The sequence below is a fragment of the Aedes aegypti genome, chromosome 3, assembly GCF_002204515.2.
Source record: "Aedes aegypti strain LVP_AGWG chromosome 3, AaegL5.0 Primary Assembly, whole genome shotgun sequence".
NCBI classification, from domain to species: Eukaryota; Metazoa; Arthropoda; class Insecta; order Diptera; family Culicidae; genus Aedes; species Aedes aegypti.
In genome coordinates, this window is record NC_035109.1 from 206439444 (window position 1) to 206511532 (window position 72089).

Sequence of the window (72089 nt, forward strand, 5' to 3'; positions counted from 1 at the left end):
CTTTCATTCTGCAGGGAATTTTATTCCATTTGCCTGGGTTGAAGCATAGCGATGCTTTGCAGAAATTCACACCAGAATGATAGAGAGGCAGATAGAAAATAGTCATTAATGCATAAACTTTAGTAATTCTTTGACTATTTTTATTTCTGAGTGTACCTTATTTCGATAGTCCTTTTCACAAAGTGTAGGCCGCTGTAGGGTCTTACCTTTGTAACGTTCTTCTCTGCTCCTCAAGCAACGGCTTTAGCGCTACCTTCAATTACCGAAGGATAGTTACTCTGTCCAAGCCCTGTATGAGACCACCATTCTCAGGGCAGGTCGCAAATAGTTTAACGCAGAAGTAAAAACTCACCAAAATGGCACACACGAAAGGAAAAATGAATGGAAATTTAAACCAACTGAAACCCGGAAACTAAACCAAAAAAGAAAAGGAAAAGTCAACCAAAACTGAGCGGCAGAAAAAGTCTTAACTTAAAGGACCAACAAATCAACAAATCTAGATAATAACAAATAATAAACGTAAAAGAAAAGTGGAGTCGTTTCTAATCCGAACTCGAAATAATTATCATAAACTAAATTAAATATAAACGAATTCATTGAAAAAAAAAAAATAAAAAGTTTTTTGCATAGGACCTATTCAAAAAGTATGCAAGCTCTCATGAATTATTCTATCTAATCTATTGTGAATATTCAAATAAAACCTAGTAACTGATGACGTCACGCATTTAACTCATTTAGCTTATTCTGTTTACACTTTTCGGATTCTTCCAGTCAATAGGAACTCAAAGCTAGATTGGATCTGACCTTAGAACATCATAGGCGTAGGTGCTCCAACGGCGATGGCTTAGGGGTAGTCGGGGCGGTTTGGCCAATGGGGTGGAATGAGCACCCCTTGAAAACTGCATAAATTCTTGAAATTTCATCTGAAATAACATGCAATCCCAAAGCTTATGAGGAAATGAAGCAATAGGCATGTTATAAGTCAGTGTTCAAAACTCAAAGAAAAATAAATAAATGATGTTCGAAAGAACTGTCCATATTGCCTCGAATGGCTCTTTTAAATTTCATCATTTCAAAATGATGAAGTTTGACTGTTAGAAAGTTCTTATAAAATTATGTCTTCTTGCACGGAGTGTTTAGAAATACTAATAACTTTCAAGTGTAGTAACAGCATAATTGAATTTTTAGATTATATGAGATTATGTTGCAATAGAAAATAGGGTGCTTATATCACCCCATCAGAAAAAGTCCACTCGAAAAATGACAAATTTTGAAAAATCAATCATTCCTCCGAGCAAAAGGCAAAGGAAATCATGCGGATCTAGTGTATGCATCTAAAAATTGTTGGAAATCATGCAAACATTTCAAAAATTCATAATACTTTCAGCACTTTTATCAACTTTTCCTTAAGGTGGCCAAACTGCTCCACTTTCCCCTATTCGTCCCTCGACGGCAGCAAAGCTTCGGATTCAAATTCGAAACGTGTGCTAGTCAGTTGACTCGCGCGTGGGCACGATCATCAGGGTAGAGGCGTCCCTTGAGGTTGGTGGAGTTAGAGCGGGTTGATTTTGCTCTACGCCTCACATTTTGGTGAAACGAGTCCGATCGTCGAAAAACACTGCTCGATTTTGGATCTACAAGTCGGGCACACACTTGGGCACAAGTTCACGTCTGAACTTGATGATTTGGTAGAAAGCTTTTTGTCAGACGAGAATTTTCCACCCACAATGGCTCACTAGCCGGCACAATCTTCGGCTATACGCCGGAAGAGACTTCGCATTGGTACACGAGGACTATCCTCGATTTCAGCTCAATAATCACGTGGTCCTTTTTCGCAAAGTGCACCTCTTTCGGAAGAATTAGATGCCCATCCAAACACAACGCTTTCTATTTATATCCAATGCCTAGCCCTAGAGCGCATTCTTTTTTAGGTAATGAAATAGCACACAACACTAGCCAGCAACTGTACTGGCTGAGGTTTCTATTGCGTGGGCTTCCAATGGGTCGCGACGTTCTCAAACGACCGGTTACGGAACATGAGTCCGTTGCTCGATAAATACTTGTTTTTAATTATGAATCGTGGTTTACGGCTAACCAGCCGAGTGGAAGTTTAACAACTACCGAAAAGCTAAACATTACATATAATCCAATTGCAAATTATATGTTATGTTTTGCTTTTCGGTAGTTGTTAGACAAATAAATTAATAAATTTATTCGAGTGTTGTATACCTTGAAATTGATATACCTTGATTAATGATGTCGAATGACAGTTCATTTACCGCGCGTTCCCCTACGCGCGCAAGCGAACCGAAGGGTTCGAGCCAAAAGAAAAATATACGGACAAGCAGTCCACTCAGAAACACAACTCAGTGCAGACGTTTTAGCAGCAAAGGAAAACCCCCCTAAACTTCGGTCTTTAACCCCAGTATCCGCCCGTGAAAGTTGAGTTGTAAGTTTCCACTTTAGCTTCAATCAAAAGATTTAAAAGTGACGACGAGGCAAAGTGGTGTTTTTTCTCGCGAGTGAGCAGAAAAAGTGCGCCGGCGTTCAGCACCATCAACCTGAACGGGTCGCAGGCAGGACAAAGCAGCGGAAAATTCCCATCTCATCAGTGGAGTTATCGCTACAGAATTGTAGAGGCGAAATTGCTGCCGTGAGAATCGGAGTTTGGGATTTGTGAGTATAAACTGACGCTACGAAAGTGAAATATATAAAGAAAACGTTTTCTTAGTGTTTCGGCCATCTTATCGGGTGGCGTCAGTTGGAAGCTCACAAAGGCGAAAAGGCCTTTTCATTTCTATACCCAGTTAATGAATAGGGTGGTCCAAAAATCAATCTTTTGTTCCATTGAAAAAAAAAAAACAAAACGGATTATTATTCCTTTTAATTGTTTTCTCATACATTGTATTAAGAGTGGCTATTTTCTTTTCTTTAGTTTAAGCAGGTTGAAATTTAGCGCAACAAAGGTGCGATACATAATTTAGCTATCCAATATCTCCTATATAGCGCAAAGGTGCTTGGAAACAGCTGGATTGATACGGTTTCGTTGACGTTCGTTCCCGAAGGAAATCGGACACTCCCTGTGCGAGGAACTGGATCCTACCATTCATTCGCAGTCACAAGGAGTGGCATTGGAAGTATCAACCTAAACGTGAGTAATCTCAGGAGTTTTACTTAAAGTGGAGTTACAACCCTTATTTGGTTCACAATTAGAAATCTTACTGTATTTTTTTTCTTTCGTTCTCATTCCATAACTATTGATTTGTTGAAACTTTATGTGACTACACAACACGATTTTTGCCTTGTGAATTGTGCGATATTTACCTTGATTTTGATTCAATTAATTCTACGACTGTTATAATTTTTGATTTTTTTAGAAATGGCTTCCACAAGTATGGCTTTTTCCCTGGAACCATACCGTAAAGGAACATCGTTTAACGATTGGTTCACACGGATGAAATATTTCTTCCGTGTAAACAAGATTAAAGATGAGGACAAAATGGCATATTTTATAACCATGAGTGGGCCGGTGATTTTTGCGGAAATTAAGCTTTTGTATCCGGCGGGTAACTTTGAAGATGCTGAGTTGGATGACATTGTGTCCAAACTCAAAAGCCGCCTAGATAAGACAGACCCTGATCTAGTACAGCGATATAAATTCAGCACAAGGGTGCAGAATCCAGACGAATCAACGGAAGATTTTGTGCTAAGCCTCAAATTGCAAGCCGAGTTTTGCGGTTTTGCAAATTTTAAGGAAGTTGCTATACTAGATCGCATTATTGCAGGTATTAAAGATAAAAATCTCAGGCAAAGGCTGTTGAGTGAGGAAAAGTTGTCGTTGTCAAACGCAGAGAAAATTATTGCGACATGGGAGGTAGCTCGGGCAAATGCCGGAACTGCCGAACCAAATAACAGAGATTTTCCAAATTTAGTGGCAATGGTGGAAGGTGGTTCAAGAGACCAAGAGGGAACGGCCATGAGAAGATTATCCAAGCTTTACGATTTAGCTAGACAGAATCAAACTTCAGGAAGTAACGATATGGCGGGAAATAGTAGAGGTCCAGTTAAGAGCCGTTTAGGTTTTAGGCCATATGAGAGAACACAGCATACATTCCGTGGTGGACGCATGGCCTATGGCTCTAGAGCGGGCAGCTCCCGTCAAGATGATCAAGTTTTTGGACAACGGCAATGGCAACGGCCAGATTACTCGCAAATGATTTGTAACTACTGCGGGGTAAAAGGCCATATAAAAAAGAAGTGTTTCAAGCTTAAAAACCTGAACAGGGATGCAGTTAATCTGGTGGAATCATACAAACCGGGTCCATCAGCAGATAGACATATCACGGAACTATTGGAGCGCATGCGGACGCAGGATTCAGAGGACGAAGAAATCGGAAGCGATTCAGGTGAATTACACTGCATGTTAGTTACGTCTATAAACAAAATAAGTAATCCTTGTCTGGTACATGTCAATATTGAAGGTAAAGAATTAGAAATGGAGGTTGATTGTGGTGCATCAGTTTCGGTGATTAGTAAAAAGCGATATTTGTCGAAGTTTAACAATCCTTTGCGTAATTATAGTGAACAACTAATTGTTGTAAACGGAGCAAAATTGAAAATTGAGGGAGAGGCAACGGTATTTGTTAAATATAATGGTAAAGAGGCTTTAATGCAATTATTGGTTCTCGATTGTGAAAATGATTTTTATCCTTTATTAGGCAGAACATGGCTGGACGTTTTTTATCAGAATTGGAGACAATATTTTACAAATTCATTGAAAATAAACAACTTAAATGATGATGGTGGCAAAATTGCTCTTGATGACATTCAAATGAAGTATTCCAATGTTTTTACTAAGAATTTTTCACGCCCTATTAACGGATTCAAGGCGGAATTGGTTATAAAGGACGAAACTCCAATTTTCAAGAAAGCTTATGACGTTCCTTATAGATTAAGGGACAAAGTTGGTAGTTATTTGGATAAATTGGAGAAAGAAAAGGTTATCACACCTATTGATACGAGCGAATGGGCCTCACCAATAATAATTGTAATGAAGAAAAATGACGAGATTAGATTAGTAATTGATTGTAAAGTGTCTATTAACAAATCCATTGTCCCAAATTCATATCCTCTGCCATCAGCACAAGATATTTTTGCAAATTTATCTGGTTGTAACATTTTCTGTGCTCTGGATCTGGAAGGAGCATATACACAGTTGGAATTGACGGAAAGGTCCAAAAAGTATGTAGTCATCAATACCATGAAAGGCCTCTATAAATATAACCGTTTACCACAGGGAGCATCTTCAAGTGCATCTATTTTCCAACAAGTTATGGATAAAGTTTTGGAGGGAATTGAGAACGTTTCTTGCTACTTAGATGACGTTTTAATTGCCGGAAAGACCGTTGATGAATGTAAGAGCAAACTACTAGCTGTGTTGGAGCGTTTAGCTAATGCTAATATTAAAGTCAATTTAGAAAAGTGCAAATTTTTTGTAAAAGAGCTCACACATTTGGGGCATGTTATAAGTGGAAAAGGACTCAAGCCCTGCCCGGACAAGATATTGACCATAGAGAAAGCAAAGGCGCCGAAAAATGAATCGGAATTGAAGTCGTTTCTTGGACTGATAAATTATTACCATAAATTTATTCCAAACCTGTCCACTAAGTTATATTTTCTATACAATTTACTTAAAAGTAATGTTCGATACGTGTGGGATGACAATTGTCAGAAGGCCTTTGTGGAAAGCAAAAATCTGCTAATACAAGCCAATTTTCTAGAGTTTTATGACCCAAAAAAACAGATAGTAGTTATTTCAGATGCCTCAAGCTACGGGTTAGGGGGTTTAATAGCACATGTGGTAGACGAAGTTGAAAAACCTATAAGCTTTACGTCATTTTCTCTAAATTCAGCGCAAAAAAAGTACCCTATCTTACATTTGGAGGCACTAGCCTTAGTGTGTACAATTAAAAAGTTTCACAAATATTTATATGGGCAACACTTTACTGTTTACACAGACCATAAGCCCTTAGTAGGAATTTTCGGAAAAGAAGGGAAAAATTCGATTTATGTGACGAGACTACAACGGTTAATACTTGATCTATCTATATACGATTTCGATATAATATACAGGCCTTCACATAAATTGGGAAATGCGGATTTCTGTTCGAGATTCCCTTTGCCACAGGATGTTCCTAGAGAGTTAGACACAGAGGTAATAAAAAGCATAAACTTTAGCAAAGAAATACCAATCGATTCAAAAATGATAGCTACTGCAACTAAAGATGACGATTTTTTACAGCAGGTTATGAGTTACATGCAGAATGGCTGGCCTGATAGAGTTGATAAACCTTTCGCAGATGTCTATTCTAATTGTTTTGAGCTTGAATTGATTGACGATTGTCTTCTCTACATGGAAAGGGTCATTATACCTCAGATTTATCAAAAGCAAATTTTGTCACTTTTACATGCAAATCATGCTGGAGTCATCAAAATGAAACAACTAGCACGGCGAATGGTTTATTGGTTTGGAATAAATGCCGATATTGATAAATATGTAGCAGAATGTGATGCATGTAACAGTATGGCAACATCCCATGAGCAAACAGAGCAATCCAAATGGACACCAACGACAAGACCTTTCAGTAGAATTCATATAGATTTCTTCTTTTTTGAGCATCACACGTTTTTACTAATGGTTGATAGCTTTTCCAAATGGTTGGAAATAGAATGGATGAAAAATGGTACAGATAGCAACAAGGTTTTGAAGAAATTAATTGCATATTTTGCAAGATTTGGATTGCCAGATGTAATAGTGTCGGACAATGGTCCTCCTTTCAACTCCTACAGTTTTGTAAACTTCCTAGAAAAGCAAGGTATTAGAGTGTTCAAAAGCCCACCATACAACCCATCAAGTAATGGACAAGCCGAAAGGCTCGTTAGAACGGTTAAAGAGGTTCTTAAGAGATTCCTAATGGATCCTGATATGAAGGAGTTGGATCTGGAAAACCAGATAAATTATTTCCTATTTAATTTTAGAAATTATAATTCGACGAAAGACGGACATTTTCCGTCTGAACGAATATTTTCGTATAAACCAAAGACTGTATTAGACTTAGTGAATCCAAAGAAACACTACAAAAAGCAACTAGATATACCACAACCAGATGATGAAACGGTTTCAGAAAATCAGAGCGGGAAAATTCCTGATCGTTCTTATGATGCTATTGACCATCTGATGGCTGGGGATGAAGTGTGGTATAAGAATAATAATCCCCACCATCATGCCCGTTGGGTAAAGGCCACATTTATTAAATGGTACTCTCATAATATTTTACAGATATCCATTGGAAGCGTCAGCGCAATGGCGCACCGGAAGCAAATTAGGATCTGTGGAGATGAGGCAACCAGGCAAAGGCCGAATGTGGTGATTACGAGAAGCGGTGGTAGCGAAAACCCGAAGGGGAATATGGATATAGCAAGGAGCGAAGGCCCACCGAATTCTAACGAGGAAGTGAGGCTACCCGAGGCTCCCAATGGAGTTAGAAAGCGAAAGAGACTGAATTCAGACAGCAGGGTCGGAACACCAGGTGAACTCGATCTCAGACGGTCTAAACGAGTGAGAAAAGCAAATCGTTCGGAAGATTTTTATTACTAGTTTCGGATGGTCATTCATAATTACAGTTAAAAAGATTTCATGTGAATTTGAAACAAATTTATTGTATAAGTTTTCTATTTTTGATTATTCATCAGTTCTGATTATATAGCATAAGCTCTCTAAGGGAGAAGAATTGTTGTATACCTTGAAATTGATATACCTTGATTAATGATGTCGAATGACAGTTCATTTACCGCGCGTTCCCCTACGCGCGCAAGCGAACCGAAGGGTTCGAGCCAAAAGAAAAATATACGGACAAGCAGTCCACTCAGAAACACAACTCAGTGCAGACGTTTTAGCAGCAAAGGAAAACCCCCCTAAACTTCGGTCTTTAACCCCAGTATCCGCCCGTGAAAGTTGAGTTGTAAGTTTCCACTTTAGCTTCAATCAAAAGATTTAAAATCGAGCAACTTTTTAAAACTCGCAAACTTACTTCGAATTCGAATAAAAGTTCACCAAATTATCTAAAAGCTCACTTTATAACTGTGGCTTCACTTTACTATTAAAGCTTCACAATCTCGGAAAATGATCCTTTCGCTTTCACTGACTCCATCAGAATAAAATGGAACGCGCACAATAAACTTGTTCGAGCCTTTAAGCTACGACGTAATTTCCATCTAATCGTGTACAGTTTTTTTTTTGTACGATCATTTTATTGGTCAGCTCTGGAGGACTCAAAATAATCTAAACACTTTCCACTGATCTGCTTTTCCTGATTGGTGGGTTTTCTAAATTCAAAGGACCAGATACAAGTTAATTTGCGGAAAATTCCATAACTTATCGATTTTTTTATAAGCGTCCAGTTCATTCGCCTTTGGTTATGCACCTTGCGCAACACTTACTTAAGCTTTACTCTTTTGGGCACAAAAGCTACTTTTAAAGCTTGCTAATCTTTTGGTTATGAACAAAAAGGGAATATTCTTAGACTGGCACAAAATATTTGAGTGTTGCACCTTGATCAACTAGCTGTAGAAAAGTCCGTACAATATCCTCAAGTACGGAATAAAATTTAAGTGTTAAGCGCTTATAATCGAATATAAAGACTATAAATAATGATAAAATTAGCGATTCACTAAACAGTAATCTCGTTATCTTCACAAATATGGTAATAGTAAAGGCATCATCAGCAACGATACAAATCCTTTAGCGGTTTTTATAATTTTTAAACTCGCCATACGATTTGTAACCGTGCTGAAAAAGCCTAATAGGGTAGGCTGGTCATCTAAATTCAAATATCAATTAAACAATGCAAACATATATGCTTTAATGACCATATTTTTTTGGTCATCCAGCATCATCGCTAATATTCTTACATCCTTTCATAAATCTACTACCACGCATTGAGCCACTTCAGTCGCGAATCCTTCCGCAACGTTTCGCCATCCATCCTCTCTTCGGTTTTCGAATACTTCACGGCAGCTTCTAACCGGTCATTGCGAGCCTCACGAGATGTTATGTCCTTCACTACGACACAATCACCATTTTCTTTGAGGAAAGTGTAGCTTATATCGGCCTCTGTAGGTTCACCATACGGGAAACGAATAGGAAGAACTTCAACCAAGTGTTTAACTTTCCACAGGCGAGCATTGTTTTCTGGGATATTTTTCACGACTGCCACCGCGTTTGACTGAAAACGGAAATGAAAAAGCACAATGGTTAATTTTATGATATTTTAAAATATTGTGTTCTGTCTATCTAATGCTACGTTAAGACTAGAGCTTATATTACGTAATATAGACTCTCTTGATATTAGATATCATACATTTAGTTTTCACTGGAAATAACATGTATGACCTTTTATATCAAGTTAGCCTATGTTGCGTAATATCAGCTATAGTCTGAACGTAGCATAAACGTAGCACTTAAGTGCTTCTACATGCAATATTGATCCCTGTCCACACTTAGTAATTAAAAAAACGCGTTCAGTGCGCATCGTACCTTCGTGCTGTGCGTACACGAATTCTCTCTGCTCTTGGAAGTTTTCTTAAAAACTACCTAAAGCAATAAAACAGTACTTTTCAGTGCTACACAAACAGTACTTTTCAGTGCTAACATAAAAAACGGTACTTTTTAGTGCTACTTAAACAGTACTTTTCAGTACTATTTTTTCTACTATTGATCTCTTTACGATCCTTGTTTGGACCCGTGCCTTCGATTTTTCGTTGGACCCGTTGGCGAAAGCTAGCGGTGGTAATCCTTCTTGGACACCGTCTTGGGAAAAAAAACCTCTCGAAGGTCACGTCTTTCTCGTTTATTAACTAAACATGGTATCAACAACTAACAAAAGAAAGGGTGAATCTCTGAATTCACTACTTCCTTCCAAAAAAGTGGGTTTTAAAACTGTCACTACACGTGGCAAGAATGGAAGAAAGGACGCTTCCCCGGAATGCGAAGTTTCTTCCAAGGGTGAAATGAATAATTGTATCGAAATGAGCAATCAGTTCGATGCTCTAGACAAATTTTCCGAACACCAAATCGAAGCAGCCTCTAGCCCAGGCTCTTTGATTCAAGTGAGGAAGCAAAGAGTGCCGCCTATCGTGGTCAGTTGTTCCGAATTTGCGGGATTTAGGCAGGAGATCTTGAACTCCATTAGGGGAATCAAGGTTTCCTTCCAAATCGCAAAGAAAGGAGACTGTCGCGTTTTGTCGGAAACTCTTAAAGATCGTGAACTTCTTCTCAAACATCTTGAAGAGAAGAAGCACAAATTTTTTACTTATGACGACAAAACTGAAGAATTTTATTTAGTTCACTTTAACAAAAAAGAACTAAATAATATTTAAGCTTTAGAAAAAGCAAAACTTATGTTCGATGTCCGTGTGACGTGGGAACATTTCCAGAAACCTGGAGGAAATTACCAGAACCCCACTCAGTGCCGTCGGTGCCAAAAGTGGGGTCATGGTACAAAAAATTGTCGCATGGATGGTTCTTCTCACGCTAAGGACGACTGTCCTGTGAAAGAAGATACCAGAAAGTTCGAATGCGCCAATTGCAAGGGCCCTCATAAAGCTAACTTTTGGGAATGCCCTTCACGCAAAAGAGTCGTTGAGGCTCGCAGATGAAGGATAATATCCGTTACGATAACGGTCGTTTCCGGAATTTGCCTGGTAGAGTATCGAACAATGCTCATTTTTCAGTTAACGATCGCTTGATTAGGAATCATACCCACCAGGAAGATCATAATCATGCTCATTCACAAACAAATTTTAATCCGTCGGGTAGCCGTTCGAATGTATCTACCCACGGTAAATCCTTTGCCGATATCGTAGCAGGTAATTTGAACTCTTCCCCTATTCGTTCCATGAGTACCCATTCTACTTGTTTCAAATCAAATGGAAAAAACCCTACCGCCACAGGTAACTCCTACTCCGCTTCTTCGTCCACCGAAAATTCCAATGGGAAATTATCAGATGATATGTCTGCCTATGATTTTAATTTTCTAACTGAACAATTGAATTTAATGATTGATGCAATGTTCAAAGCCACCACTATGACTGAAGCAGTCCAAGTTGGTGTAAAATTTACAAATCAAATTGTTATTGGATTACGTTTTTCTAATGGATCCAAATAATAATTTAAATATTTTAAATTGGAATGCTCGTTCTCTGAATGGTAAAAAGGACGAGCTGTTTAATTTTCTTACAGCTAATAACGTGCATATAGCAGTTATTATCGAAACTTATTTAAAACCTGGATCCAAACTAAAAAAAGATCCTAACTTTTTTGTTTATCGTAATGATCGACTTGGTGGGGCTTGTGGGGGAGTTGCAATCATCATTCATAGGCGTATAAAACATCAACTGTTCACGTCATTTGAAACTAAAGTTTTTGAAACATTAGGTGTTTCTGTTGAAACACAGTTAGGTAAATATACTTTCATAGCTGCCTATTTGCTTTTTTAATGCTCTGGACAGCAAGTTAATTTGCTCCAAACTGACTTGCGAAAATTGACTCGCAATAAGTCAAAATTTTTTGTCATTGGTGACTTTAATGCCAAACATCGGTCATGGAATAATTCTCAAAGTAATTCCAACGGCAGAATTTTATTTGATGAGTGCTCTTCAGGATATTTCTCAATCCAATACCCTGATAGCCCTACATGTTTTTCCTCTTCTAGAAATCCATCTACGATTGACTTGGTCTTAACCGACTCTAGTCATCTTTGTAGCCAATTAGTTACTCATGCTGATTTTGATTCTGATCATGTTCCTGTTACATTTCAAATATCGCATGAAGCGATTCTCAATCATATCAGCTCCACTTTCAATTATTTACGAGCCGACTGGAATATTTATGAAACGTATGTTGGCTCTAATCTTGATGTTAACATTTCTTTAGAAACTAAAATTGATATTGACAATGCTCTTGAAACTTTAACAAATTCCATTGTTGAAGCCAGGAGCATTGCAATTCCAAAATGTGAAGTAAAATTTGAATCCGTGATTATAGACGATGATCTTAAACTCTTGATCCGTCTTAAAAACGTGAGGAGAAGGCAATTTCAACGCACTCGTGATCCTGATATGAAAATTATATGGCAGGATTTGCAGAAAGAAATCAAGAAACGTTTTGCAGATTTAAGAAACAAAAATTTTGAAAATAAAATTTCTCAATTGGACCCTGGCTCTAAGCCCTTTTGAAAATTATCTAAAATCTTGAAAAAACCTCAGAAGCCAATACCGGCATTGAAAGAGGAAAACAAATTATTACTAACTAATTGCGAAAAAGCTCAAAAACTTGCTATGCAGTTTGAAAGTGCGCACAATTTTAATTTAGGATTTACTAGTCCAATTGAAAATCAAGTTACTCAGGACTTCGAAAATATTCTCAATCAAGAGAACGTTTTCGAAAATGCCTGGGAGACTGATTTGGAAGAAGTGAGAACTATTATTAAAAAATTCAAAAATATGAAAGCTCCTGGCGATGATGGAATTTTCTACATCCTCATCAAGAAACTTCCAGAAAGTAGCTTATCATTTTTAGTTGATATATTTAACAAATGTTTTCAATTAGCATATTTTCCTGACAAATGGAAAAATGCTAAGGTTGTTCCAATTTTAAAACCAGACAAAAATCCTGCAGAAGCTTCTAGCTATCGTCCAATCAGTTTGCTTTCCTCCATCAGTAAACTTTTTGAAAAGGTAATTTTGAACAGAATGATGGTCCACATCAACGAAAATTCAATTTTTGCCAATGAACAGTTCGGATTCCGCCATGGACATTCGACCACTCATCAACTTTTACGTGTAACAAATTTGATCCGTTCCAACAAATCTGAAGGCTACTCTACTGGTCTTGCTCTTCTAGACATAGAAAAAGCATTCGACAGTGTTTGGCAAGAAGGTTTGATTGTAAAATTGAAAAACTTTAATTTTCCAACATACATTGTTAGAATAATTCAAAGTTATCTGTCAAATCGTACACTTCAGGTTAATTATCAGAACTCCAGATCTGAAAGACTTCCTGTAAGAGCTGGTGTTCCTCAAGGCAGCATTTTGGGACCAATATTATACAATATTTTCACATCTGACTTACCTGAGTTACCTCAGGGATGTCAAAAATCTTTGTTTGCGGATGACACAGGCCTCTCCGCCAAAGGACGAAGCCTGCGTGTCATCTGTAGTCGATTGCAAAAAAGTTTGGATATTTTTTCTTCATACTTGCAAAAATGGAAGATTTCTACTAATGCTTCCAAAACTCAACTAATTATATTCCCACATAAACCAAAAGCTCTTTATTTGAAACCTTCAAGTAGACATGTTGTCACGATGAGAGGGGTTCCAATAAATTGGTCAGATGAAGTTAAGTATCTAGGGCTCATGCTAGATAAGAATTTAACTTTCAAAAATCACATTGAGGGCATTCAAGCCAAATGTAACAAATATGTAAAATGTCTCTATCCCCTTATTAATAGAAAATCAAAACTTTGTCTTAAGAACAGGCTTCTGATATTCAAACAAATTTTCAGGCCAGCCGTGTTGTATGCTGTACCAATATGGACTAGCTGTTGTGATACCAGGAAGAAAGCTCTGCAGGGAATTCAAAATAAAATTTTGAAAATGCCTCCCTGGTATAGTACCAATGAGTTACATAGAATATCCAATGTTGAAACATTGGAACAAATGTCAAATAAAATAATCAATAATTTCAGGCAAAAATCGTTACAATCTTCTATTGCCACGATTAATGCGTTGTATGTTTAGGATAAGTTAGGTTGAGTATATTTAAAGCGTTTTTTTTTCTCTTATAAGCAGGTGAAATCAACTCACCTCTAAAAAATCTGAACTGCTACGGCAAATGAAATGTAAATATGTTGTTAACAAAATGTTAATAAAATCTTAGATTTGTTTTACCAAATTAGGATGATAGTGTTGTCTAATAACACAGAACACCTAAATATAAGAAATAATGAATGTAATGTTTGGAATGACACTAATAAAAAAATTAAAAAAAAAAAAAAACACGTGGTAGACGGTATTTTTTTGAGCTACAAAAATCCATATTTTTAGCTAGGTATTTTTTTTTTTTGAGTCTTCCTTAGCTTAGTGGTTGAGTCCGCGGCCACAATGCAAGTCCATGCTCGAATCCCGGTTGGTTAGGAATCTTTTCGTAATGGAAATTTCCCTCACTTTCCTGGGCATGAAATATCGTCGTATCTACCACACGAAATATGAAAATAGCAACTTTGGCAATGAAAGCTCTCAGATAATATCGATGGAGGAAGTGATCTTAGAACACAAATCTGAGAGGCAGGCTCTGCCCAAGTGGTGACGTGATGCCAAAGAAGATTACTGAATGAATCCTCGAAGGTATCCTTAGAGTAATTTCTGGAGAAATCCCTAGAAGAACATATAGAGTAATTCCTGGTAAAATTTGAGAAGTGGTTCTTGCATAAGTTGTTGGAGAAATGCTTGCAGATTTTTGGAAGAATTCCCGATTTTGAGTACATCAATGGATTTACACATGGACCATGGCTATGATAAAGAAAATATCCATTATCTACCAAGGGTTATGGTTTTGATGTTCATTATTAATTACGATTTATTAGGTTCTACATCTGCTAATCTGCTAATCTGCTAATCTGCTAATATCAACGCACCCCTAGCCATGGCACTTACGATTTATTAGGTTCTACATCTTGATAAAACTCTTGATTAGATTCTACATCTTGATAAAACCTCGCTAACAATGGAGCAATGCACGAGTTCATCTTTTGACGTTTTAGCGGTGCCGTGTTGTTTATGAGACCATGGAAACTGTGACCGAACCCGTAAATAACACGGCACCGCTCAAACGTCAACGAGTGAACTCGTGCCAATTCACGCAGTTCATGGTCCGGGTGCACCTGGTCAATCTATCTAGCTTGTTGCGCCCCACGTATTCTTGCTCCGACCGGATTTGAAGCGAACACCATCTTGTGGGGCAAGTGAAAACTAGTGTAACGGTTTTCAAAACACCTTTTTCTTTTTTTTGTCGGTAGCGATAGGGATAGTACTGGCACTCTTAATCTGCCCTAAGCTCCTTCCCAGCATTTGCATTTATAAGCCTCTATTGCGTTCATCACACATACGTTCCTAAGCAATGTTGCTCAAATTGTCACTGTGTACCCTAGCAGCAATCAACCCTTATCGTAGTTTTGCAGTCTAGTAGTTTAGACTAGTATCAAACTATGATAAGGCCTGAAATGCTACTAGAGTGGTTAAATTGAAGAACGAAATAGTTTTATTAAAAGGTCCTCATTCCCCATTTCATTTCATCACTCACTATCGTCACTTTTCGACATTATCACGTTTATCACCGATTATCACTCATATACTTTCGTAATACACTTCAGGTATACTTTCCATTATATCACTTTTCACGTCACACCATTTTCATATAAATTCATTGTTATTACCATTTACCATCTGTTAGCATTACTAAGTAATTAAAAGATATTCAATTTAAATGTTTCAATATTTTTGTTGCTGTAGAGTCATTACTATTCAAACTACAATTTAGCACTATCAACAAAGTTACAGTAAAACAAAATCACTTCGATCCATTCTTCTGCACTCGCTGTCATTATTAACACTTTTATCATGCATGTTTGAAGAATTAGGCAATAATGTTTATATTCAGAGAAATGATTGCAAAATGTATTATGGCGTTTATTAAATTAGTAGAGTTGGCATCATTATACATCATCATTATTATATTTTTTATAAAACTATCAGAATCACTTCCAATTTCATTTTCAAATTTTCATCACCATAGATTTTATTATAATATCACTAGTAGCACCCTCACAATCACTAAATTTAATAACAACGAGTGTTACACACAGTTCCACCAAACACCCATTCTTATGTTGCATTATAAAACGATTGATCACACGTTAGCTTCGAAACTTAACAACCATTACTGATTAGTACAAAGGATGCTACAGCTCGTGGTAAACGAACTGAACCATCAACAACCAGCACTGGTTTATAAGTAATTGTGTTGTGATGGTGAACATTGTGGTTTGTCTTGCCGTGCGGTGTTAATTAAATTTTAATTTACGTGTGAAATCAGTAAAGTGCCGCGAAGAAATTACAATCTGCGTGTGCCTAAAAGTGTTTGTGATCAGGATAAGTAGAAGACAGTAGTCTCTCCGTTGCCTGTTGTGTTTAAATTGAATTTAATTTCCCTCGCCACGGCTGCTAGTGACGGTGCCATAAGGCAATTTCATCAGCAAGCTGTGGTTGAGTTTGTTTGTGCGGTATTGTTTCACTGTTTGTCTCTCTGTGTATCGTTGTGCGCTTTCACTCCTCGGTAGTCATTGCGGAGGGGATGGAGTGCGGGGCATGCAGGGGGGGGATTGCGATCAACGGGCTGCCATTGTTTTGTTTCCGATGCGAGAAATACTTCCATGCGCAGTGTTCCTCCGTTGAAAACAAGGCAGCAGCTAGGTTGATCACAGATAATGCAAATGTTTTTTTCAAGTGTGATGATTGCCTATCTCGTCCGAGTTGTGGTGAGCAGAACAGTAGCGTGTTCAATATCGGATCAATGGAAAAAGATATGAAGAAAATTTCTTCACTTTCGGATTCTATCGATGATATTCGAAACCAACTGGCTGCTCAGATAGGCAACGCGTTAAAGTCCGGTATGGAAGAATTGGTACATAATGTTAACGGCACTCTTAATGAGGCTGTAAATAATATTGAGAAATTAATTAATGGCAAAATGGAAAATATGACAAGTTCAATGAAAAGTACGCGTGATGCATCTAGGTCGGTTCATTTGGAATCGACCTCTAGTGCACGGAAAAAACGGAAAATAAGTAATACAGATGAAATTGATGATTTTGATAATGACGATGTTTTTGTAGACGCGAATCCTTTTATTACAGTAGTTAACAAAAAAGCTCGGAAAAGTAAAAGTAAAGGTCCTAAACCAAATTCACCAAAAATGAGTGAGACTCGTCCGGTTATTGTGATTAAACCAACGTCCAATCAGAGCAGCGAGGACACTCGCAAATTTTTGTATGAAAAACTTGATCCAAAAATACACAAGATAAGTAGCTTTAGAAACGGGAAAGGTGGCTCCGTAATTGTGAAGTGTGCAACAGGATATAATGTTGATCTTGTGAAAAATGGCATGCAAAACGATCTGGGTGAAAACTACAGCGCTGTTGTCCCAACATCGGTGCCAAGATTGAAAGTGTTGGGTATGAGCTATAAATATTCCTCCGATGTCATCATTGACTATTTAAAAAGTCATAATGAAGATATCGCGATTAATGATGTGAAAGTATTAAATGTTTATGAAAATCCACGCTTCCGATACAAGCAATACAATGCCGTAATCGAAGTAGATGTTGATACGTATAGCTGTCTCTTAACTGCCAAAAAAGTTAATGTAAAATTTGATCGGTGCCTTGTAGTTCCCGCGGTTAGTGTATTAAGATGCTTCGAATGTGGAGAATTCGGGCACATGAGTACGAAGTGCAACAACAGCACTGCGTGCTCTAAGTGCAGCGGAAGTCACAAAACATCGGAGTGTACATCAACCGTATTGAAATGTGTGAATTGTATAAAAATGAATAATGAACGTAACATGACCTTGAATATTAATCATCCAGCTTTCAGTAAGAATGAATGTATGGCATATAAGAAGCTATTTGATCAGAAAAAAAGCAGCTTGCATTTCAATAAATAGCAAACAAGTTCCAGTAGTAATGTGAACCAATTAGACATTTTGTATTTTAATATTGCTGGATTATCTACAAACTACGTTGCATTACGTCAGATTGTAGAGGAAAAACGTCCATTTTTGGTACTTCTTGCGGAAACACATATTGTAGACATTGACGCATTTAATCAGTATAATATTCCGGGTTACAATATTGCTGCTTGTTTGTCACATTCAAGACACACTGGCGGAGTTGCTATTTATGTCAAAGAATCAGTTCAATTCAAGCTTCAATCGAACGAGGCGCATGATGGTAATTGGTTCTTAGGCATTACGGTTGTACGTGGCATGAAGATGGGTAATTATGGTATTTTGTATCATTCTCCTAGTTCAAGCAACCAGCGTTTTATTGAAATTTTAGAAAACTGGTTTGAGACATTTATAGATCCTAGCAAACTTAACGTACTTGCTGGCGATTTTAATATCAATTGGAGTGATGCGAATTCGAATCATTTGAGGCGTTTGGCTGAGTATTTCAATTTGAAACAAAAAGTTACCGATTACATTCGAATTTCCCGGCACAATAGAACAATTATTGATCATGTCTATTCTAATTTCGATACAGTAAACTCAGTCACATGTTCAGATTTGAAAATAACCGATCATGAAACTTTAGTTATAAATATTGAAGATAACAGTAGTATTCGAGATAATCTTGTAAGAAAAAAGTGCTGGAGGAAATATTCAAAACAGGCGGTATCAAATCTTGTTGAAAGAAGTATGGGTTTCCATAATAGTGCGGGCAGTTTGGATCATAAAGCAGCTGTTTTAACGGAAATATTAAAAACCAGTACCAATAAGTTAGTTGAACAAAAGTTTGTATCTCTAGAAAACTCAAACAGCTGGTACAGTTTAGAGCTACTTCGTTATAAACGCAAGAAGGATAAACTGTACAAAAAGTTTTTAAGGAGAAATAATGATAATAACTGGAGAAGGTACACGTTAGCGCAAAATATATATTCACAAACGTTGAAAAAGTCCCGCTGTGAATATATTCAGAGGAAAATCGATCAGCATCAGAACAACAGCAAGGAATTATGGAAAATTTTAAAGTCTTTATTGAAACCTAATAATTGTAATCCGTTCATAACTTTCGATGGCACATTAGAACAGTCAGAACAAGAAATTGCATGTAATTTTAACAAATATTTTGTCGATAGCGTTTCATCGATCAACCAATCTATTGAGTTGGTTGCTGAACCTGACGAAATCAAACAGCCGGTTAATAGTAGATGTAAACTTGAATGTTTTCACCCGATTCTTCTTCTATCTGGTATTACGTCCCAACTGGGACAAAGCCTGCTTCTCAGATTAGTGTTCTTTTATGAGCACTTCCACAGTTATTAACTGAGAGCTTTCTTTGCCGATTGACCATTTTTGCATGTGTATAATCGTGTGGCAGGTACGAAGATACTCTATGCCCTGGGAATCGAGAAAATTTCCTTTAAAAGATCCTCGACCAGCGGGATTCGAACCCACGACCCTCAGCATGGTCATGCTGAATAGCTGCGCGTTTACCGCTACGGCTATGTGGGCCCACCACACCCGATTACATTTGATGAATTAAGAAGTATATGTTTTTCTTTAGATAAAACGGCTGGAGTAGATAATGTTAATGCTAGAGTTGTGCAAGATTGCTTTCATGTCATTGGACACAATCTGTTCGACCTTATAAATGAATCTTTGAGAACCGGGCACGTGCCACAGGTTTGGAAGGAATCTTTAGTGATTCCTATACAAAAGGTTGCTGGAACGATTAAAGCCGAAGAGTTTCGTCCCATCAACATGTTGCACACATTAGAGAAAATTTTAGAACTTGTTGTTAAAGGCCAACTGATAAAATATTTGAATAATAATAACTTGCTGATACCAGAGCAATCGGGATATCGAGAAGGACATTCTTGTGAAACCGCATTGAACTTGGTTTTAGCCAAATGGAAAGAAAAAATGGAGTGTAAAGAAACTATCATTGCTGTATTTCTGGATCTGAAACGCGCCTTCGAGACAATTTCTAGGCCCTTATTGTTGAAAAAAAATCGAGCGCTTTGGAATTTCGGGTTCTGCATACAAATGGTTCGAAAGCTATTTGTGTGGAAGAACTCAACGGACTGTTTTTAATAATTCGGTTTCCAGTCCCGTGGAAAGTAATCTTGGTGTTCCACAGGGAATTGTATTAGGGCCCATTTTATTTATTATGTACATTAATGACATGAGACGAGTTTTACGATTTTGTGATATTAACTTGTTTGCGGATGACACCGTATTATTCATTGCAGCTAAAAAATTAGAACAAGCCGTTTCAAACTTGAATAAAGATTTGCGTTATTTCAGTAGATGGTTGAAGTTTAAACAACTGAAATTGAACATAAGTAAAACAAAATTCATGATCATTTCGCGGAATCGTAATAATGAACAAGTCTCTGTTGAAATTGATAATGAGGCAATTGATCGAGTTCGAGAAATTAAATATCTTGGCGTGATTATTGATGATAAGCTTAAATTTGCCACTCATATTAACAATGTCATCAAGAAAATAGCCAAGAAGTACGGTATTCTTTGTCGATTAAAAAACGAATTAACCATTGCTAGTAAGATATTGTTGTACAAATCAATCATCTCTCCTCACTTGGATTTTTGCCCTTCCATTTTGTTTTTGGCTAATGAAACACAAATATCGAGATTGCAGCGCTTGCAAAATAAAATTATGCGCTTGATTTTAAGATGTGATAGACTCACTTCCTCACTTTTTTTGTTAGACGCTCTACAATGGCTGTCAGTGCACAGTGGGACGGATTGGTGTTTTAGGAGGAAAGATGGAACTCACGCCTTCAATTGTAATTTTACGTAAAAATGATGTTCTACAAAATTGTTCCTATTATAAAAACATTTTTTTTGGTCGGACCGAAAATTAGGGTGGCCCTTTGTAAAAAAGATAATCATCAAAACTTTTTTTTATTTCAAGGAATATGTTATAGTTTGTTCTACAAAGTTGAAGATCAGAAAATTTTAAGCTGATTTGACAAAAAAAGTTTTTTCTAGCTCAAAAATTGACCTTTTAAAAGCATTTTTCGCTATTGATTTAGGGTGGCCCTTCAAAAATAGGTTTTTGTGTTTTATTATTTTTATTTAGAGTTTCTCAGCTAAGTTGCCTTCCCATCATCTATAGAGCCGATTGAAACGCATATTTTGAAGCCTGTACAATTTTTTCTATGAAGAGTTGTAAACATTTTTCATGAAAATCAAACATTTTTCCACATGTAGATGTATTTGAGGCAAACAAAAAGTTTATTTTTGCATGACAATAATTTCATTTCGGCTTAAATACGAATAAAAAAATGTTTTGTTTCATTTTCATTCAAAGGAGTTAAGCAATAAAAATAAGAAAAATTGTCTTTTGAAAATTTCTTCTAAATTTATTTCACGGTTGAATTTCATATTATGCCATCCTCCTAAACTTTCCAATACTTTTGTTTTGGGATTCACCAGCTTAATCGGGAAACATTCTGATTGGAAGTAACAAATGTTTAATTACCGGAAATCCGTTTACAAGTAATTTGTGCACCGTAGGAGATAAAGCGAACATGAAACGGTTGATTATTAAAGTATGATTTCTGATTATGATGCTGACTTTTCAGTCTTTTTTGAGAGCTTTCTTTGTTATATTTGTCCCTTTGCATTCGTGTATCGTATGTATGATACGTATCGATATCGTGTATCGTATGCATGATATCGTATCGATGATACTTCATGTCCATAAAAGTAATTGAAATTTTCATCACGAAAAGATTCTTATATATTTTTGTTTCAACTTGCTATATCTTGTATGTTTGCGTTTCAATAAGCTCTCTAAGTGATGGGAAGGCAACTTTTCCGACAAAACTTGAAATTATAAAAATAAAACACTAAAACCTATTTTTAAAGGGCCACCCTACATCAATAGCGAAAAATTCTCTAAAACGGTCAATTTTTGAGCTAGAAAAAAACTTTTTTGGACAAATCAGCTTAAAATTTTCCGATCTTCAACTTTGTAGACCAAACTGTACCAATATTCCTTAACGATCAACGCTCCGTCATCGTAATCATCGTCATCATCGAAACTTGAAAAGCAGTTTTTCTGTTCAAAACTAAAAATTATTCGATGAAAATGTGTTCACTGTGTTACGGTAGGGGAACAGAATACAGTGAACACATTTTCCTGTAAATTTTCTTGATTTTGAACGAAAAAACTGCTTTTGAAAATTACGAAATCAATGACGGATCCTGCCCCCTTAAAATAAAAAAAGTTTTGATGATTATCTATTTTTACAAAGGGCCACCCTAATTTTCGGTCCGACCAAAAAAATTGTTTTTAGAATAGGAATAACTTTGTAGAACATCATTTTTACGTAAAATCACAGTTGACGGCGTGAGTTCCAACTTTCCTCCTAAAACCCCAATCCGTCCCACTGTGCAGTGAAGCAAAAAATTGTTTATTTGACAATGGTGTTCGTTTATAAAGTAGTCAACGGTTTGCTGCCTCGATATTTGTGTGACAGAATTGAAAGAGGAAGTGACATTCATAGATATAACACAAGAAACGCGGACGAAATCAGAACACCCAATTTTCTGCATGGTGCTTCACAAAACTCATTATACTACAAAGGAATAAATGTTTTCAATTCTATGCCAATACAAATAAAGCGTGCAACGACTCTGTCACAGTTCAAAGACTATGCATTTCACACGTAAAAGCTGTATTTTGAGCAGCCAAATGGTATTTTTTTTATAATGACTGTTACGCCGGGATAGAAAGGGTTCACTCCGTGGACGCGACCATGATAACGTTGGTTTAGCTGAGAGCGTGGCGGAGATTATAAACAAATGGAATGACAGTCAAACGGTAGGGCGCTGACATATTAGTTGAATGCTAGTTGGAAAAGTTGAAACTGAAGAATATTGAATTTGTCGAAGATTTATTGGAATAGGATTGTTACTGAAATTAATTGTTGAATTGAAACAGTAAGTAGAAAATGTGTATTGATTAAACTTAGCTAAATTTTTAATCAAGCCGTAGAACTATTGATGCTGAATTTGCAACAAAGGATTCTATGAAATAGAGCACAAGTTGTTACATACCGTGAGTTACTTACCATAATATACAGCCTAATGCTTATACTGATTACACTGTTCGACAAAAAAATTTTTTTGGCTGGATCAGGGACGCGGTTATATGGGTCTTGAAGTGCAAGAAAAGTGTAGAAAGAGGCCGTTTTCAAATGATTTGCAGCACCCCTGGATTAGTTTTTGACAAAGTTTGAAAATTTTGCATTTTTCATCAAAAAAAGCGTAATAAGCAAAATATCAATATATTTTCAAATTCAATTATTCAACCATTGAATTAGTCAAATCAATATTTTTTAGCCCTAGATCGCTTCAGGGAAACGTGCACCATTTCAGAAGAATATTGGCATCATTTTTATATATAAATTTGGAATGTTAATGATCATTAAACAAGCATATGAGGATGTGCACCATATAAATACTACTTATTTTTCTATTCCACACATCTGGTTCATTATATATTAATTATTATAGGTTCAAGAAGACGCTTGATTAGGATTTAATTTTTTGCTCCATTTTATAAAGCAATGAGCAATACAATCCAGTAACATTTGATTTCAACAAGGATACGAATACGGAAAATTGATGTGTCTGTTATGTTTATATGGGCTGGTTGGTCTAATAAACTCTTGGCAGTAATACAAAATTAGGTTGGACACTGACATGTAAGTGGTCTTACATGAGCTAGTCGGTTTATCAGGAGCCGATGGCGAAGTCCGTGAAAAATGTCATAATAATGTTATTTGCGATTTCCAAAGATTTTTAAAGGTACTCATTAAGAATAGATTACTTATCGTGAGGTCCATTTGTTATCAGAATATCCCTAGAAATTACAGACTAACGTAAAATAGCATCCAATAATTCAGTAATCAACAATTCCACTTTTTTTGTGACATCATTTGACAGCCACTCAGGCAGGCATGAGATCTTTTTGATTCAGTTTGCGCACAATACTAATCATTTGTGAAAACTGATTTAGTGGTAACATGCCTACTTCTTACTTGTAAGATGATACATTTTCTGGTTAAACCATTTCCGATTTTTTTGTTTGTTCTACATTTTACATATTTTTCAGCAATTTTAATCAAACTTTCAAATGGAGCGTTAGTTTCTTGTTCAATGAGATGTTTTCTTTAAATGGGTTTAGTTGTAAGCATATTGGAAACATAAAGAAGTCGACCATTTAAGTTAATTTTAAACTCGTCTCCCATATAAGGACAAACGTGTCCATTTATGAGCCCCCATTCCCATATCCTCGAAACGAGTAAAAATGCTTTTCAATTAAGTGAAGAAACACTTTATCCATACATTTGTGATAAACAATTTTGCGAAACTTCACGTAATTTCTATTTTTCTTTCTTTAAACAAGAAGACATAGAAAAACAAGTGTTTTACTCATTTTGAATATATCGCAATTATTTGTGAAATTCATTCCAAATCTCAAAACTGAAAGTTTAATTAAAATTGCCAAAAAACATGTGAAATTTAGAACCGAAAAATAAAAAAATATCGGAAATGGTTTAACCAGAAATTGTTTCATCTTACAAGTAAGAAGCAGGCATGTTACCACTAAATCAATTTTCACAAATGATTAGTATTGTGCACAGATTGAATCAAAAAGAGCTCATGCCTGCCTGAGCGGCTTTCGCAAAAAATGTGATAATGATGATTACTAAATTATTTGTTGCTATTTTATGTTATTCTGTAATTTTCCTAGGGATATTCCGAGGAAAATGAATGTCACGATAAGTAAACAATTATTAATGAGTACCTATAGAAAGATGTAGAAATTGCAAATAACAATGTTATCACATTTTTTTTACAGACATCGTCTCCTGATAAACCGACTAGCGTATGTAAGACCACTTACATGTCAGTGTTCCAACCTTTATAAATTTTGTATTTCTGCTGAGAGTTTATTAGACCAACCAGCCCATATATTCACATCACATCACATCACAGACACATCAATTTTCCGTAGTCGTATCCTTGTTGAACTCAAATGTTACTGGATTGCATTGCTCATTGCTTTATAAAATGGAGCAAAGAAATAAAACATAATCAAGCGTCTTCTTGAACCTATAATAATTATTATATAATGAACCAGATGTGTGGAATAGAAAAATAAGTAGTATTTATATGGTGCACATCCTCGTATGCTTGTTTAATGATCGTTAACATTCCAAATTCATATATAAAAATGATGCCAATATTCTTCTGAAATGGTGCACGTTTCCCTGAAGCGATCTAGGGCTAAAAATATTGATTTGACTAATTCAATGGTTGAATAATTGAATTTGAAAATATATTGATATTTTGCTTATTACGCTTTTTTTGATGAAAAATGCAAAATTTTCAAACTTTGTCAAAAACTAATCCAGGGGTGCTGCAAATCATTTGAAAACGGCATCTTTCTACACTTTTCTTGCACTTCAAGACCCATATAACCGCGTCCCTGATCCAGCCAAAAATTATTTTTTGTCGAACAGTGTTATTTAGTGTCAATTCAGGGTATACATTGTAGGGAGATTGGAACGTTCGAAGGCTGAATTTGTTATTCGAAGACTAAATTCGTAAGTAGTAAAACAAACTTGTAACATATGCGAAATTTAATGAATATATTTTTAGTTTTGAGTGTGTCGAAAAGCAGTACTTCAAAAGGTAGTTTTATCGATATGCTGCCCCGAACTCCTCCCAACAAAGCTCAAAAGAATTTACCGATGGATGTAATCTACCCGTGCTGCGAGGAAGACGACCAGTATGACGCGATGGTGCAGTGCGGTCGGTGTCAAAAGTGGCACCACTTCTCTTGTGTCGGGGTGGACCAGAGCATAGCGGAGCTAGTGTGGTACTGCCATACGGCCTCGGAGAGGACGTTTCAGCACGTGAGTCGTTAGGACAGCCAGGCGTCACTCGTATACAACCTTCTAGGGCAGCTAAGAAGAGTAAAGATCATACCGGTAAGATAAGCGATAAGACCAGTCAGAAATTAGTCGGAACGAAAGGGCAGAAAGAAGTAGCTGAACGGCCGACGAGCCAGCAAGAAGGAAATAAAGGCCAAGAAACATGTCAGGCAGGGACATCAGCGGCAGGACAAACAAGTATTGCTAAGTCAGTCAAGCCGTCGCGTAGTCGCGTTTCGATTATCAGTGAAAATTCTCGTACTGATAGTAACAAAAGTGGTAAAAGTTCAAAAATAAGTGGCACCAGTAAGTCGAGCAGTTCCAAACGTGATTTGGCGTTGAAACGGATCGAAGAATTGAAGGAAAGGAGTCGTTTGGAGGCGCTGGAAGAAGAAACTCAGTTACAGATGTTGAAAATAAAGCAGAAGCAGATTGAACGGCAGCGGCGCGAATTGGAAGAGCTACAGCAACTCTCTAAATTGGTCGAGGAAGAGTCGGAGTGCAACGAAGAACCCGACAATCAAGTTGGAAGTGACATAAGTTACATTGATAAGGTACAGGGATGGATGAACTCTTGTAATGGTGTGAATCCTGGTAGGTCGCGCAGGCCGGACACCGCGTCAGAGGCTAATGCTAGTCAGTTCTCACTTATGTTCTCCGAGGTTAGTGAGAACGAAATCATTCGAAGACACCAGGTACAGCAAAGAACATCCAGCATGGTAGTAGATCCAACGACACATCAAATTGCTTCGCGTCAGGTGTTCCCAAAGAATCTTCCTGCTTTCGCAGGTTATCCACAGGATTGGCCACTTTTTATCAGCGCATTCGAACAAGCAAATGCTTCTTGTGGATTCACCCATGCAGAAAACCTCGTCAGACTTCAACAAGCGTTACAAGGAAAGGCGTTGGAGATGGTTCGTAATCTGTTGCTATTACCAGAGAACGTGCCAATGATTATCGACAAGCTACGTCGTCGCTTCGGAAATCCTGAAATTCTGTCAACTATGCTAGCTCAGCGGATCCAGAAACTCGAAGGACCAGATTCGGAAAATTTGGAGTCCTTGATGGAGTTTGGGAGTGCAATCGGAGAATTCACGCAGCATCTGGAGGTTTCGAAACTGAACGACCACTTGAAGAATCCCGACAGGAAGATAAGCAGGCTCAACGTTTCTTGTTCCGATCTGATACAAACAGCGAACCGGATATTTATGTGATGGACGTGGTTATTTTTGGGGCAAGCTGTTCCCCTTGTTGAAGAATCCCGTATTGATGCAAAGTCTCATACAGAAACTACCACCATGCTATGCCATGCAATGGGTGGAGTACAAACGCAACTGCCAAGTGATTGACTTGAAAACTTTTGGAAAATTTATGGAGGATCTGGTTGACAAGGCGTTGGAAGTAACGTTTGAAATGATCGAAGTAGGGTCGTCAAAAAGACGTGAAAAACCGAAGGCCAAGGTTTTTACTCATCTGATGAAAGAAGATCATGAAGTAAACGATAGTAAAGCTAATCTGTACAATAAGCCATCGTCAGGACAGGTTCAAAGAAAGGACGTCAGTTGCTCTATCTGTGAGGAACTGGGTCATTTGGGTCGGGATTGCCGAGAATTCCGTAATGCTAGTTTGGAACGAAGGTGGATGATTATAAAGCATATGGGTTTGTGCCCCCTGTGCATATTCAACCATGGAAAATGGCCTTGTAGGTCGAGGAATCGTTGCGAGGTCGAAGGTTGTAATGGCTTACATCATTCGTTACTACACAACCCGAGTAATGCAGATGCTGTCAATAGAGAAGCCCGTTGCAACAGTCACTGTTTACCAAATAAGACGGTGTTGTTCCGCATAATTCCCGTTTCGTTGTATCGAGAACATCGAAGATGGAATACACTAGCGTTGGTAGATGAAGGATCGTCTACATCGCTTATCGATAATGAGGTAGCTGAGTTTCTACAGTTGGACGGACCCCGCGAACCATTTGAAATGCGCTGGACGAACGGAGTTAGTCGGACTGAATCTCATTCAAGAAACGTTGAGATGAAGATTTCGGGAATCGACAAAATTCAAGAAATATGTGTAGCAAGGACAGTTAATAAGCTAGATCTTCCAGCTCAACAATTGGATGCAAGCAAGCTGATCGAAGAATTCCGACATTTAGAAGGAGTTGAAATATCAAGTTACTCGTTGGATACTCCGAAGCTGTTGATTGGAATCGATAATATGCACCTCATCGCTCCCATTGCATCGCAAATAGGAAACAAAGGACAGCCGATCGCTGTTAAATGCAAATTAGGATGGACAATTTACGGTCCACGACCAAATATACTGTCGAATGTACATTTTCTTGGTCATCATCGATGTGGTTGCGAGGAGTGCAGTGAAGCGGATCAAGATTTGAACCAGATGTTGCGGGACAGTTTTCAACTCGATGCCGTAGGGGTTTCTCCAATAAGATTAGAATCAAGAGACGATTGTAAAGCGCGTGAGATCCTCGAAAGAACAATAAAACGAGTAGGTGATCGATTCGAGATCGGCCTTCTTTGGAAAGACGGAGTACCCAGATTTCCAAAAAGTTCCATGGCATATAATCGATGGAAGAATCTAGAAGCTCGATTGAAACGGAATCCGAGTATGCGAGACATACTGCAAAGGCAAATTGACGAGTATGTGTCCAAGGGTTACGCTCACAAAATCACGGAACGTGAGCTGTTAGAAACACCGCAGGAACATTGTTGGTATTTACCTTTGAACTATGTCGTCAACCCAAAGAAACCCGAAAAAGTAAGAATGGTGTGGGATGCTGCAGCAAGGACTAATGGAGTCTCGTTTAACGATAGTCTTCTAAAGGGACCAGACCTTGTCGCTTCGTTGTCCGGTGTTATCAATGGGTTTCGTGAGCGAAAGGTGGCATTTGGCGGTGATATCCGAGAGATGTTTCACCAGATCCTGGTGCGACAGGAAGATAAGCAGGCTCAACGTTTCTTGTTCCGATCTGATACAAACAGCGAACCGGATATTTATGTGATGGACGTGGTTATTTTTGGGGCAAGCTGTTCCCCTTGTTTGGCGCAATTTGTGAAAAACTTCAATGCCTTGGAACATCAACCGAAGTATCCAATAGCATCCGATGCCATTATCCGGAAACATTACGTTGACGACTATTTCGATAGTGTCGACACGGAAGCCGAAGCTATTTTGCGTGCAAAAAATGTCCGAAAAATACATGCAGACGCTGGGTTCGAAATTCGCAACTGGGTGAGCAACTCATCGAAGGTACTAGAAGAGCTCGGTGAAACGAAGGTACAATTGACGAAGTCTTTTGATGAAGCAGATGCAGAAAGAGTTCTTGGAATTAGGTGGCAACCGGAGAAAGATTCGTTCGTATTCTCCACCGAATTCAGGGAAGATTTGCGACCATACATTCAGGAAGGAACTTGGCCTACGAAACGAATAGCTTTACGCTGTATTATGAGCATGTTTGACCCGAAGCAGTTACTTGCGCCGGTGTTGATCCACGGACGTATTTTAATGCAAGACTTGTGGCGAAGCGGTATCGGGTGGGACGAGAAAATTGGAAAGGTACATTACGACCGTTGGCTACGATGGACAGCATTGTTTCCATTGATAGATAATATAAGTATTCCACGCTGCTATCTTGGGAGGATGAGCCCTAATGCTTACGACACAGTACAGCTACATGTTTTTGCGGATGCTGGAGAGGACGCTTACGGTTGCGTAGCATACTTCCGGTTTACAGATGGAGAAAATTTTCATTGTGACTTAGTAGAGGCAAAGGCAAAGGTGGCTCCCTTACAACACCTGTCTATACCGAGAAAGGAGTTAGAAGCAGCTGTACTAGGAGCAAGATTGCTTTTAGCGATAAGTGAAAATCATTCAATTGAGGTGAAGAAGCGTTTTCTTTGGACTGATTCGAATGCAGTTGTTTCATGGGTGAAATCAGACATAAGGCGTTATAAACCATTCGTGGCTCATCGTGTCGAAGAGATACTTAGTAAAACAAGTCCGGAAGATTGGCGTTGGGTACCCTCGAAACACAATCCTGCAGATGATGTTACCAAATTGGGAGAAGCGACACAACTAAGTTCCAACAATCGATGGTTTCGTGGTCCTGAATTTCTGTATCAAACAGAAGACAACTGGCCAGTACAGAAGTGGAATTCATTAGAAATTGAGGAAGAATTACGAGCTAATGTGCTATTTCATGACATAGTTTTGCCAAATGTGATGTTACCAAGGGTGGAACACATTTCCAAGTGGAAAGTACTTGTTCGGATGGTGGCCACAATATATCGTTTCGTTTCGAATTGTCGACGTAGAATCGATAAACAACCGATTGAAGCCTTGCCTATAACAAAAAAGGGGCTTGCGAGGATTCCAGCAAAGCAAGTTCCTTTACGTCAGGAGGAATATCTGTTAGCAGAAAATTTAATTTGGCGTGTAACGCAGGGCGAAGCCTTCGCAGACGAGGTGAAGACGTTGATCAAGAATCAAGATTCATCTGTTAACCAATTTGGAGCAGTTGAGAAGAGCAGTCCATTGTACCGGTTATCGCCGTTCTTGGACCAATCTGGAGTAGTGCGAATGGAAGGTAGAACAACAGCAGCTAACTACGCAACCTTTGATGTGCGGTTTCCAGTAATTTTACCGAAAGAACATATCATTTCCCGGAAATTGGTGGAGTTTTACCACCAACAATGTGCCCACGGTAGCCGAGAAATGGTGGTAAATGAAATCCTTCAGCGATTCTACATTCCAGGACTGAGATCTTTAGTCGAAAGTGTTACGAGAGACTGCATATGGTGCAAGGTTCGGAAGGCGAAACCAGTTGTTCCTAGAATGGCTCCACTTCCGCCATCCCGGATGGCTGTGAGAGAACATCCATTTTCTTACGTTGGTGTAGATTATTTCGGGCCGGTGTAGGTAGCTGTTGGGCGCAGACGTGAGAAACGCTGGGTGGCATTATTTACGTGTATGACAATACGTGCCGTACACCTAGAAGTAGTCTACAGCCTGACCACACAGTCATGTAAAATGACAATTCGCAGATTCGTGAAACGACGTGGAAGCCCGATTGAGATCTTTTCAGACAACGGGACAAATTTTGTTGGAGCGAGCAAAGATTTAGCAGAACAAATTTGAGCTATCAACTCAGAATGCGCTGATACGTTCACTGGAGCAAGAACAAAATGGACGTTCAACCCACCTTCGGCCCCCCATATGGGAGGTGTTTGGGAGCGCATGGTACGGTCCGTGAAAGAGGCGATGCAAGTACTGGCGTGTGGAGAAAGATTGACAGACGAAATTCTGCAGACAACTCTTGTAGAAGCAGAGAACCTAATTAACTCTCGTCCGTTAACGTATGTGTCTACGAACGTACAGGAAGACAAGGAAGCCATTACACCGAATCATTTCTTGACAAGTTGTCCTTTGGTGGATTGCATGCCTTCGAGAAGTTCAACAGAACTTGCAGATCGACTACGGAACAGTTATAGCCAAGCACAGTATTTGGCAGACGAATTGTGGGAACGTTGGCAACGGGAGTATCTACCTATGATGAACCGGAGAACGAAGTGGCATAAGGAAAGCAAACCTTTGGCTGTTGGAGATTTGGTATATGTTGCAGATTCGGAGAAGCGAAGGACCTGGGAGCGTGGAGTAATTGAAGAAGTTTTTGCTGGAGACGATGGAAGAATACGGTCGGCGATAGTGCGTACTAAAACAGGAGTGAAGAAGCGAGCAGTAGCAAAATTAGCAGTTCTGGAGATCGGAGCCTAGGAGTGGTAAGCACAGTAGTGACTACCATCAACTACAGGGCTTACGGGCCGGGGAGATGTTACGCCGGGATAGAAAGGGTTCACTCCGTGGACGCGACCATGATAACGTTGGTTTAGCTGAGAGCGTGGCGGAGATTATAAACAAATGGAATGACTGTCAAACGGTAGGGCGCTGACATATTAGTTGAATGCTAGTTGGAAAAGTTGAAACTGAAGAATATTGAATTTGTCGAAGATTTATTGGAATAGGATTGTTACTGAAATTAATTGTTGAATTGAAACAGTAAGTAGAAAATGTGTATTGATTAAACTTAGCTAAATTTTTAATCAAGCCGTAGAACTATTGATGCTGAATTTGGAACAAAGGATTCTATGAAATAGAGCACAAGTTGTTACATACCGTGAGTTACTTACCATAATATACAGCCTAATGCTTATACTGATTATTTAGTGTCAATTCAGGGTATACATTGTAGGGAGATTGAAACGTTCGAAGGCTGAATTTGTTATTCGAAGACTAAATTCGTAAGTAGTAAAACAAACTTGTAACATATGCGAAATTTAATGAATATATTTTTAGTTTTGAGTGTGTCGAAAACAGGGTGGCCACCAAAATTCAATTATCAAATTCCCGCTTTTTTCCCGGTTTTCCCGGTATATTTTTCACAATTTTCCCGGTTCTTAATTGTGCTAGTAAGGAGATTGTTGTCAGTTTTTATCCATTTTGGCAGGCTTTTTTCAAGCCACTGAAGCCATATTTTTCAACAATATGCTTTTTGCTTAGGTGCTTCTTACTGCCAAAACATTTGGATGACAAAACCCCAGGACCCCAAATAATTATTGAGGTTGAAGATATATCCACAACTTCTAATCCTTGGATCTTTTTTCATGAGAATGAAGGGTTCTCCAAACCAAATAAGTTTGAGCTAAAAATGAAACAGGATAGATGAATAATTTTATTTGAGATTTTCAGGCCGAGGCTGGCTCATTTCTTGAAACTGAAACAAAGCCACACAAGTAGAAGCATGTATCTCTACTTCATTTATTCTTAGTTGATTAGTTTACTAATGTCATATTACAAACTCTTATACATAATATATTGTTTTAAAAAACATCTGGATTTATTGTGGTAATAATGTTAAGTAACTAAAGAAAATTTTTAAAGCAATATTTTTGAGTGCCTTCATTTTCTGAAGGAAGTTTTTAAACTTTGATGTAAAACTTTGAATTAAATAAGTTATAGAGAAGTCCAAAAAATGTTATCCCTGACAGTAAGAGGAAAAATTAAAAATAAATAGAAATATTGTTGACCATTCATAAAATGCATAAAATATTTTGAAGAAGCATACTGTAGCAAAGTAGAAATCAAATCATTAATATTTTATAAGACATTTCAGACGAGCGAAAACAACTGAAACTGTCTGATAAAATCATAAAATATGTGATTTTACATAATCACTCGATAGATTTCAAATCCTTCTATCATTTAAATGTATGAAAATCGCGACTTATTAAAAAATTCTCTGCAAAAACCTTTGCTTCAATAATAGGAACACTGTTCCTTTAGTGGGGATATGGTTTAAGCATGATTTCTTTCATGGCGCAATCCATTGATTTCTTATGGAACCATCTACTATGGGTACTGTTGCAGCACTATGGGTGCAAAGAAGCAAAATTTATGAGCGAAATAATTGTTTTAAATAGCTTAATGATTAAATTCTTGGAAATTATTCGATTGTTTGTATCATTTTCGCATCGTACATCATAGAAAAATATCACATAGTCATTTATTACAGAGGAACATGTCCAAATACACTACCTCCACTAAGGGAGCGTTTGCCATATTTGTACAAATGCAGAGATGCTTCATTACAATAAAATCAAACATAACAGCTTTAAATGAATATTTTATTTTGGATTTGTAAGCTTAGAGCTCAGATGTTCGTTCAAAACCGATTTTCCCGATGACTTCCTCAGATTCCCGGTTTTTCCCGTCTTTTTCCCGGTGGATTCAAATTCCCGTCTTTTTCCCGCTTTTCCCGTTTTTCCCGGTTCGGTGGCCACCCTGCGAAAAGCAGTACCGTTAAGTCACCAGTCACCGTGCGGGCTCCATTCACCGTGCACATATACAAATTCCTACAGAATATTCATACAATTTTCACAAATTATTCTTTTGTCAGCAAAATAAGATAAAACTGATAAAATGACGTAGTTTTTGTCACAAAGCATTTTAAAAAACCTAGTTTATGTAGTCAAAATCATGTGAATTCTGTTTGATAATGAGATTTTTCAACACTCTTAGTAGAAACGCCAAAAATTACCATTTTTCATTTTAACGTTAGAGTATGAAATTTTTCAAAATTTCCACAAGTTCACACTGTGGATACTACTAGTTAGATGTATTTCATCGTATGAGCAATGAAATTTTATGCAATTTATAATTTTTTATTGTGTTTCAGTTAAAACCCAAATGCACGGTAAATGGACACTTTTCAATATGTATGGTTCCCATTACCGTGCATTACTGTAAAAAGCTTGAAATTATTCGGTAATATTAGATTTATTGTTATGTCGTGATTAAAAAACTTCATATTGAGTGTTTGAGTGAATATGAAATGGTTTGGATAATACAGTCAAACCTCCTATAACGATTTTAATGAAAAATTATTTATTTAGTAATTTTTTAAACTTTTTATGGTTTTTATTATAAATGAAGATTTTAATACTCTTAAAAATGAGTGCGCACACTACTAGCAACATAGTTGCTCCACTTCCAACGTTTCTTCAAGATACAAAATTAAATCATGACGAAAACTGTATGCACGGTGAATGGTGCACTAGTGTGCACGGTAAATGGTGACATAGCACGGTACGAGGCGACCTTAACATCACATATTCAAACATATTTTTAGAGTATTTCTTGTTATCCAGCCCTAGTTTTATATTTTTTCCTGAATTATTATATAATTGCACGCTACGTAGTGGTATTTTAGTACGCATCAAATTATTTGGCAAAGTTATACAATTTATTGAAGTGTAAATTTTTCTTAAATGCACGGTGAATGGTAGCTTGACGGTACTTCAAAAGGTAGTTTTATCGATATGCTGCCCCGAACTCCTCCCAACAATGACTAATTTTGTATCTTGACGATGTTTTTACAAACAGATTATTTGATTGCATAATTTATTTGTTTTATTTCATTAGGGTATAGACAAACTATTATGTTCACCCTGATGATGATGATGGATTTTTATATTGTTGACGTAGCTTTAGTTTAAAACCTATTTTTTTGTTAAGTCTACAAAAGTTTGAGTCTCGCGCGCGGTATACAGGTATAAATGACTATTTTATGATTTGTAAACAAAATTGGACAATTGCACTGTTGAAGGATTCTTTGGATTATTAGTAGGCTCACTGGTTGAATGTCGGAAACTTCTTGAAAATGCGAATGTTGTCGATAGTTTTGAAATCGTCTTGCGGAGTTTTCAATCCTGACAAGGTTTTGGATTTTGTTGGAATTTCATGATCACTGGTTATGCTTATGAACATCTGTGGTTAAGATCAATGGTGTTTACAAAATTTCTTTGTTGCTGTATAGTATGAAAATTTCTATGTTATTTATATCTGTCAAAAATAATCAGACCGTTTCGTTTTGCAATATCTGATTAAATTGATCATAATAATTATCTTAAAGATATATCGTCTAGCTCAAACCTTTGTAGGGGTATGTGGCGGGACCATCATCATCATCATTTAACTAATGAGGCCTGGCCCTGGAGGGACCCGTTCAAAGAGGACCTGATAATATGCCGAAACATATTAACAGATCCTCCGCCTGAATGCAGCCGTTTCATGATAAATCATGAACCGTTAGAGGTGTGCCAAAGTATTGGGAAGGTGATATGTTTCACAGGCGGGTATTATTATGGTGCACCTTCTACTTTGGCACCGTCAAACCCTGTGATCGTGGCCAGGGGTTTTCAAAACACCTTTTTCTGTATTGTTTTATTTAAGTTTACATAAAAATCAATTTCAGCATATCGCTTATATACTATACGATTTTCATAACCCACTTACCCTATGGTACATTGAAAGATATTTTAGAGGAACCCTAATTTTCAGGAATCTTTTGGAAACTCCGTAATCTCTGAAGAGATACTTAGAGAAATTCATGATGGATTATCTCTGGAGAATTATTATTCATCGGAGAATTGCTGAATGATTCCCCCAAAAATTTTTGGATAAATACCCAGTGGAATTTCTGGAGGATTTCTCGGATAATCAACTGGACGAATTACTCGAAAAATATCTGGAAAAAACGCCGGAGAAATCCACAAGGGAGCCCAGGAGAGGATTTCTGGAAATTTCATGGGCAATTCATTGAAGAGTTTCTACACTGAGAACAACGTTGCGGTTGAAAATACTATATCAGAGGGTTAAATTAAATACACAACGCCACTTGATTTGTGCAGACTAAATTCGCATTTATTTAGAATATTTTGTGCATTCAATTTTACCATTTGTGTAGTAAAAATTACTATATCATGGTTAAAAACTTGCAGCATACCAGAATCGAACCGAGGATCTGGCGATTGTCAAGCGCGAACGCTAGCCGCTCGGCTATCGACGCGGTTGGATTGAGAGGGAACATAACGCAAATAAAAAGCGTTCATGATAGCTCAATCGTGGTTGGAATAGTAAATTTAAAAACACGTTCATGGTTCTCATTACTGCAACGCTTGTTTCAGTGTTCTAGATTTCTTGAAATAATCGATGGAGGCCTTGATGGAGCAGTTTGTTCCTTAGCTGAGTGGTAAGAATCCGCGTCTACAAAGCAAAGTCATGCTGAAGGTGTCTAGGTTCAATTCCCGGTCGATCCATGATCTTTTCGTAATGGAAATTTTCTTGACTTTCCTGAGCATGGAGTATCATTGTACCTGCCACGCGATATCCGAATACGAAAATGGCAAATTTTGACAAAGAAAGCTCTCAGTTAATAACTGTGGAAGTGCTCATAAGAACACTAAGCTGAGAGTCAGGCTTTGTCCCTGTGAGGACGTTAATGCCAAGTGGAACCTGGTTGGAGCCAAAACTGGTGCTTCTCTCCCCCAACAAGCAGTTATCATGATTCCGTGTCAGTCTACAGGTGAGCAAGCTGTCGGTCGATTCCAAACGAGTTAGTAACAACATGAGAGAGCAATAAAACAATTACTCGAAAAAAATCTCTGTAGGAAAACCTGGAAGGCTTCCTAAGAGAATTTTTTACAATTATCCTTGTAGAAATTACTGGAGGTGGTAGCGTTGGACTGCCGAAGTACTTCCTGGCACAAATTATGAAGGAATTCATCTAAGCATCCCTTGAGACTTACTAACGGGCTCTTACTACAGGAAGTAAAGGACAAATATCTGGAGGAATTTCTTGGGGGATCTCTGGGAAGTCTCTGAGTGAAGAATTCCTGACATTTTTCCTTAAGGAATATGTGAAGGAGATCCTTGAGATATTAAAGAATAGTCTTTAAGGAATCTCTAGAGCTGCATGAATTTACATCAGAATCCACTTTAAGGAGAAAAAGTGATTTTAGACACCTTTAAAATGTTTCCATAAAAAAAGACATCTTTTAGAGACTTGCACTCTAATAGTGACCAAGTCCTTTTAGAAGGACCAGTCCTGCAAAGAAACACACACTCATATTAGATTACTGGGGTCGGTAAAATTTTACTGGGTTTTGAACTACCGAAAAAGTCAGTAAAATGTAAATTATCGTCATGCATGATTGAATGGCAAATATCGCCAGGTTTTATTTTTCATTGGTAATTGGTATTAAAATATAGCCAACCGCAAAATTTCAAATGAAAATTCCTGTTCTTCGATTTTTAACAAACCTCGCATACTCTGAGATAACGCCCTAAAAGCCATTGGTAGCCACCTGTGTGGCTCGTTGTTTCTGAGCAAAAGAAGGAATAAGCATCCAAACCAACATCACGGGCAGGTAGATAATGATCCTTTCTTCCCCATAGCGTTGTTAAATAGCAATAAAATCCATTCAAATGCTCAGAAACAACGAGCTACACACATGGTTACCAATGGCTTTTAGGGCGAGATCAGAAGTTATGCGAGAAAATTTCTTAGTTTACTGACTTTCTCGGTAGTGCAAAAACCCAGTAATTTTTACCGAACAGATTGAGTGCGCACATTTCAAATAACCAGTGAAAATATTAGAAATGCACCCCAAATGTTATCTAGGATGTCTCAGAGATGACTTACCTCATAAAGTCCAAGGTCCCTCAAGATTCGCTTCTCCCAGTGGGGACATCCCTTGACCGGTTTAATCCGACGCACCCGGAATAGTTTCGACGGTTCACCGGTATTCGGCAGAGAATGTTCGTTGTTTTCCCTGAAACGCGGTAAAGAGGAGTGAGTTACATAAGTCGGTTCAGTTCCAGTAACATAAATTTCTTACCGGGGATAGTAGAATATGTTGTTCACCTTCACGCCATCCTTGTACAGGAATTTCTTGTTGTGTTTGCCGTAGTTTCGAACCAGCAGCGATGGTTTAGAGTGATTAACGCAAGCCGAAAGAATACGTTTGAACATGATTTATTTCCTTTAGAACTAAATTGCGGGCTGAGAAACGCGAAAAAATGTGTCGACTGCTTGCAAAACCCAAACAAAACATTGAAATCGGAATGTCAAAATCGTCCGAAAATGATAATAAATCAATGAGAATAGGCCTTTTCATATGACAGATCCGTCTATGCATTTGTTTACATCGGTGGAGGACCGGTGCTAACACGGGCCTGTCATTTTCATAGAAGAACTGTCAAAGTGCTTCCCGATCAGCTGAATTGAGACGTCATGTGAATAGGCCTATATAATATATTTTACCGAGGTGAGGAAGAAGACATATAGTGTGCGTGACATCCATGTACGGTGCAAAATGTTTCACGACTACAAGCAAACGAGCTCCCATAAGAACCCGTGTAAATTAGTGACGTAGTTATTTTTGTTTACGTTTCCTCTCTTTACTAATACATAGCCCTTGCTTCTTCTTCCACACCTTAGTATATATTCTCATTGATAATAAATCTAAGGGGTCGTACAATTGAGTCGAGTACACACTGTAAACTCGGCATTACCCTTTAAGGAGTAAAAAATGCCCATTTTTTGCCGATATATGCAGCTGTCAAAATAATGGGTACTTAACAATTTCCAATAATGGGTATTAAGTGCCCTTTTACATATTCCGTTTAATTACCCTTTAATGGGTGAAAAAATCCTTGGCAACAATCGGTAGATTTATGCAGCAGCCCAAATACTACAAAGTTTTGTTCTCATAAAAATACAATAAGTTCGAAGAAATGCAGAAAGGTTCAAAGTAGGTACATAAATTGCCTTTTTTGTATGTTTTATTTATTATCCTATCATATTTTGCAGGATTATTTTGCTGCTGAGTACATTCCGCATTCCCGAAACCTCTAGTAGCAGTGGCCCCATTTTCCAGATCAACAAATTAGTCAGATGGCTCATTCTCCTGCATTGGAGCAATAATAATTCATCGTAATAAATATATTGAATAAAATGTATTATATTCTCGAGATTTCATTGTTGATTATGCTACGAACAGTAATATAAAAATTAAATTACATTTTCATCTTAAAAAGAGTAAAATTTACTCTGTCTCTCGTGAAAAAATATTTTGGATAGAGGGTAAAATTTACTCGTTGATTTGACGTACAAGCCGTTTACTCTTTAATGAGTAAAGGCCCTTTACTCTTTTTATGAGTTAAACTAGTTTCTCTCAAAAAGGGTATTTTTTTACCCTTTAAAGGGTACTTTGGTCTTACAGTGCACTGTAAACTCGGCATTACCCTTTAAGGAGTAAAAAATGCCCATTTTTTGCCGATATATGCAGCTGTCAAAATAATGGGTACTTAACAATTTCCAATAATGGGTATTAAGCAAGGGTGGAACTGGCGGCTCTTTACTGCTACCCCAACGTGTCGCTGGTTCTAGAAAGTAAACAACCATACAAAATTGGGTCCTAAAGCCCTGTCCCAATTTTAGTGCCAAACGCTTAAGTTTAGGCCAAAAACACATGTTTACTCAATTTTCTAATGTTTTCCGTTGGTTTAAGCCCAAAAACATTTTTATTAGATTTTGTCACATTCTTTGGCTTAAACTCAAATTTTGGGTTTATTTTGTTTTCCGTGTCCCTTACGAAATGTCAGATAGGAACAACCCCAGTGGTCGAACTAAAACCCCTGTGGTGTTTTTGTCGACTAAGCGAACGTCAAACATGATCAAAAGTGTCAAGGTTCATTTATGGACCAAATTTTTAAATTAAAGTTTGAACATGATAAAGCCATTATTTGAGCGGGAAAAATTGCTTAAGTAATTACAGTAACATGCTTTTTCGTGTTATTAAATAAAAACAAGATTTCATTACAAATTTTGGGACCCAATTCCGACCAAACAATGGTGAAGGCGTAATCAATTTTCTAGCAAACATCCATTTTGGGAATTAAGTCGAATTTGCTGATTATATTACCAACAGTGCACTGCAGTAGCACGTAGCAAATAACTGCTTGCAAACAATGTCTTTCAAACGCATTGAATACCTGTAATTTCGCGAATAATATTTTTTACTTTTCCGCGTTAAGCCTTAAAACTGGTTCTGGACTTAGGTTGGCGGCTTTTCAATTTTACTCCCATTTGACAGCCACCCTCCACCCTTGGTATTAAGTGCCCTTTTACATATTCCGTTTATTTACCCTTTAATGGGTGAAAAAATCCTTGGCAACAATCGGTAGATTTATGCAGCAGCCCAAATACTACAAAGTTTTGTTCTCATAAAAATACAATAAGTTCGAAGAAATGCAGAAAGGTTCAAAGTAGGTACACAAATTGCCTTTTTTGTATGTTTTATTTATTATCCTATCATATTTTGCAGGATTATTTTGCTGCTGAGAACATTCCGCATTCCCGAAACCTCTAGTAGCAGTGGCCCCATTTTCCAGATCAACAAATTAGTCAGATAGCTCATTCTCCTGCATTGGAGCAATAATAATTCATCGTAATAAATATATTGAATAAAATGTATTATATTCTCGAGATTTCATTGTTGATTATGCTACGAAAAGTAATATAAAAATTAAATTACATTTTCATCTTAAAAGAGTAAAATTTACTCTGTCTCTCGTGAAAAAATATTTTGGATAGAGGGTAAAATTTACTCGTTGATTTGACGTACAAGCCGTTTACTCTTTAATGAGTAAAGGCCCTTTACTCTTTTTATGAGTTAAACTAGTTTCTCTCAAAAAGGGTATTTTTTTACCCTTTAAAGGGTACTTTGGTCTTACAGTGTACACTGTAAACTCGACATTACTCTCTAATGTGGGAAAAGTACCCATTATTTTCTGATATATGGAAACGTCAAAAAAGAGGTATTTTATTTTTCCAGATAATGGGTAATTTTTGCCCTTTTATATGTTGCGTTCTTTTACTCTATAATGGGTGAAAAAATCCTTGCGATTTAATAATAGTGGAATTCCCCATTAGACTGTGCAGCAGTAGTTTGTTTCCACAACAAAGAAATAAGTGCTCAGAAACACTAGAAGGTCAAGGTAGGTGCACTAAATAAATTCTTTTCCCTGCCGTGTGCGCTAACTAGATGAAAAATCAAATTTTACAGGATCATTTCAATTCCGGGTATATCCCGCATAAGAATGGCCTGCCGGAGAAGCAGCCCCATTTTCCAGGCTTGCAACCCCAAATGCTGATGATAAATGATTCTCTTACATTAGACCAAAAACAATTGTTTATTGTTAATATTTAATTGAATAAATTGATGTTTCTATATTTTTTTTCTACGAAAATACCATACAAATCATAATCAATTCCCATGTATAAAAAGAGTAAATTTTACTCTGTTCCTCAAATCATGTTTTTAGGATAGTGGGTAAAATTCACTCGTTGATCTGACGTACAAGCCGTTTACTCTTTAATGGGTACAGGGCCTTTACTCTTTTTATGAGTTAAACTAGTTTCTCTCAAAGTGGGTACTTCTTTACTCTTTAAAGGGTACTTTGACCTTACAGTGTACAACGCACTGCACTGTAAACTCGGCATTACCCTTTAAGGAGTAAAAAATGCCCATTTTTTGCCGATATATGCAGCTGTCAAAATAATGGGTACTTAACAATTTCCAATAATGGGTATTAAGTGCCCTTTTACATATTCCGTTTATTTACCCTTTAATGGGTGAAAAAATCCTTGGCAACAATCGGTAGATTTATGCAGCAGCCCAAATACTACAAAGTTTTGTTCTCATAAAAATACAATAAGTTCGAAGAAATGCAGAAAGGTTCAAAGTAGGTACATAAATTGCCTTTTTTGTATGTTTTATTTATTATCCTATCATATTTTGCAGGATTATTTTGCTGCTGAGTACATTCCGCATTCCCGAAACCTCTAGTAGCAGTGGCCCCATTTTCCAGATCAACAAATTAGTCAGATGGCTCATTCTCCTGCATTGGAGCAATAATAATTCATCGTAATAAATATATTGAATAAAATGTATTATATTCTCGAGATTTCATTGTTGATTATGCTACGAAAAGTAATATAAAAATTAAATTACATTTTCATCTTAAAAAGAGTAAAATTTACTCTGTCTCTCGTGAAAAAATATTTTGGATAGAGGGTAAAATTTACTCGTTGATTTGACGTACAAGCCGTTTACTCTTTAATGAGTAAAGGCCCTTTACTCTTTTTATGAGTTAAACTAGTTTCTCTCAAAAAGGGTATTTTTTTACCCTTTAAAGGGTACTTTGGTCTTACAGTGTACACTGTAAACTCGACATTACTCTCTAATGTGGGAAAAGTACCCATTATTTTCTGATATATGGAAACGTCAAAAAAGAGGTATTTTATTTTTCCAGATAATGGGTAATTTTTGCCCTTTTATATGTTGCGTTCTTTTACTCTATAATGGGTGAAAAAATCCTTGCGATTTAATAATAGTGGAATTCCCCATTAGACTGTGCAGCAGTAGTTTGTTTCCACAACAAAGAAATAAGTGCTCAGAAACACTAGAAGGTCAAGGTAGGTGCACTAAATAAATTCTTTTCCCTGCCGTGTGCGCTAACTAGATGAAAAATCAAATTTTACAGGATCATTTCAATTCCGGGTATATCCCGCATAAGAATGGCCTGCCGGAGAAGCAGCCCCATTTTCCAGGCTTGCAACCCCAAATGCTGATGATAAATGATTCTCTTACATTAGACCAAAAACAATTGTTTATTGTTAATATTTAATTGAATAAATTGATGTTTCTATATTTTTTTTCTACGAAAATACCATACAAATCATAATCAATTCCCATGTATAAAAAGAGTAAATTTTACTCTGTTCCTCAAATCATGTTTTTAGGATAGTGGGTAAAATTCACTCGTTGATCTGACGTACAAGCCGTTTACTCTTTAATGGGTACAGGGCCTTTACTCTTTTTATGAGTTAAACTAGTTTATCTCAAAGTGGGTACTTCTTTACTCTTTAAAGGGAACTTTGACCTTACAGTGTACAACGCACTGCACTGTAAACTCGGCATTACCCTTTAAGGAGTAAAAAATGCCCATTTTTTGCCGATATATGCAGCTGTCAAAATAATGGGTACTTAACAATTTCCAATAATGGGTATTAAGTGCCCTTTTACATATTCCGTTTATTTACCCTTTAATGGGTGAAAAAATCCTTGGCAACAATCGGTAGATTTATGCAGCAGCCCAAATACTACAAAGTTTTGTTCTCATAAAAATACAATAAGTTCGAAGAAATGCAGAAAGGTTCAAAGTAGGTACATAAATTGCCTTTTTTGTATGTTTTATTTATTATCCTATCATATTTTGCAGGATTATTTTGCTGCTGAGTACATTCCGCATTCCCGAAACCTCTAGTAGCAGTGGCCCCATTTTCCAGATCAACAAATTAGTCAGATGGCTCATTCTCCTGCATTGGAGCAATAATAATTCATCGTAATAAATATATTGAATAAAATGTATTATATTCTCGAGATTTCATTGTTGATTATGCTACGAACAGTAATATAAAAATTAAATTACATTTTCATCTTAAAAAGAGTAAAATTTACTCTGTCTCTCGTGAAAAAATATTTTGGATAGAGGGTAAAATTTACTCGTTGATTTGACGTACAAGCCGTTTACTCTTTAATGAGTAAAGGCCCTTTACTCTTTTTATGAGTTAAACTAGTTTCTCTCAAAAAGGGTATTTTTTTACCCTTTAAAGGGTACTTTGGTCTTACAGTGTGTCGGCTTGTAATCCATACACTGAGAAAATTGTTTTTACCAAAAATCATAAACCTACACGGAGAAATCACACTACCCAAAATAAAAGTTCTTTCAAGTCAAATTTGAGTATTGATCACAGACAAACAGACGTCACACTCTCATTATTTTCCATCGACCACCTTTTTAACGGTCGATTCAATTATATTGTAGGTGGTCAATCCACCACCCGCAGCGCTTGCGTCGTTTATGTTCGCGTTTGACGTTTGCTCACTACCGCTACCTGTTGGCTCATCAGCCAAACACACCGATTTTAGCATTGGGCGTACATGTCCTTGTGACTATGATTTTTATCCAGATTTGTTCTTAGTGTTACGTCTGTTTGTCTGTGTATTGATGTTAACGCAATGCTAAAATGCGTAGATGGCGCTCTTCTATAATAGTGATTAGTGCATTAGAATTGGTCAAGAAATTTCCAACAGTGAGCTCCATTTGAAATTACATTTCTTCTCAACTGCGTATTGTGCTCTGCAAGATAAAACCACGTAATGCGATTATCTGAAAATGTCGATATACCGTCGCAGTGATAATGAAAATCACCAAATGTTTCAGATTTAGCAAATTTGAAACATTTGCGTCCTTGAAGAACGAAAAAATCCAAGTCTACTTGAATTTTGACGTTGCGTTTGAATTGCGCGCATATCTTCTGCGCGTTACCGCCGCCGCTGGATGTGGATTTATTATAAGCGCCGCAATACTGGGATCAAAGAAGAATGCTCTTCTTGAGCATTTCTTGCAAGAAATTTCCCACGCATCGAGATAGGCGATTATTTTTCTGTTAAAGCCTGATTCGCTGCTGACAAGTAATTTCTTGGCCTATCTTGATGCATGGGAAATTCCTGCAAGGAATCGATCAAGGAAGCGCTTTTTTCTGATCGCAGTACGCAGTTGAAAAGAGATGTCAGTTCAAACGGGAGTCGCTGTAGAAAATTTCTGCAAGGAATCGACGAGAAATTTCTTTAGCGATTCCTGTTCAGCAGCAAATCAGGCTTAAAGCTAAGTATGCTGTTCCGCTCAAGAAAAGTAAAGAAATTTCTTGACTGAAAGGGTCAAGAAAATTCCTACAGAGAGCCCCCTTTGAAGTGACATTTCTTCTCAACTTCGTACTGCGATCAGAAAAAAGTGATTTTCTTGACCATTTCTTGGGAGAAATTTTCCACGCATCGAGGTAGGCGATTATAGGCGATTCCTTTTCTTGTCAGTAGCAAACCGGCCTTAAGCTAGGTATGCTATTCCGCTCAAGAAAAGTAAAAATTTCTGCTCAAGAAATGGTCAAGAAATTTCCTACAGTGAGCTCCATTTGAAATGACATTTTTTTTCAACTGCGTACTGCGATCAAAGAAAAATACTTTCCTTGAGTATTTCTTGCAAGAAATTTCCCACGCATCGAGATAGGCGATTACTTTTCTGTTGAAGTGCATACTTCGCTTTAAAGTGCATACTTCGCTTAAGGTTGTTATTATGAAAACATAACGAGCATTGTGTTGAAAGAGCTTACGCTGATTGTGTCTTCATTTACAGTTGCAATAGTTGCATCGTCACGTCGACATTTTTAATGGATCATTGAATGCAGTTTTTGACAGTGCTCACCGCATCAAAACAAAGGCGCCTCTGTATATGGGATTTAACATTGTGACAGCATTGCTGTTCTGTCAAACACACAAGGCTACGGTGGCGCTATCTATGCTTTCCATAGCGGCCGTTTTGGTTATTTTAATGATCCATTAGGGATTCTTGACTGATAAAAGCTTTGTTCCAACTGATAGTGCTGGGGTAAGTTTAATCCTATGTCTAATTCGGACATAGGTGTGAAATCATTCAGAACTATTTTATTTTGAAAAGGATAGTTGTTGTAGCACAGGATAATGTTATTTCTTATTCCTTATTACTTTCAGTGCGGCTAGCTAACATGAAAACGGGCTTTCTCTAAAACTACACGAAACGGGCCTCCCCAAAGTGTCTCTAAGGTTGCGAAACAAACCCCAAGAAAAGCTAAACGGAAAGAATATTCAACCAGTGTTGCGATGGTTCAACCACAGAGAAACAGACGTAACACTTAGAACAAATCGCGATCAAAACCCAAGAAACAATTCAATGCAATAAATAAACTTACCTATCGCATAAACATTGAACAAAAGCGCTAGTAGTTGAATAAGATTATGAGTTGAATTAAGTATTGATTTAATGTTTCACTCACTAAACTAAGCGCTTTTGTTCATCAAGTTGTTGTTGCTTTTATAACTTATTGAATTGAAGTTTTTTAATAATTGAATAAAATATTATAATGGTAGCCTAACAGCTTCTGAAATAAAAGCTGAACAAAAGCAGATTCTTCCATGTTGGAAGTTGTTATAGACAATCAAACATGCAATGGAAAAATAGTTTATATAATGTTGAACAATATTTGTGCAAATGTGTAATTCAACAAAAAAACATAATGCCTAATAGAAATTTGAAATAACATTTCTTTGGAACATTTTGTAACCACTAACAAACAATGTTGATGAAAGATGCGTTAACAGCAGCAGCTTAACTATGTAGTAACTAAAGCTTTTTTCAAATGACTTGAAATATGAGAAAACAACTTAATATTACAAGCTGAACCGATGAATTTCGCAAAAGTTGGTAAAACTATTTATTCAGCCTTGTTGAATTATATTTGAAAAAGGATTCATTACAAGAACAATTGAAACAAAACTTATTCTTGATCTCGTTCTACTGATGTTCATGGTGTCACGCTCTGTTATTTCGTAAATATGGATAGATCTACCAAAAAGTTTAAAAAAAGTGGCACATATCATCGTAAATTGAAGTTAATTCGTGAAAAATATCGGCTTATGTTTAAGACCCTGCGCGTGAATCGAAATACAGCAAGAAATTCGATCGCTGTTGCAGCCGTACGAAAAATAACAAACTTTACAGAAGGTAGAGAGCCGGATTCTGTTCTTGGTGCTTTTATTTCGCTTCGGAAAGGGGAATTTCGGAAAGCCACTGAGCTCATATTTGGCCATGATGCGCATTTTATTGAAATGCCTCTTATTACAAAATTTCAAACAATTCGGCCGAGAGAAACCCCCCATACCAAAGTGAAACATGAAAGTGCCCAAACAGTTCTTTACTCTATATATCCTTTTAATATATTACAATGATATATTCAAAATAAAATGTGGATGTTACAGATGGACATCAACCCGTTGGCTCAGAATCCATAAATGTTCATAATTCGTCCCCCGTTATCAACTCAACATCGGTTCCGCATAATACAGTATCAGGAAGGTTTGTTCCTGAAAAAAACGACCAAGTCCATGTTTTACAAACCGGTCAGGCTGATAGTTCAAACGGTATTGCACTAGAACAACTTCATGGCCCGGTTGATCCGCAAAGCGAACCACCGAACCCAGCAATCGAAAGTTCGCGAGAAGCAATAAGATCGTGGTCTCTTCGTCACAACATTACTCATATCGCGTTGAAGGATTTACTGGGGCTGCTTAAAGACAAATACAACGATATAAGCTTACCCACGGACCCAAGGACGCTTCTTGAAACACCTCAGAATATTGGGCAACTATGCTATGGGATTTCAGGTGGTAAATACTGGCACCATGGACTAGCAGCTTGCCTTGAAAAGTGGTTTGAAAATGTATCATGTGATATATGTATAAGCATTAACATCAACATAGATGGCCTGCCGATACATAAAAGCTCTAAATTTCAACTTTGGCCCATACTATGTAACGTCCATGAAATGAAAGAGTTACCACCGTTGCCTATTGGAATCTTTTTGGGTAAAACAAAACCAGCTGACATCAATGAGTATCTAGCACCATTTGTGAATGAAGTAATACCATTGCTTGAAAATGGTTATTACATTAAGGGTCACTTCATAAAGATTAAAATACGTTGCATTATTTGCGACTCTCCGGCACGTGCTTTCGTTAAAAGTATATTTAACTATAAAGAAAACCTGTTTCTTTTATTGATTATATATTTTATGTTTTATAGGTGTAGTCAACTTTAACGGAAAAAATGGTTGTTTGAAATGTACCATTAATGGAGAGTATTCGCACGTGTCCAAGACGGTTGTGTTTCCCACGCTTCATTGTCCATTGCGAACAGATCTTAAATTTCGTCAGAAGGACTATGGTAAGCACCATGCTGGTCAAGATTCGCCGATTTTGAAGCTGCCTGATTTCGACATGGTAAAAGATTTTGTTGTTGCCGATTCACTCCATTTGTTGGAATTAGGTGTAATGAAACGGCTTTTAACAGGATGGAGAGATGGATCCCTAGGATATGAAGGAAAGTTATCCGCATTGAAAATACAACAACTATCAGATGCAGTTGTAAACGTTGAACTACCAAAAGAAATACATCGTAAAATGCGAGGGTTAGATTGTTTGGCCTTCTGGAAGGGGACAGAATGGCATTCTTTCTTAAACTATGTCAGCATAGTGGTACTCAAGGACTTCATAGACGAAAAATTGTACAGTCATTTTCTGCTGTTGTTCATTGCGGTTAGAATATGCTCTTCAGAGCATTTCAAAAAATGGCTATCCCTTGCGCAAATTCTTTTCGAAAAGTTTATTGAAGGTTTCATAAAAATATATGGCGAGGAATTTGTTACGAGTAATATTCATAACCTTGAACACGTTGTAGGTGACGTTCAAAGATTTGGTTCTCTTAGCTCAATTTCAGCCTATCCCTTTGAAAGTTATCTCTTTCAATTGAAAAAGTATGTAAGGCAGGGAAAAAATTGTCTACAACAAGTGGCTAACAGAATACTAGAGAAGACTCGATTTCCTTTCAACATTAACAATGCGAGATTTGTTCCCAACATAATAAAACGAGGCAATTTAGTTCAGTGTGAGGTACGTCAAGGGTTAGAAATCAATAATGTATTTAAAGATTCGTGGTTTTTAACAAAGGAATTTGAAATTGTTCAAATGGTTGACGCTTCGACTGATCCTGACAATAATGTTTTAGTACACGGTAAAGCTCTAGTTTATCAAACTGATTTTTTCAAACTACCTATTCGCTCGTCGTTTTTGTACATTTACGAAGCTCAGATTTCTCATTTGAAACAGTCGAAGGCTTATAGTATAGAAGACATCTTGTGCAAGTTTGTTGTAATTCCTTACAATGTTAATAATTATGTTTACATTCCGCTTTTACATACATTTGAATCTGATTGATTGTTGTGATTATTCGTGCATCTTATCTGTATCTAATTATCAAACGTCGATATCCAAATAAAATAATATGAATGGTCGTTATTAGCTCTAATTAACTAATTGTTTAAAAAAAACAAAACAACATCTTCAGTTCATCATTAAAAACGTTGAAACATTTTCTCCATCCAGTTTGGTAACATTACTTCCGTTTGAATTTTGTTTCTGCACGCCCGTATTCTTAACCGTATTCGTATCTTAACCGGAATTTATATCTCCATTCATGAAAAAAAAAATCAAAATCTCATATCAATCGTCATCAGAATCTTCTAGCGAATTTTCTTCTTCGTGTTCTGAATTGGTTTCATAGTCCTCGTTTTCATCGACGTGCACTCCAGACGTTTCTGGTTTATCCTGGTCAACAGGGAGTAGATTCGGCGTGGCAGAAACACTTGATAGTCCTAAAGCACAATCAAAATCTGAAAATAATATGAACATAAAATTAAAAACGAGTCCAGTTACAGAACTTTGTTGTTTACTTGTCTACCTTTTTTGTATAAATTACTAAAACATTCTCGGTAATCATGGTGCACCCAAACACATTTTGTTGCAATGAAATCATTTCAGTATGTCTATGACAGGGCTGGTAGCGACTAACTTAAAAAAAGGAACTTTAGAGATCTCTTACCTGAAAAAGGGGCGAAACAGGAACCGAAAACAAAACAAAAAGGGACTAAAGATATCAAGTAAACTAAAACCAATCCAAACTTTACCTAACTTTTTGTTTAAATTATTAACTATTACCATTATAATAAAATTTATATTTAAATTTCGTATTTTATTAGTTAATAATTCATAAGTATATTCTGAATATCCCTAATTAGTGTAATTCAATTGACTTTTTGAAGTCTAAGAGTGAGTTGACAAAGTATATTTTATTGTTGAATTATAACATAATGGTAATTCTTACAACATAAAGCTGAAATTCTCTGTATGGAACAACAGCATGAGTAATCTGAGGATATCAAACTTGTATTGTATTGAAATAATATTAAAAAAACACTTAAACTTAATCGGTAATAGCACTATTGGTTATATAATTTTTTACGATGCATTGAATAGAGACCAAATTTCTTAACAGAGACCTGCTATCAGCCCTGCTATTGTAGAAGAACATTTTAGCTGTTTGGCCTTATGTGGTGGTACATTTGCCCTAACAGTGCTAATATGTAGTTCATTTGTAATCTACCACGTTTCAAAATTTTGACACAGACAAACTAAAGTAACACAAAAAGGAAATCAAAAAATAATCTGACGTCTATTTGTCTGTGCCATGCCAAAATTTTTATATATGTTATAGATTTACTCACCGGAATTGCTTCCTTTGTTCTCCTTTTTTGTCTTCGCCCTTCGGTGAATTGTGGATTGTCGCTTGCCTTTTGATTCGCTTCTCTTTTTTGAGTTTCTTGTGATCCTCTTGAAGAAATCTTCAAGCAATGTACGTGAGAATGTGCTATTCACACTACGGATAAGTTTGAAGAAAATGTCAAGAATATTGACACATTTCCTCATAGGATATTTGACGCTATCTCCTCTGCTTTCACCCGTCCAAGAGCAAAATAGCATCAACTTCCTGTCGAAAAAGTGGTCAATCAATCCATACGCAATATTCAATCCGTTACAGGCATCGCCGGTGTGTCCAATAATCCTTTTCATTTGAGCGAACTAAAAATAAGTTTGAGAATGAAGTACAAGATTCGTCAATATTAAAAATCCATATATTAAATCAAATAATTAACACCTACCAACTGCTTGGCAAACGATTCATTATTGAGATTTTCTTCCAATGCGTCTATTCCATCCGTAGTCGTCACCGGGCAAAATTGGAAGGATGATGATGCCTCAGAATATGGGTCGCACATCTTTTGGCGAATTGCAGTATCTATTTGCATTTCGATCTTTGCTGCTGTTTTCGCCAACATTAGGTGATATGAATAAAACCGAGCATTTGCTCATGCTCAAGCTGATTCGAGCAAAGTAAAGTCTTTGAGCATTTACTCAAAACGGTATGAATAAAACCTGAGAGAGACTCGCGAAGAGGAAAAATATCAACGTCATATGCAGCCCAGATTCCCCTCTCACGAAACGTCAAATGCAGCCCACCGTTTTTATGGCTGAAAAAGTGAAAAGTATTGTGTTCCAAGTAAACTGTTATTAAAACCCTCAGTCGGCGGAGCAGTTTTTTCCAAAGTTGATGATAAATCTAAGCAGAAGATTAATTATTTCAAATGTCTGGTACGTCTGCTGGCATGAAATTTCACTCAAACGGCTATTTATGATTCGATGTGTTGCAAATTCAATCATATTTTGCTGAGAGGTTCATGTGAGGATTTGAACAGCATGCGCATAATTGGTATAAACACAAAGTGGAATAAGAAAAAAACTCAGCAATCACAGAAAAAGAAGACCGTCTTCGCGAGTCTCGTCTCAGAATAAAACCATACTTTACTCAGAGTAAGTTCGAATTTCGAACTTAGCTTTTACTCTGTCAAAAATGTTGTTTATGTTTTGACTATCAGAGTTTTGAGAGGAAATAAAATGCCCGTGGTGCTAGATAGATAGTTTTTTTTTGCCGATTTTTTTCTGTTTGCTGCCCGGAGAAACTCAACCATCATGTTCCAAGGAACGGTATATACACAGAACCCCCAAGTTATGATTCTGCTGCAGTGTACGTACACGCGTGGTGGTAATTCGTCCGTCCGTAACGGTAAGTGTTTTGCACTTGTGTTATCTAGCAATTTAGTTATTTGTGTTCCTCCCAATTAGCCCTCATCGGTGGACAGGCAGTTATCGAAACAACAGGTGCCCGGAATCGGTGCCCAAGAACAAACATAAATATATGCACCAAAGGACCATCGGAGTCCCTGCGAGTCGATTACAAGCGTTGAAAAACAGTAGCTCCGTCGTCACAATCCAAACCAGCTGCAATTGTTGAAGAAAACTCTATTTGTTTCTATTTGTTAAATAGACTTTTCGCACACTCAACGGCAAGTTGCCAAACTAGCGGTCAATTCGGTTGCCATAAATGGGTCCAACATACCACCACAGGCGACCGGTGAAGAAGGCACGGAACAAGGCGGCGACATCGAAGTTAACCGCTCCAGTGTGATGAGTGAACATGTCGGTTGGAATATGCTACTGCCACTCTAGGCCGTTACTAAATATAATTGAATAAATTGTGGTACGAACTTAAGATAGGTGATTTTCTTAACACGTATTATTTTTATTCTTATTTATTTTATTTAGGTGGCTTATAGACCTTGGTGAGTTTGCCGCTTAGTTCTCTTAGGAAGTCATATTGATGAAATAATTTTGTCAAAAGAAACTTCTCTGAGAATTCTTGGAGTTTCTTAAAAATGGTTTCTGCCAAAACAATCACCGGACGGCCGATTTTGCGAAAATTAATTGAAGAAATACTTAGATTTATAAGACATTTTTTCAGCTAAAGCTTCTAGTTATTTGGTTCACTTCGGTAGGATTTTTTTTTATTAAAAAAAAAAACTACAGCGCTCATATTGTCCACAATTAACAATGAGAGTGCTTCTCATTGTAAAGTTCAAGATAATTCATGTGGAAAATACATACCAAAGTGAATCATAGCACTTCACAAGTAACTCTTTGTCCAAGTTTTCTAAAAAGAGACGGAATTCTTTGAAGGAATCGTCCACTAATCTTTAAGGTAGTTCTTCTAGAGATTCTCTTTATAAATTCGAGGTTTTTTTTTAATAATATTATAGGTATATGATGGGGCCTTCCTTAGCCGAGTGGTTAGAGTCCGTGGCCACTAAGCAAAGCCATGCTGAAGGTGTCTGGGTTTGATTCTCGGTCGGTCCAGGACCTTTCCCGGTGAGGACGTAATGTCAAGAAGAAGAGGAGAAGAAGAAGGTATATGATATCCGTTTTTATATACTTATAGGTATTCCAGAAAACAGCTCGATGATTTACTATCATCGAAATTGTTATACTGTGCATTGCGCGATTATTTATCTTGACGGCGATCTTGAAAACTTCTTAAAATGCTTGTAGATCGCCGCAGGTACTTATTGTTTTGGAGTCTTCTGCGCGATTATTCCTAATTTTCCAAGGCATGATCGCGCAGAAGACATCGAAACGATTTGAAGTACCTGCGGCGATCTACAAGCGTTTTTTAAGATAGTCGGCGCACATAATAAATATTTGAAGAGAAATTTCTCAGAAAGTACATCCAGCAGCTCTAAGAATTTAAAAATAAAATAAATGCCCTAATATACGCTAAATTTATGTCATTGATTGTTTCCAGCATTCTTTAAAATCTATATTAATTTTGTAAATATTAATTTAAAAAATCCACTTAACGCACCTTAATCATTTTCGAGGGAATAATTCCAGAGCTCATGAAGCGATTACTCTTAGGAAATTTTCAGGAAATTTGAGCATTGATATTTTTAGATATTTTCCACTGAAGAAAAAAGAATACTAAAATTTGTTGAAGGATTTCTAAAGAAGCTCCTTTGATGGTATAACCTCAGTTTTATAATTATATAATAATGATCCTTGCTATGCTTTTAAGAATACCTCAATGGGTTGCTCCAGAAAGTTTTTTCCTCCGCGATTTTTTTTCTAGCGTTTGTCCAAGCAAGTTTTTTTTTCAAAAGCTTTCTTTTACCGTTCTAATTTGAATTACAGACAGCTTCAAATTCCGAACACTCTACTTTGTTTAGGGAACATTTTACACGAAATGTTTTAATACTTCCCGTAGAAAAGTTTCCACTTTCGAAGTTTGATTTAATTACAATTATATCTTGTATAAACTATTTTAATTAATCCGAAATTCGAATCGCGATGTCTGGAATATAAACCAAAGTGAGGATGCGGATCCTACAAAATGATTTTTTTTTTCTATTTGATTTTTTGATAAGTTATATTCCATTGTCCAGTGTCCATAATATAAAGCAAAACGGTAGATAGATCTATTTTTTTTTTATTTTCAACAACACTTTCAAGAAATTCCTCATAATTTTTGAAGATTGTACTAGGGATGTTTCATAAAGTTCTGCTAATAAATAAAACATAAAATAAACCTAAAGTATGTTTCTGTAATTCTTTCTAAACTTACCTGATAAAGCGTGTTTAATGTATTTTGTGCGTTATGCGTATATAATTTGGCCACTTCCATTTGATTTTTCCGTTAATGGCCAAATTATATAAGCGTAACTGTCTGTCCAAAATACTTTGATCACCCATAACGTCAAAAATTCCTTTAACATTTTCGAAATAGTTACTCAAAAAATGTCTTTTAGAATCCAGAGTATCGATAGAATGTAAAAAATTGAGAATCTATTGAATTTCTTCAATATTTTTTGAGAATACATAGAAGAATTCAAGTAGCTTATCTGAAATGCTGTTTTCTTTTAGGTGTTTGTTCAACCTTGGAGGTGGTATTATTGATTGGAAAGATTTTTATAGATAATTCCTGAATGCATTTCAATATGAATTCTTAGATAAATTCCCCAGGAAACAAAACTTTGGGAAAATTCATATCGGACCCACATATGAACAAAAATAAATTTCCTATGAACAATCATTATTGGAAGGAGTCTAAGAAAACAAAAACTCGTGGAGAAATTTCTTGAAGGGATTCAGGACGAAATGGTTGAAAGATTTGTTTTACATATATGTATGTGCTATGATTAGTGGAATGCAGAGGTGAAAAGGTACATGAAAACTGTCAAATCATTCTTAGAAAGATTTATGGTTTAATCTGTGGAATAATCGTTGTTAGAGATCTGAGATGATTTTATTAAATAATTTCTTGTGATTTTTAAGAAATATACCTATGTGATGAAACATGTTAAGAAATCTATGGAAGAATTTTTGAAGGGGAACTGAAATTGAATCTATTCCTGAAAAAATGTTTAAGAATCTCAAAAGGAATTTGTAGAAAAAATCCCTCTTAAATTCCTTAAAGCAATCATTCGCAAAATTTCTTCGGCCATGCCTAGATCTGAACAAAATTCTGGGCGAAGTTTAATCCATAATAAAGACTCTTTATTGAAGAGAATGATCTTATGGAGCATCCAATAAGGATTCATTCACAAAATTTATAACACCCGCCCAATCCCTTGTAATGCATTTTGTATTAAAATTCTCCAAATTTCGTATGAGCTGTAATATCATAAGGGGCCGTCCATTAATTACGGAAGACAATTTTGACAATTCCTGAAAATTGAAAATATTGTGTATGTATGTATGTATGAGAAATCTTAAACTCTTCCTCATTCCATAAACCTTTATGGAATTAATGGACGGGCTCTAAAGCGTTGTTTGTAGCGTGGTTATATAAGAAGGGATGCGCGTTTTGCCCAAAAACCATGATGGGCCATACAAATTTTAAAATGTGTGAATGGAAAAAAGACCACGAGGAGGGGTGGGAGGTTGGCTCTTGAAATCGGAAAAAATATCACGTGGTTTATGAACACCCCCTAACGACACTCAACCATCCCCTACAGCGTTACGAAATATGAAAATGGGCCCTAACTACATCATGCAAAAATTAATATTTTCGACACTTCCTCACCTCCACCCTCGATCACACTTCTCAAAAAATACTGTTTTCGACACCCCCCCTTTGCTCCCCATGAATTAGTGAAAACATTTTTGATTCAGTATCCGAGTGCATCCGTTTTTGTAATTTTTAATTAAACTTTCACGATTGAAGTTTTCAACTGAGCATGGTCAGTAGGTGACTCAGGATTTTCTGAGCATTTACTTAGCTTTTACCGCTTTATTCATACGAATATGGATGTTCGAAAAGTAAATGCTCAAGTACTCAGTTTTATCATATCAACTTGAGTAAATGCTCAGGAAAATTATCTGACAGGTGGATTTGAGTAAAGTAAAAGCTTTTGCTCAGTTTATTCATACGACCTATTGTCTCCAGAGAGTTGAGGACTGTTACAGTTACCTCGTCAACCACTTTTTCAGCTACCATCTCGATCTTATCAGAAATTTGTTTAATAATTCTATCCGCATCCGGCTGAAAAATAGGAAAATATCAGTACAATTCAATTTGATTTAGGGAAAATTCAAAAATTACGTTCATTGTTTTTCAGGATTTGGAGATCCATCCCTCCCCCTCTGTCACGCTTTTTTCTATACCTAATACACGCGCTGTCACACTTTCTAAGACCCCTCCCTCCCCCAATTGGCGGACGTAATTTTTGAACGTTTCCTAGCGAGTTTATCCTATCGTAATCAATTGCAAAACTAAAGATATTTTTAGTACGTTGAGATCCATACCTGTTCAACATTGACAACGTATCCTTCCGAAAGCATAGCTTCCACCGGGATTGTTGGAGTTGTGGGTATTTGGGCTGCAACAGTTGAAGGGAAGTCCAATGCGATTCCTTGCGAATTTGCCAGCAGTTCATTCAAATCCGGTTCATAATAAATGTTTTCAACCGGCTGGCTAGTCACCTGTACTGGCTGGCTGGTTACCGGCACGGCTGGAGGACTCACTGGCGTTATTTGTGCTAAAAAATCACACATAAGAGCTAATGTTTTCTTTATATTCAAATGGTGCTTACCTTGACCAGTTACCAGATGGTTTAAATCAATCTCCTTGTTGAATGCCGGTTTCTTGAACTTCTTCTTGCGCCTTGGAGCAAAATCTGAAGCGTCGGTGGATAGGCCCGAAAGTTCGTCAGCCTCTTGTTCAGCATCCGCGAATGTTGGAATATATTTACGTTTCACTGAACAGGACATTTTACTCCAGGAGGACATGGGCAACGATGCAGCATTCTTCCGTAGTTCATTTGCCTGCTTGGGGGGCCATAAGAGAGTATTCCCATTCACCCATTTGTGTGGGACCACTGTCAACACTGGCTTACCAGCCTCTATTGTTTGTACCACCACGAAATAGTCTGTAAGAGCATGCAATATATTATATTCTTCAAGTTTAGAATGAATCCTAGAATTGTAATACATACCTTTACCCATTTTTCACAATAAAAAAAAACTAATACGGAAAAAGAGATCGACAGAACTGTTGTTGTTTTGGTTTGACATTCAGACACCATGAACAGAAAGTCAGTGTTACCAGTTTGTTTTAGAAGTATTTAATCGATTTTTATTGAACATTAGTAGCGCTTATAGCAAACATATACGTTTATAAATGATCAAACGGGAAACAACGTTGCGTTGATGGTTTTGTATAAGCACTAATAAACAACAAGGATAAAAATGTTTGTATACCATTTAAAAAACGGTAATTCAGCAAGTGTTTCGTTTATATATCTATTCTTTAAGTACGCCTATAATACTGCAGAAACTTACAACCATGGATAGAACAGTGTGGATGTAGACAGCTGCCAATTAAAGGATCCGGAGATCGAGCCTCGTCGAGAAAATGTATCTAGTGATAATCAATAAAAATAATAGCTTTTCAGATGACTCCAAAATACGATCTGTTATTATAAACATAACACTGAGATGAAAACGCTTAAAATTAATTTGTGTTTTTGTTCCTCTTTGTTTATTTATTTGAATGTTTAAGCAACCTTATTATCACCTTTATTCAATTCTGTCTGTTCAACTCTATATTTACCATAGGCGAATAACAATCACGGAACGATGTTGTTCGGCATGTTTTGTATGTACTAAGGTGGAAGAAGCGTGGAATTAAAGTTGTATTATGCTTATTATTGATAATCTTAGTAACTATTACGTTTAATGTTTTTTTCCACTTCTCTTCAACAATTAGACATCGATATGTCTTACACTATTGTTTATGAAACGTTGAACTGTCACTTTTAGACTTTTGAAATACAGCTTAGGGGTTTAAGTGTTTAATAAAAGTGTATGTTGTTTTTTCATGGTGTTTATAATGTAGAACATCTGAGTGCATGCGATCGAACAGACGTTTATGTATCACGCTTTTAGAACCTCAGTTGTTGAATAGGTTCTCCATTTCTGGGTGAACAGGAGTTGAACAATTGTTTCGACTCAAACAAATCAATTTTAAATAAACATATAGTTTAATTATGCAATTTCAAGAAACATCTCATCCAACAATAATTGTTTCTTGGGAATCATAGTCGCGAAAACATGTACGCCAAAAAAAAAATGCTAAAAACACTGTAGTTGGCCGATGGACCAACAGGTGGCGGTAGTGTGTAAACGTCAAACACGAACAAAAAAGATGCGAGCGCTGCGGGTGGTCGATTGACCACTTACCAGATATTCGAATCGATCGTTAAAAAGTTGGTCGATGGACAGCGATGAGAGTGTGACGTCTGTTTGTCTGTGGTTCAACCACAAGCAGTGCACCGTATTTCAGAGCAGATCAAAACACATTAAATTTCGATGATCAGTTTGAACTGCAAATATTTATTCGTTAAATTATCAATATTTTAACAATATTCTTACTTACAATTATCAGTGCTTCTATACGCCCCTTTAATTGGTTTCAAACCTTTATTTTTATAAACTGCTTTTAAATTCCCTCTATCTCATTCAACGACAACTTTACATTCCGTTATTCTACTGGCCAAACAATGTATGGCCTCTTCTAGGGTAACCAGCTCTTCCTTCACGCCAACAACCAGAGAGCACCATGAAACAATCCCCCTCGTTCAAATTGTAAACATTTCAGATGACCATTAATGGGAAGCCAATTGCTAAACGGAAATTCTCTCTTTTTTGAAATAAAAAATCATCCAAGTTAACACAATACAAAAAAATATAGCTCATACTTCTTATTAGTTTTTATCGTCTGTTTTATATTAGAATATTGTGAGTTTTCTTGGAAGATGGATTTTCAAGGGACATTGCTTAAGCTGGTTCGAAATCAGCGATAAATTTCAAGGGGCACTCCAATACATTCAGGTGGTATGAATATCCTCTAACTCAATGCAGTTACTCACGATAAACATAAAACATCTTGGCAAAGGGCTCATCCAAGGTCAAAAATATCCATTTTTCATACCCACCCACCCCCTTATAACGCTTTTTGTATGAAAATCCAACAAATTTTGTATGAACCGTAACACCATGAGGACACCCACCCACCCCCTAAAGCTTTATGAAATTTGTGAATAAGCCCAAAGACGATTCTATAGATATGATCATTATATTGAAGTTCAGTTTCTAACACATTTCTAAATATTTGATTGAAATCAAAGTAATTGAAAACTTTACCAAAATCAAATGTTCCAAATATGCATCAAAACGCCCCACCAAATATTCTTCCCTCCAGCTCGTAGCATAAGCAACATAAAATAATTGTCAAAAGGAATCAAAACAAATCACACAAAAAATGTGGTAGTGAAAAGGCAATCTCACGTACGTGGTGCACCAACGACAACGGAGTATAAAAAAATGTCAGAGTGTCAATCGATTTCTAACACATCTCTCTCTTTCATCGACCGACGATTTGGACGACGATTTGAAGAACGGCGGTTTAGAGCCGCCGTCAGGGATGCCAGGTGATTTTTTCCAATGTCTTCCAATTGCACGGAAAATGTCTTCCAATGTCTTCCACTTTAAACTTTTCAATTATCATGGTAACTTAAGGGCAACATAAACGGCGGTCAATTTTTTGGTCCAAATTTACTCCAAATATGTCAAAATTATTTGGACCAGTAAAAATAAAACAAACCGCCCGCGGATGCACCGGTGTTGTATTTTTTCTGGTCAATTTCAAAGTGATCAAAAAACAAACATGTTGGTGATGCTTGGAAAAAGCAAAATTCAAGCTGAATCCCTGGAGGAATTTCCGTAGAAATTACGTAACCACCGGAGGAATGCGCGAAATTTACAAAGGAGTTCCTGGCAGAGTTCATTCATCCTGAAATTTCAGGCGGACTAAGGAATTATTGACGTTTTGTATATTGGAACTCCTGGTGGAACTTATCGTTTCCGGATGAACTATGACCTAGGAGACGAACTTAGGAATTCTTGATGGAACTCCCGATAACATTTTTTGAGGAACTCCTGGGAACGGAAGCCTCAAACAATTTTGGAGTATCTCCTAGAGAAATTTATGGAAGAACTCCCGGAGAGATTCTGGAAAATTCCTAGAAGTATTCCTGTAGAAACAACTAGCGGAATACCAGCACGAACTTCGGTAGAATTCTTGGTGGAGCTGCCAGTGGGATTATTGGAGCAACTCACAGAGAAATTCCTGATTGAAGTATGGTGGAATTCCTGGAGGAACTCCACTTTAATTTTGGAAGGAACTTCTTAGGAATTTCCGGTGGAGCTCCTAAGGAATTTCAAAGGAGTAGCTGGATGAACTCCAAAGAAATTCCCGGAAGAATTTTGAGGCATTCGCAGTGGAGCTCCAAAAAAAATCCAGGCGGAATTCTGAACGAAATCCCAGGAGGTATTGCTATTGGAATTCCCCTGAGGAATTCATGGATAAAATACACGGAGGAGTTCTTGGGTGACATCTTCGAATAAATCTTTGAAATTCCCGGAGGAAATCGGCGGAGGAATTTCTGGAGAGAATGCCGAAGGAATTTCTAAATAAAAGCCCTTGAAGGTATGCTGGAGAAAGTCACCGGAGGAGTTCTTGGTAGGGTTACCATATTTGAACTCACCGGAAAGAGTACATTTTTTTCAACTCTGTAAAAGAGTACTTAAGAGTACAAAAAATATTGACATCGCACTTTTTACTAATCTTCTTCTTCTTTCTGGCGTTACGTCCCAACTGGGACAAAGCCTGCTTCTCAGATTAGTGTTCTTATGAGCACTTCCACAGTTATTAACTGAGAGCTTTCTTTGTCGATTGATCATTTTTGCATGTGTATATCGTGTGGCAGGTACGAAGATACTCTATGCCCTGGAAATCGAGAAAATTTCCTTTACGAAAAGATCCTCGACCAGCGGGATTCGAACCCACGACCCTCAGCATGGACTTTTTACTAATATTTTGTCTTAATTTCCTTGATTTTTAATCCATTTTGTTTTATCAAAAGTCTTCGATTGCATAAATCCTATTGACGATAAAACATAAAAAAACTAACAAAATTTGTGCTTATCACGCATTTTCTACCTAATACAATCATAAATTGGCAGATTCATAATCAAACTCATTATTTTTTACATATTAATCACTGTTAAGTTTGCCTGGGAGGCATGGTTCCTAAGTTTTCAGTGTACATTTCTATAATAAGTATGCTTGCTTACCAAACTTTGCATTAAAATACTAAGGGAATCGATTCATGCAGTCAAACCTTTCATGATCACGTATAAAAAGAGCTGTTCCATTTTTTCATAATATTGTGATCCAACAAATATTTTAAGAAAGAATGTTCCAAATTTTGAACAATATATGTTTCTAAAGGAAAACAGAAGAACTAATAATAACAAATTTTTAAACCTTGAGTATGAATAGAATCTCAAGCTTCATCTTTATATTAAGGTGAAACAGTTTGGAATCGAACTTCTACGATTGCACTACAGCTTCAAATGCACTAATCTTGCGAAGAAATCTTCCAACAAAAGTGCACTTTTATTTTGCCACAAGAAGAAAGCTTAAAAAAGGAGGATCAAAAACGCCAAATATTTCTTCAGTTTAGTGCTTTTGCAAAAGTCGGCCATTGTGACTGCCATCTTTGGATTCCGATAAGTTTCACCATAAGTGTTGTGAAGAGAGCAACGATGAAGAGAAATCGATCATTGCAAGAAAGCACTTATGAAAAAAATTATATCGAATTGTTAGAACATTGTAAAAGATTGAGTTTGGTTGGTTTTATTGTTTATTTTCGTTGTATTCCTGCAGTATTGTTAAACCACTGAGTCTTCAAGACGACGTTTCTAGAAAAAGTTCTTAAAGTTAAAACCTTGAACATAAGTTGTTGTAAATTGTCCAAAATAAATTCAATAATTTTTGTTTATGAATAGTTTCACCGTTTTCTTTTTTATATATTTAATAAGATAAATGAGCGTATAAATATTTTGTAATCATTATTGAGCTTATCATACCAACTCAATTTAGCTAATATTTGTTTGCTGTATGTTGTTTCAGCTGTTCCCATTGTTTTTTTTTTTTCAAAAGATTATTTGATTTGTTCAGCAACCGTCAGTGATATCTAGAAAAGAGTACGATTGACCCGTTTAGTAAAAAAGAATAGTACACAATTTTTTAAGGTAAAAAAGAGTACATGTACTCCTAAAAGAGTACGTCTGGTAACCCTAGTTCTTGGGGATATCTCTGGAGAAATATTTGAAATCTCCGGTAGAATTCCTGGACTTGATCCCCGGAGGAATTGCTATTGGAATTCCCCTGAGGAATCGTTGAAATATCCGGAGGAATTCTTGGAGGAAATCTCCGGAGAAATTCCTAGTGTACATCCTTAGCGAAATTCCTGGAGAAAAACTCCGGATGAATTCTCTGAAAACATCCCTGAAGGAATTTCTGAAAAAAAAATCCCCGGAGGAATTTCTCAGTGAAATTCCCGAAAGAATTTCTGGACGATATCTGGACGTTTCTTGGAGAGAATCGCCGAAAGTTTTCTGGGGGAAAAGCCTGGAGGAATTAGTGAGAAAAATTCTCGAAGGTATTCCTTGAGGAAACCCTCGGAAAAGTTCTTGGAGCAAAAACCCGGAGATTTTCAAGGAAAAAATCCTAAGAGGAAATGATCGGAGAAAATGCTATTGAAAATCCACTGATGAGCTATAGGGCTATATACCCGAAGGAATCTCTAGATACTATCTCTTGAGGAAGTCCCTGGAGAAAATCTCCGGAGAAATTCCTGATGCAAATCCTCAGAAAAATAACTGGAGGAAGTCTCGGGATAAATCGTCTGCAAGAATCTCAGAAGGAATTTTTAGAAATAATCTCCGGAGAAATTTATTAATGAATTGCTGAACAAATTCCCCGAAGGAATTTATATTGGAAATCCCCTGAAGAATTCCTGGAGAACATCCCCGGAGCAGATCTTGGTGGAAATCCCCGGAGAAAATCTTGGTATTCCTACCAATTTTCTGGAAAAAATCTCCGGAGAAATTCCTGATGCAAATCTCCGGAGAAATTCCTAGAGGGAATGCCCGCATAAATTCTCCTATAAATTCCCTAAGGAATTCCTGGAAGAATTTCATAATGAAATCCACAGAGATGAACTTTAAACAAAATCCTGGAGAAACTCTGGAGGAATTACCGTCTAGAGTAATCCACAAAGAAACTTTTGAAATTTTTTTGAGGAACTCTGGAAGGAATTCTGAAGAAGTTTCCGGAGAAACCAGTGGAAAAAATCTTGACAGATATCCCGAAAGTCTTTGGGATAATTTTATAAGCAACGATTGTAGCAATCTCAGGAAAAATCATATAACAATCTGTATATTTTTTTTTATGAATTCGTAAAATAAATATACGAGAATCACTGAAACAGATTTTAGAAAAAAAAAAAACATTGTAGGAATCCCTGAATACTTTTGAATAACATTTAAATGCATTACTAGAATGTTTTGCTTAATCTCTGTAAGAGTTTATAGAAGAAACTCTGGAAGAAGCCTTGACAGAATTCTCAGATCAATATCCAAATAAATCAATGGAATTCGAAGAGGGATAGCTGAAGATGGAGTAAGGCGTGCAAAAATCTTATAGAGGCGTTTCTGTATTTTCCAACTCACATGTTTTTTTTTTTTAATCTAGGAATTGTAAAAACGCCAATAATTTAAAATTGTCTTCCAAATTCTGAAAAGTCTTCCAAAAATCTTCCGTCTTCCAAATGTCTTCCACACTACTCAAATGTTTTCCAATGGAAGACATGTCTTCCAACCTGGCATCCCTGGCCGCCGTGTCCAATCTAAGTATATAGAGCTTAGTGACATTTGAACATACGTAGAATAGCATACGCTTACAGTTTGTTTCTGTTTTCCTTAAAGAAACGTGCACACGCTTTCCAGACTCATCAAAATTCATATGGGAATATTACCCAATTTGAAAAAATTACACCCGGATTCTGGGTGTTTTTCGAGACAGAGTGCATATTGTTTTCCTCTAAGGTTCACAACTACTTCCACACTAGGGCACCCATACCATTGGACGTGATAACCACTATTGACAGCTATAGAAGATATGCTATTCACGACTGTGCATTGGTATTAGTAGATAGTTATGAACTTTTTCCGGATTTGTATGACATTTGTTATATTTTAATGCAATTTAAGTAAATTTAGGTATTTAGGATAACAATATATCGATAACTTAGCAGAATAATTTGTTACGTATCCGATTGGGAGGTCATTTAATGCATTTGTTCTATTTATGAGGAGTATTTTTCATGTTACTCATCACAACCCATTACCTCCATCAGAAATAACTTGTAATTGTAATTGTAATTGCAAGTTGTTTTTTTTTTTTAATTTTATATACAAGAATATATTTACTAGATGTACATAGAAAGGCCTTATTTTACGGAACACAGGAGTTGAATCTGATATAATTTGGGAAATTTGACCGAACGTCTTGTTCACATGAAGGGCCCAAATACAAAGGAGTGAGTGTGACATTTCGGTCGGTTTTCAGTTAAGTATACTGAAAAGTTTAAAGCTTTACAACAGTGTTTTTGGAAGATTTTCGATAAACCCTTTCGATATTTTTGATAGGTATAATAAAATAAATAACACAAGGTGAATTTGCTTGTTGTTTATTGTTCATTTTAATTTAACTTTCGATAGTTGTTCAAAACTTACATCAGGATTTTCTGTATTTTCTTCCGCTATAGTCCTGCTATCCCATTCTTGGAAGTGCTTGGAACATACGAAAAGATTCTTGGTATTTGTTTTCACGTTTTAGCCCGAAAATGTTAGTCATCGGTTTCTCTGAACATTAGTCGTTGGAACTCTATGGAATGTAACCGGTTTACATAGTTCTGTTTTATTTAGGGTTTCTTGGAATATAATTTGCTCCTGCATGTCGGAACATGACAATTCGACATTTTGATTGTGAAATTTAAGCGCTTTTCTAGTTCCAAACCGGTGAAAACTGGCACTGAAAAAGTTTTCGTAGCTTGATCGAAAGATTACAATTGTCTTAGTATAATACAATTTGATAGCGCTTCAATATCATATTTTTGACGTTATAAATGATTAATGAAGATTTAAATCTGTAGACTCAATTTACATAATAACAGCTCGTCCCGTAGTAACATTTGCCGAGCAATGATTCAAAAGCGATTTCCATACTAACTTCAAATTTATTTTAAAAATAGTTCCAGGGCACGGAATTTTGGATTCTGGCTCAATTTTTGACGTAGAATCATGCTATGTAAAACAAATGGATGCTTTTAAACAAACCAATTGAATTAATTGACTGGCGTTAGGTCGTATCGATTAGGTCAAATGAACCACAAACAATCTCAGACAGACGGAAATTTTTTTTATGCTCGTAAATAAAAAAAATTAGTGTAGTCTTATACTTTTGTTCAAAGGTTTACTGGGAGGGATTTCGTTTTGTGTCTTGATACGTATATTGTGCACTTTTTAGCTGTTTGTTTGAAATAGTAATTGAATTTCGTTTGAGAAACTTCATGGATCTCAGACAGTCAAAAATGTCACATTTTACCTTTTCAAATCGAGCCCCAGAGTTGCTTCGGACCAGCGCTTAACTTTCTTTATTCGTCCCAAAACTACATCAGTTTGATCGCCGTTAAATACTTTGGCGAGTTTTCGTGGCGTTTCAAACTGCTTGTTCAGTTTCAGAAATTCACTTTTCCAGTGCTGCGCTCGTCTTTGCCAAATGTTCACTAGTCTAAAATAAGCTTGTTTCAACAATTGCACTACATATAAAGAAGGATAAGTACCTGAGATTCCGTGCACAACATTTTTTATCCGAGTTGATAGTGCATTTCTTCTTGCTGTATGCAGGAGAAACATCCGGAGCAATACTTTCACTGTACGATTCCTCCTGGTCGCCCAAATAATCATCCGGATTCGGATCTTCTTTTATCAGATCCACGTAGGTGTGGTCAAAGAGAGCGGGCGAAGAGTATAGTGGAAGTGATCGAGAAGCTGACGTCATTGGTGGTTCCGAATCTGATTCAGATGCGCTTGTGCCGATGTCATGCGGTTTGATGGTAGGTGTCGAATTTTTGCATCTAATTAGCTTGCCAGCATGATTTTTCCGATAAGCTACGGTCTTATCAAAGTGATCCTAGAACAGAATGGTAATATGATATGTGAATAGATAGCTTTAGATAGTAAATAATAGATGTTTTACAGAAATACTTACGCCACAGATCCGTGAGTTGACCGTCAAGTGCAAGTCATCATTAGCCCACAATTTGAGCCATTTTGAGCGGAGAATAAAGTCAGTCGGGAACCGGTAAAAACTCACACGATCCTTCTTGCTGTTCCTCCGGCAACCTTTTACCACGCACCGCATCGTAATCCACAAGTAGGGCTCATTCGCAAATTAACGCACAAATTCAAATTATATTCAATTGAATTAAATTCACAATAACGCTTTACGGGGTGGGTGGGTGTCCTTGAGATGTTATAGCTCATACAAAATCTGAAAAATATTCATTCAAAATGCGTAACAAAAGGGTGAGTGGGTGTCAAAATTGGCTATTTTTGTCGTTATGAAATTTGTGAATAAACCCTTAGGGGGGTCGAAAAACAGATAGCTAGAGAAGTTGATTTAACCTTCCGAAGAGTTTCACACGAACTAGGAGCTGATCGAGTCGAAATGTAAACAAACTTTGAGAAAGTCATGGGTGTTTGAACATATTCAAGCTCTCCAGAGAGATCGGAGAGCAAAACTTTGAGAGCAGAGAACTTGGAATGATGTTTGTGGAATCAATACGACAAACACAATTCGCCACAAGAAACATATTTCAAGAAAAGAAAAGAAAAGGGGGTCCAGTTCGCGGTACCCAGGTCCTGGGAGGGAGAAACCAATACAAAATTTCTCTACGTCACAGTGTGCCGAGATTTTGCTGTCACGAACTGTCACTGTGAGCCCGGATCTTAAACAATGGACAAACATGGTAAAAGCGCGTAACTAGCCAAAGCATATTTTTGCATTTCATCAAAAGTAGCAAAAATCGAATTAGAATCAATTCATGCACATCCAAAAGTAACGTCACGAGAGCGCCGTTCATTCTAATTGAACGTAACGTACTGGAATGAGGCTCTTTTTACTGTTTTCAATAAAACTAATAATAGGGTCCTAAAGCCCTGTCCCAATTTTGGTGCCAAACGCTTAAGTTTAGGTCAAAAACATATGTTTACTCAATTTTCTAATGTTTTCCGATGGTTTAAGTCCAAAAAACATTTTTTTAAGTTTTTTTTAAATTTTGTCACACCCCTTGGTTTAAACTCAAATTTTGGGTGTATTTTGTTTTTCGTGTCCCTTCCGAAATGTCAGAAAGGAACAACCCCGGTGTTAAAAAGTTGAACCCCTGTGGCATTTTTGTCGACTAAGCGAACGTCAAACATGATCTCAAATGTCAAGGTTCATTTATGGATCCAATTTTTGAATTAAAGTTTTAATATGATATATCCGTTATTTAAGCGGGAAAAAATGCTAAAGTAGTAGCAGTAACATGCTCTTTCGTGATATTAAATGAAAACAAGATTTCATTAAACATTTTAGGACCCTATTGAACGCATAGAAAACTGTGGCCCTTTTTCAATGTTTGTCCAGAAAGATCGAAGGTACACAACAAACGAAAACTAGCGATTTGCACCAAGCCTGCCTTGATTGTCGTTGGCAAACGGGAGTTATCTTGCAGTTTGGAAAAAAATGTATCAAATTTCGTGTGTAGTATCTGTGCCTCTCTCCCAGCCCACACGGAGAAATATTTTTACCTAATTTTTGAGTTTACTTTACCCAAAATTAAGTATATCGATTATAGTTTCAACCCAAAATCTCTCGGTTTGCTCTTTCTCCCACACGAATGTTGTCAAAAATAAAGAGAGCTGCATCTACCCAATGGGGGTACTTTGGCCCAATAAGCCAATTTTGGGTAAATTCAACTTTTCTTATGTTTGCATCGAAAGAACTCAATTTTGCGTTAAATCAACCCAAAATTGAGTATATTTTTCTAGTGGAATTACACGCTAAGAAAATAGAATACTAGATAAGTTAAATACCATTCTAAAACCATATTCCGTCTATTCACTCATTGTGATGCATTTTAACGTATTAAGCTTAGCCTAGTATAAACGTATTTTATATCAGCAAATGATTTTTTGGAAATTATTCATTCAATGCTTAAAGTTCTAAAATTCTGCACATTGAATACAATTAGCCATTGTTATTAAATTGCTGTAAACAAAAGTAAAGAAAAATGAAAGAAAATTATTTTTTTCATGTTGTAAATTTATTTTTCTATTAATCATATGTAAATCTTGTATTAAGCTCCCAATAAGTTAACTTTGCTTTCCATTGTTAGCTTGGTTGGTCCTACGAGTGAATTTTTGCGGTTTCTGTGTCTCCCATGTCACCGATATTTCTTGCTGCCGTTCCATGAAAATTGCTGAAAACAATAATAATAATGTCTTGATATCTTGATAAGCAGATTCAATAAGAGATCTTTTAGAAATCACCTCCTTGTTGTTCACAATAATGTCTTTGATTTGCTCTGATTTCTGCGTATTGCGCCAAAACTGTTTTGCGGCAACTTTCCTGTAATGCATGTTTAGAAAATCTGAAAATCGAGCATGTAGATTTGTGGAATCCTTGATACATACCTGAAGGCCATAAGGCACGCAATCCGGAAAAAGATCAGAAGTATGGATGTTTTAAAACGTTTTGACGAACGTGGAACTAGATATCCTTCAGGAAACGCGTCGTTGCTTTCTAATGTGGATTGAAAACCATGATGAAGCTTCTTAAGTCCCAAGAATAGGTGCCGGAAACGTATATGACTAGTGAAATATTAATCACTGATTTGCATTATAATGTATAAAATGATATACATTATAAAGGATAAATATGAAAAATATCAAGGACATATTAAATGCCAAACTAAATAGTATTTTTTATTTTCACCGTGTAGAGCCAAACTACCTAGTGGGGACCTTGGAAATTTAGCCAAAATTGAGTTATTGGGCTCAACTACGGAATTGCGTTGAAACAACCCAAAATTGAGTTGAATTCCGTCTCCGTGCAGGTCCATACGTCGTGTTGAAAAATTTAGGCTCCTATTTGTTTTTCAGAAAATATTTGTTTTGGGAATTTGGCTTTCTGCCCACAGCGTGTATTGACATTGACAGTTCTCAGTCTGCTCTGCTCTGCTGCTCACTGCAGTCCATTTTTGATCAAAAAGAAAAAGCATTGGCCGCAAGTGGAGAAAAAGATCCGCAAGTGCGAAGAAAATTGTGCTTTTCGTGAAAACTGCTGAACTGAAGCCCCGGTGCTGATCGCCATCGAAATGCTGGACGTGGAAAACATCGAACTACCGAAGCTAGAAAACGACCAAAAATCCTACGCCGGCATTCCGGAGGCGGTGTTTGTGGTAAGTTTTTGTATTTTAGCCTTTGTGACCATTCGGAATACCCCCGTTTACTAAACCCGTAGGAGGATGTGGAAGCGTTCATGAAGCAGTCCGGAAGCGAAGAGAATGTGGAAAAGGTACTGAAGGGGCTTGACGAGCAGCACAGCAAGTACAAATTTATGGAGTTCAACATCATTTCGCGAAAGCGTCGCCTCCGGCAGCAGATTCCGGATTTGGCCAAAAGTCTGGAAATGATCAAAATTCTCAAAAACCAGTCAGAAGAGCAGGAAACTCGGTTCCTGCTGAGCGAGCAGGTGTTTGTCAAAACGCGAGTTCCGCCCACGAAAACCGTCTGTCTTTGGTTGGGGGCGAACGTAATGCTGGAATATCCGCTGGATGAAGCGGAGGAATTGCTGAAGCAGAACAAACATTCGGCCGAAGTTAATTTGAAGTGCCTGGAGCATGATCAGGACTTCCTGCGGGACCAGATTACCACGACCGAAGTGAACATGGCCCGGGTCCACAATTACGACGTGAAAAAGCGACAGGCGAAGAAGGCGGCCGAGGAAAAGTAGGGTCGTTTTTTGTGGAGTGGAGATAAAATGTTTGCTTGACTACGGTAAACTTATTTTTAAGGTCGATTTGCTATTAAATAAACAATTGCAAAAGAAATTTATGTTTCATCTGCGGGAAACATTTGTTGTGTGTGTTCTCAAAATTAGGAAAATGAAAAACACAGGGGTAGCAGGTTTTTCTTTAGAGACTTGGACTTTTAATGCAAGTCTATTTTCAATGAAAGGTTTCCAAAGTATCTATTTTAATCAATTGTTTTCCTTGCAGTGAATTCTGATTCAGCAGACTCCAAAGAAAACTTCGGAGAATTTAGCGTTACTATCCAAATTACTCAAAAATTTCTACATACCGAAGAAAAGCTTCAGAAATTATCGTGATTTCTCCAGAGGTTTCATCAGGATTTTTTTCAATGAAACTTATCACACTTAAAAAAAAATTACGGATTACGGTGAAATTTCACCGTAATCTCAACAGCTGAAGCTTCAGTGAAAAATCACCGAACAATCTGTAAAATCTTTGAACGAGATCATAAAGAAAAATAAGAAAATGGTTCAGACCGGGAATCGAACTCCCGACCTACCGATCAGGAAGTAGGCTTGCTACCACTAACAAGCAATGTAAGCTGGCTTATGCAGCCCACAGACGCTCAGACGGTTTGACCAACATTGACTCCGCCCCGAGCCACTTGGTGACCCAATAACTGAGTTGGTTACAAGTTTAGAATTCAAATCCTCCGTGTGTGGTAGTTAACATGAGCAGGCCTGCCAGATGTACAGATTTCTCTGTATTACACAGATATTTTTATTCTGACACAGATTCAATTTGTATGGAACACAGATTTTCTTTCAACAATTTTTGTATGGACACAGATTTTTTTGTATGGGGCACAGATTTTTTAACCTCTTGGATACAGATTTTCTTTCAAATCATCTGGCAGCTCTGAACATGAGAGACCTATTAGGTCATATGAATAAAACAGTAGAAGCATTAGCCGTAGAACGTTAATGTCGCGACTGTTCGTGTGACCAACATCTAGTTTGCCACGCTCTGACAGCTTGAGTACCGGGTCTATTAGTGTCAAATCAATTTTTACGACCAAAATAAAACATTCTCTACAACATGGCACTAAACAAGCAATCAAAAACTTCAACAGTAAGTAACAATAAAATAATTCTATTTTGTGAAAACAGCGCCACTAGCGTTCTACTATTTATATTTCTATTAATAAAACCGAGTACTTGCTCATGCTTAACCCGATTTGACATAAGTAAAGTCTCTGAGCATTTACTCAAAACCGTATGAATAAAGCGATACTTTACTCAGAGTAAGTTCGAAATTCGAACTTAGCTTTTACTCTGTCAAAAATGTTGTTTTTATTTTCCTTTTTTTGCAAAGAAGGATTCCTGCGGTGTTAAAAAGTGGCTTGATATGCTTTTAAAAATATCTTGATGTATTGCGCCGGAAAGTTATTTCCTTCAATTTTTCTAGTCTTAATTCAAGTATTACTTCAGGATTTTTTTTGGAACATTCTTATAGAAATATCTAGTTTTTCTTTCAAAAATATTGTCTGGAAATTCCCCAGAAGTTCTCAGGACTAATCTAGAGATGTCGCATAAAGTCTGCCAATAATTATATTTAACATAAACCTCAAATAATTGTTCTGCAATTTTTACTTAGTTTACCTAAAATATTACTTCAAGAATTCCTGTAGGATTTTCGGAATAATTACTAAAATATTTATTTGGGAATCCAGAGATTCAGTAGACTATAAATCGATCCTAAGGAACCTCTTCAAGAATTTATTGAATTTATGTACGATTTCTTG

The 72089-nt window shown here is 36.9% G+C and overlaps 3 protein-coding genes and 2 long non-coding RNA genes across 11 annotated transcripts; 2 read left to right on the forward strand and 3 right to left on the reverse strand.

Annotated features, from left to right (window-relative positions):
• Window positions 1-8896: 8896 nt before the first annotated feature.
• LOC5564784 (39S ribosomal protein L30, mitochondrial) lies at window positions 8897-38389 on the reverse strand. Its single transcript, XM_001649064.2, has 3 exons — window positions 38133-38389; window positions 37937-38066; window positions 8897-9284 (listed from the first exon to the last, which is right to left on the reverse strand). The coding sequence occupies exons 1-3, from the start codon at window positions 38264-38266 to the stop codon at window positions 8988-8990; spliced, it is 561 nt and encodes a 186-aa protein (XP_001649114.1). The 5' UTR covers window positions 38267-38389; the 3' UTR covers window positions 8897-8987.
• A 10497-nt stretch (window positions 38390-48886) lies between these two features.
• LOC110677976 lies at window positions 48887-57944 on the reverse strand. Of its 7 annotated transcripts, XR_002501356.1 has the most exons (6): window positions 57230-57944; window positions 56828-57163; window positions 56541-56773; window positions 56206-56277; window positions 51008-51168; window positions 48892-50927 (listed from the first exon to the last, which is right to left on the reverse strand). XR_002501356.1 is itself a non-coding variant. In XM_021850177.1 (5 exons), the coding sequence occupies exons 1-5, from the start codon at window positions 57237-57239 to the stop codon at window positions 49664-49666; spliced, it is 669 nt and encodes a 222-aa protein (XP_021705869.1). In that variant the 5' UTR covers window positions 57240-57943; the 3' UTR covers window positions 48887-49663. The 7 variants fall into 7 exon arrangements, 6 of the variants coding, with proteins under 6 accessions (XP_021705869.1, XP_021705868.1, XP_021705866.1 ...); XM_021850177.1 differs by lacking the exon at window positions 51008-51168 and having other exon boundaries at window positions 48887-49681; window positions 57230-57943; XM_021850175.1 differs by having other exon boundaries at window positions 48892-51168.
• On the forward strand, window positions 51832-52455 carry LOC110677977. The gene is made up of 2 exons (XR_002501357.1): window positions 51832-51969; window positions 52029-52455. It is a non-coding gene; the product is annotated as an uncharacterized LOC110677977 (long non-coding RNA).
• A 10371-nt stretch (window positions 57945-68315) lies between the features above and the next one.
• Window positions 68316-69201, reverse strand: LOC110678402. Its single transcript, XR_002501569.1, has 3 exons — window positions 68946-69201; window positions 68802-68880; window positions 68316-68731 (listed from the first exon to the last, which is right to left on the reverse strand). It is a non-coding gene; the product is annotated as an uncharacterized LOC110678402 (long non-coding RNA).
• Window positions 69202-69461: 260 nt separating this feature from the next.
• Window positions 69462-70363, forward strand: LOC5564782 (prefoldin subunit 3). The gene is made up of 2 exons (XM_001649066.2): window positions 69462-69712; window positions 69775-70363. The coding sequence occupies exons 1-2, from the start codon at window positions 69629-69631 to the stop codon at window positions 70264-70266; spliced, it is 576 nt and encodes a 191-aa protein (XP_001649116.1). The 5' UTR covers window positions 69462-69628; the 3' UTR covers window positions 70267-70363.
• The last annotated feature ends 1726 nt before the right edge of the window (window positions 70364-72089 follow it).

Bases quoted from the DNA above. Each gene is read 5' to 3' on its own strand.
- LOC5564784 (XM_001649064.2), bottom strand. From the start codon at position 38,266: ATGTTCAAACGTATTCTTTCGGCTTGCGTTAATCACTCTAAACCATCG. The intron at 38,067-38,132 runs GTAAGAAATTTA...ACCGCGTTTCAG, and splicing joins AACATATTCTACTATCCCCG to GGAAAACAACGAACATTCTC. The intron at 9,285-37,936 runs GTAAGTCATCTC...TTCCGTTTTCAG, and splicing joins GGGACCTTGGACTTTATGAG to TCAAACGCGGTGGCAGTCGT.
- LOC110677976 (XM_021850172.1), bottom strand. The intron at 56,774-56,827 runs GTAAGCACCATT...GTGATTTTTTAG, and splicing joins CCATCTGGTAACTGGTCAAG to CACAAATAACGCCAGTGAGT. The intron at 56,278-56,540 runs GTATGGATCTCA...CCTATTTTTCAG, and splicing joins ACGTTGTCAATGTTGAACAG to CCGGATGCGGATAGAATTAT.
- LOC5564782 (XM_001649066.2), top strand. From the start codon at position 69,629: ATGCTGGACGTGGAAAACATCGAACTACCGAAGCTAGAAAACGACCAA. The intron at 69,713-69,774 runs GTAAGTTTTTGT...CTAAACCCGTAG, and splicing joins TTCCGGAGGCGGTGTTTGTG to GAGGATGTGGAAGCGTTCAT.